Genomic DNA, 72,089 nt, shown 5'->3' on the forward strand with positions numbered 1-72,089 from the left:
TTTACTTGTTGAAAATACTGAAGAAATATTAGTTTCTAAACCACTAATCCTTATGTAAAAAAGGAAGGGAAATACAATATAATATAAAGACTAAGTCAACTAGAAATGTTTAGCGTAATCATTACGTTGACTAGCTGTAACTGATATTGTATTAGAATGTACTGAGGTATACTAAAATAGATGCAACATTAAGAAGTTATAGAAAGTTATAAATAATACAAAAGCATTCATTCGAAATGCTTAACGTAAATAACTCCTTAATTTCAAGACTGGTAAAATGTTGCAACTTTCATTTAATCCAGGATAATAGAATGCGTCTGTCCTGAATTGCCATTCCAATTCCAGGATTTCCAAGAGTAACTTGGTAGGACCTCCTCTAACAGGCTGTTTCATTTGGTCAATTGCCATGTATGTGGCTTTCTTGTGTTTTAACCAGTCACTTTTGAACCAAAACCTTCAGGCATCTGCTAGAAAGCTGAAGATGAAAAAGAATTTAAACTTTCAACACCACAATGACCCCAAGCAAACATCCAAATCAACAAAAGAATGGCTTCACCAGAAGAAAATTAAAGTTTTGGAATGGCCCAGCCAGAGCCCAGACCTAAATCCAATAGAAAATCTGTGTGGGATAACCTGAAGAGGGCTGCACACAAGAGATATCCTCACAATCTGACAGATTCAGAGCTCTTTTGCAAGGAAGAGTGGGCAAATATTGCCAAGTGAAGATGTGCCATGCTGAAAGACTCCTACCCAAGAAGACTGAAAGCTGTAATTAAATCAAAAGGTGCTTCAACAAAGTATTAGTTTAAGGGTGTGCACACTTATGCAACCTGCTTATTGAGCATTTTTTTATTTTTTTATATTTTTCCTGTAACAGATTTATTTTTCAATTGAATTGTACAGGTTATAGGTCACATTAAAGGTGGGAAAAGTTTTGAAATGATTTATTGTGGTCTCATTTTTTATATCACAAAAGCCTGGCATCTTAACAGGGGTGTGTAAACTTTTTATATCCACTGTACGGGCAAGTGTATGTGTGTATTTATATAGTTCTAAAACAAATCATCAAGTTGAACTATGTCTGCATACAGATACATGACTCGTCCATCTCCTCACAAAATGCTCTCTCTTCAGTACACATGCTCCTATGGGTGAAAATAGTACTCATTTGCTGTCAATGATTAGAGCCTCAACATTTTCACACTTTCATTTGAATACAAACAAAAAAAAATCAAGCTGTAATCCATTGAATTGAATCAAATGTAAAGGGTTAGCCAGTGTCCTTGGAAGGGGACAGTCCCCTGTATCCATAAAAACTCCATGATCACACAACATTGTGGATACAATGAATGTTCCTTATCTCCACAACACCATACTCTCATTGCCTGGTACTCTGAAAATGTGCCTCATATCAAATTTACTCCAACATATTTTTGACATATAGTCATATGGGGTGAAGCTATATATATATATATAGATAGATATATATATGTGTGTGTGTGTGTGTGTGTGTTTGCTTTCTTTTCTGCAACTAGCAGTCATATTGATTTAACCCTCTCATTTACAAAGTCTAAGTGAATGACACTCTAGTGAGAGGTCTGGAGTATACCCACACCCAGCCAGGATCCCTCCTGACAGTTATCTTTAGAGCGAGATGGACACTGTTGACAGTCTGTGTTAAACATAATGGGAGAATCTGTTAAATCTAGCTCCTATTTTCATTCTCTAAACCTCTGCTTTCTTTCCCCGCAGTGAGGGGACGACTCATGTGCCAAGAGCTGATTTCCATTGCCAGCGGATTCCACTGCATCTGTTATCTTTTTGATTGGCACAAGAATCATACCCTTCATCGTGTTATGGCAAACCCACAAGATGGCTCTGTGCTTTTTTAAGTAGGCTATTCTACATCAGACAGGCGAACACCAGATACTCGCCTGTTAATACCTACCTTATGACTGACTTCAAGGATACCGCTCAGAATCCCTATTTTAAGAAAGATTCTTACGATTTCTTTTTAACTGAACCATTATTGCAATATGATTGCCATTTGACTGCCCATACATTCCCACCAATATGAGAAGGGTGACCATACCATAAGCATATTAACCATGCAAAATATAAAGATGACAAAGGCACACAAACCCTTCCTGCAGAATAATCTGATGCCAGGAAGAATACATCTTGGAGTTCCCAAGCTGTCAACTGATCATGTTCCAATGACTTTGAATGTCTAACACAGCAGCTACAAGTACTGGGAATCCCAAAGACATAGTAATAGTGTCCATGAAATGTTTAGCTTGTACCTCATGTGGAATGTGCTCATCCCTGACCTCCAAAAGCACTTCCCCATATAGGTAAGGAGGTTAAGGATGGGGTGCCTGAATGGGCTTTTTCCAAACATCAAATAATAGAAGAAGCAAGGACCTATAGCCAAAAGATGATCAGCACTTGCACAATAGTAACTTAAAAATAGTTTTATAAAATAGTGCACAGTATGCACCAAAGATACAATTTATTTTATATAAAATATCAGTATACAGAGTGCTCCAAAGGTATTTTGTGTGTGTGTGTGTGTGTGTGTGTGTGTGTGTGTGTGTGTGTAGGCATGTAAACATCAAGCTCTGCTGAACTGTATGGGTCATTTTTTTTTCAAAATCTGAAGTGACATTTTCCACTGCTTTTGTGAAATATTGTTACAATGACAGATATTTTGCCAAATACAGTCTGCATATATGTACACTTACAATATCTGCCTGGTTCACAAGTGCCAATTTGTTCCTTCATGGAAACGATTTTTTGAAGAACAGTGTCACTTGAGAAGGACCATTATATAACTCTAACAAGGCATTTAGTTCTTACTTTGTTTACACTGTCACCAATTTGATTTTGATTTTGGCTATTGCTGAAGGATGGCATTAGAGTGTCATAAAGGTACTATTGTGAAGAATTGATGTGCTTAAATTTTTTTGCCATTTTGGATTTTAATTTGTTGAAGGATTGTAGATTGAGCTTAAGTGTTAGAAGTGGATTAAGCACTTCTAAAACTCTCTCTATTTTTTTTTTTTTTACTATGGAAATCGAGATTTACCAGACTGCTATTACAAGTGCAACATATTAGCGAGTGCCCGGGGCATGGGTTTAGCTTCATAGTGATTGATCAGATTGTGCATGATAACGGGGGGGGGGGGGTTCCTATCTGTTGGAACTCAGAGAATTGCTTTGGCAATTGAGGTTGGAAGCATACCATTTTCCAGGCTTGAACAACATGTTGTCAATTTCCTGTGTTTTGAAATTGAAAAGTTTGATAATGTATTGTTGCTATTTCATACGTTAATGTGCAAAATTATGATACCTGTTTTTTCAGTAGCCTTTGTTTTTAAAAAACTTTTTTGTACATGCATTGCTCCATCATGGGTCTAATTTATTAACCATGAAGTGAGTTATTTATTTTATTTTAATACATATTTCTGGTTTCTTTTGTCCAAGTCAAGCCTGTTGGCTATTGACGTATTGTTTTTTAATCTTATATCATTAAGGGAGTGTTTTATATTTACATATAGTTTTTAAATAGTCTTATGCCTTTTTGTATGTTCTTTTTAATATATTGAAATTTTGTATTCCGACCACAGGTGGCAGTGTGGCAAAAGTAGGGAGTTATATTGTAGTATTTAAACCGGGTGTGTTGAATGAGTTTATTTCCTATTCTGAGGAAGTTGGTGAGGAGTCACCGACGAAAAGCTAAACAGAGTCATTGTGGCTTAAATAAACATTGAGTACAAGTTTACTTACTTGGTTTGAACATTTTTTACGGATTTTCGAATTTGGTGTGCAGATCCCTGGCTCCTTCTTGTGTAGCAGTTGGTTTTGTCTTTTTTATCGTTGAGCTGGTATTACAAGTGCAAGTGATTGCACTTGTGACTATAACTATTCGAGTGTGTAACATTGCAAATATTCTCTCTCATTTATTTTTGGTTATGACCATTTTATTAACATGCTTTAGTTGCCACAAATTTTGGTGTTGGCTATTCCCTTTTTTTTTTTGTGCTAAGTATTTTCTTTATTGTTTAAATAGGTTGTTTCCAAGTATTTTTACTACAGATTTGTTTTCTTTTTTCTGATATAACTCGTGGTTCAAACTTGCTTATTCACTCTTTGATTAAAAACACTACAATAGATTTTAACGAAGCTAAATTTCCTCGTAGCCAACAGCAAGATTGTTCAATACTCTTGATGACATTTAGACTAGGGGGTGTTGTTTAGGTACAGAATGTTTTAGTGGAAGACGTTTTAATATATTTACATTATATCTGAAGTAAAATATGTAACATCAGGCTGCACTTTTTCTGCATACAGCTAATAAGGTGCTTAGCAGAAAATTACTTCTTACAGTTGGACCAATTTTAGGCTACTAGCAGAACTTTACAATACATGCCTTTTGTTTAGACAAATTTTTTGCTTCCCTTATATTTTACAGAAAGCTTTACAAGGACATATTTCTTGGCCATGGAAGGACATTGATTATATCTGTATAGGATAAACCTTAATAAAATGTATAATGAATTAAAATACCATTATCTGCATCCAGGCATTTACTGCTAATCCATGTAGTGGCTATTTTGGATGTGGAACTTTGTCATACTTCAAGGTGAAAAATATGGTTAAGAATGATAGTTTTCTAGTATGTAAACTACAGCTTGTGATGGTCATATAATTCATTATATCAAGTACGACTTGGTTCTTTTTCTTCTTCTTATTGATTCTGTACCTCATTAGAGCAGTTAGGAATATAATTCTACTGTCCTGCATACCTTACAACTGCACCAGATCTTTCATCATATTTTTGACCTGTTCCTTAAAACAGTTTTGATTTCCTAGTAAATCACAGTAGATTGCAGTTATTCACTAATCATAGACATTAGAGTTTCAGAATTCTTATTCTTCAGAAAATGCATGATGGTGATGATAAAAAACCTGTTTCTGTCTATCAACTTTTTAAATCTGTTAGAGTAACATTCAAATTTGGTCTTAATTTTTAGACCCTTGTCTTTGTCAGGAATTCTTGATCTGTGGATTTTAAAGGTACAAATATAAACACTGCTATTAATTTTCCAGCAGCAGCAACAGCCACAAACCTACAACTGAATAAAAGAACAAAATAAAATAAATAACATAACTAACTAAATAAAGTACTGCCCACTTTGGGGTAATGCTGCCTAACCCCTGCTTCATACGCACAGAAACATAGCACCACAGTCGGTCATAAAGATTTCAAGTCAAATGATACAATTCCAGACATAAATCATTGTTGTCAAGGATGCACATTCTCTAGAGTCTTCTTCTACTACTTCTTCTTCCAGCTTTTCCCGGTTAGGGGTCACCACAGCGGATCACCTGTCCGCTCATGATTGACAGTGGAGTTTTAAAGTGTCGAGTTGCCAGCCCGGCGCCCAACCTTCCACAGAAGGCACACACACACACGCACGCACTCACACCTAGGGCCAATTTAGAGTGTCCAATCCACCTGCAGCATGTCTTTGGGATGTGGGAGGAAACTGGAGCACCCGGAGGAAACCCACACGACCACAGGGAGGACATGCAGACCCCGCACAGAAGGCACCCCAGCCGAGGATCGAACCAGAGAACCTCTTGCTGTGAGGTGACAATGCTAACCACTGCACCACCCCATGCACATTCTCTAGAGTACCTGAAATTATATATGCAGTGATGGCATTTGTTTTAGGTACTTAAAATGCCCTGTGAAATTACATTATGCTGTGGGCTTGTACCTTGTTAACAAATATAGAAAGGATCAGGCTGCATTTGTAATCCTAACAGCCACTGCAAGTCCAAATGAAATGTAATGGAACCACCAAGGAAAGGCACAGTCTTCAAGCAAAGAAGTTTGTAATCCTGCCTGCATTACTTCTTGTTTGGGCTGCCTTATCGCCTTCAGATCAATGGCACATAAAGGGCAGTTCTCACACCACACTTTTCTTCTAATGCAATTTATTTACACCTCTAGATTTGTGATAGCCAGTATTGCAATTAAATATGTTAAAAGTTAGGCAATTACTTTAAGTGCAAAATAAATGTAAAAAGCTGTTTTACTTGTTCAGATTAAATCATTTTTCCTCTTTCTTACTTTTTCTTTTTAGTCTCAACTCCTTGAAATTGCTGTCCATCTTGTGGGCAGCCAATGACTTAACTTATAAATTAACCATTACCTTTTTAATTCAATTTCACATCTATACTGCAAGGATAAATAGTACATAAACAAATCTCTGAACTGACCCTGATTTTGTTCTGTTCCTCATACAATGTTATAATTTTCTGGTATTTCACTGAGGATAGCAGACAGTCACTAATGCCAGACCGAGTTTCATACTTCGTATTTTTCAAGAAATGCATGTTAATGCAAACCCTGCTGTTCTCTTAACTTTGCAAGGTATAGTAAATAATATTTAAAACCTGACACTGTTTAGTGTCCCTTGTCTCTGCATTTTTGACTTTGACCAGAATTCATGACAAAAGGAGTTTAAAAGTATGTATCTAAACATTGTTTTTCAAAGCTGCAAGTAGGGTGGGGCAAAGGAAATAGCTGCACTAGATGCAAGTTGTTAGGGGGCACAATGGACAGAAGCAATGGTGCAGAAGGGCAGTACCAGCTTCTTGAATGAATGACAATGCTGCATTAGCACCAATGGCTGAACCGGTGCAGTACCCATGTGATGACTTAACTATAACAAGCTGATACATTAGCTGCAGTGTTGTATTGTAGCTGAATATGCTGAACCTGAGTGCTTGCAATTAGTTTTTGAGCAGACACAACCAAAGAACTTGCAGCAGCATATATGTTATCTAAACACCTGGCCCCTTGATATACACAAAAATATGTACTTTTGTTAGTGTCTTCCAAAAGAAAACGTAGAGCATTTTCCTGTTAACAGCATTTGCTGTTTCTATTGTAATACATTACCTACCCATACATGACTAGTTTTAATTATATACTCATGTCTTTAATTTAATATCAAGTATCTGATCTGTCATTTTCTGAGAAAAAAATAAGGCTTTCTCACCAGAAGTCTCAGTATTAGTTGTGACAGCTGTAAGATTAACAAAAAAAAAAAAAAAAAAAAAAAAAAATCTTACACAAACCGATTTTCAGTGGAGGCCCGGAGAGAAAAGCTCCAGTTACAAATCTAACATTGTATAGCAAGAAAATAATTACAATAGTAAAGCAGTGTACACAATTGTTATACATTTTTTGTGATTAGGTATGCACAGAATAAAAGTTTGATACAGTCTGGTTAGGTGTTAGTAGCAGGCAGACAGTATTTATTTAGAGATTATGTATTTATTTATTTATGTATGTATGTATGTATGTATTTTTTGAGGGAAAATGCAATAGATACATTCTGAGACGGTTCATTTAAGCACTTAAATGCATAGAAGTTTAGGATTTAGCCTGATAATATTTATAGAGAAATGACAGCAAATATAGTAGCTTAACTGATATAAAAAGGTGAAGGATGTTCAGAGAGCTTTCAGAGTATACTCAGAAGTTAAGAGTGTTACTAATCAGCTAAGTTTTACACATTGTTTGTGGTGGTCTATAATTATGGATACAAGGACAGGTTTGATTATTAAGAAATTGCTTTTTAGGCAAGTTTAAAAGTTTTTATAGAATCAAGTTGAGAAATCTAGGAAGACAAGGGCATTCCATAATTTTGCTATGGAGTGGGAGTACTAGCTTTATCCAGCTATCTTATTGGGAGCTGTTTTATAGTAGACTGAAGGTTCTGTGAGGGGATGTAGGATACAATGAAATGAGGGGCAGTATTCTGAGTCATATATTAGTGTATGAGCAAGAGTTAGTTGAGTGTAGTGAAGGTATTAGTTAGGTTAAAACATAGAGAAGATAATCTGTAAAACAAGTTAACCATGCAATATATTTAAGACCCTTTGAGGATTAAAATTCATACAAAGTATCTTTAGAGAAAATGTCAACTTTTAGGAACATTTCTGCTTTATTTTTGTAAATATTCAGCTGAAATAGTATCATCATGAATATATATTTGTATGCACTTGTTGTTTTTTTAACATAATTGAAAGAGTATGTGAAATGATACACTATATTGATGATTTATATTGATATGGATAATTCTGCTTAGCTATACTTTATTGCTGGCTGTTACATTAGTAGATCTTAGTGTGAAAATTGAATGTCACAGTGAGTTTACCAAATGCATTGTACAGTACAAATTGCCAGTGTGCGTTTGAAGTACTATAGCCTTTTTTCTCCACTGTGGTGCAACTGAGTTAATATAAGTGGTGTGAGGGTGAATCAAACCATTCACATTTAACATAGAAAAGGGAGCACAGCCTATACTAGTAACTTTTGCCATAAATTATGTTTTACTGTTTTGCACAAGTTTATTTGTGAGGTACATTAAACTAGCAAATGAAACTATTTCACCTGATGACCTGATTTTAATATATATATTTTTAGAAATCTTTCTGCTGTGGTGATGGTGTTGCTGCGGTAGCGTTGTCGCCTCAAAGTAAGACGTTGTCCTGTTTGATTCTCAACTAGAGCATCTTCTGTGTGGAGACTGCGTGAATGGGCATACCTTTGTTGAAGGTTGTGCATCAGGGCCGGCAACTCGGCATGCAAAAATCGTTTGCCAATCATTAGCGGACCAGAGTTCCGCTGTGGCGACCCCTAACCAGGAAAAGCCGAAAGACACGACAACAACATATTTTTAAAAATCTTTGAATGGGTTCTAATCAAATATAACTTTTTTTTGCTCATATACAGACATGAAATTAAATAAGCTGGAGCTTGTCCAGTGCAGGTTATCATGAAATATCCCCAGTATTATCCTTCACAGTTTCAGTGAGAGAATACAAATGCTAATCCTATTTAGCCTTTCTTACACATTGTAAGGGGAAATCTGTGTATTGGTTATACAAGTGCTGTATTTCAGACAAATCATGAACAGCAGTTTCAAATATCTCCTGAATTAATTGATATACTATGGTGAATTCATATCAGTGGCTAATAGGAAAATGAAGAGGTGATACGATTTGGATTCATTTTGTAGCTGCACTTTAGAATCATATGTAAGAGTCATTAGAACTTTTAATCGCTTGGCAGTTGGGTAAGAGAAAGAAATCCAGTCATATTATGCCAGATTCTGTAGTCCTTGATGAGAATATGGCATAAATACAGTTTATTAGAGCCAGATCATGGTCAAATGGTGCCCTAGGCAGGGTAATGGACTGGGGCCTCCCAGCCATAACAATATTCCATTTCTTCGCTATCTGTTCCCAGATACCATAAAATACTGCTGAAGCCTGTTAGCCTGTATAATGTTTTTCTTTGCTTTTAGAATAATCACAGAGATTTGTATTTAATCTAAAATATTTGCTTAAAATTTATGTCAAAAACAATAACAGCAATTTGTTAAACAAAACAAAAAGGTATTGCATAGAAGGAATCAAGACAATGTGTAACTAATTCGTTGACAGACATTGATGGCCCGCTGAACAGAAGTGTCATTTTTAGGGGAATCCCATGAGCATGGTCCTGTCATGTGACTTAATCATTCTCACACTGTAGAACTTAAGATGGTGAGTGAAAGGAAAACTGCTCTTACAACTGGAAAAAACTCACGATGATTTATTAAACAAGACAACACAACTGGTTAAGCGCTTTCGACTGGTGATCAGTCTTCATCAGAACAAACAACACTTATCATCCCAAAGTTTTTATACACGTTCTAAATCACCTTGATTGATATTCAACTTAATTAATAAAAAACCGCCAAAAAGTTTAAAGCCACATTTCACTTTTTCTGTAATACACTGTAAGAAAACCTGCCTTAAATCAAAATGTCACATTCAAATATACATGCAATGTAATAATATATACAGTGTATGTGTGAATAAACCCTAATAATGTAACTATAATTTAGACCATGTAACCTATCTAATAAAAGATAAATAAATACACTTCACTTGATATGATGAAGTTAAAAATCCCAGTATCAAACCTGAAAATTAAAAATTACTCTAAAGCTAAAAAAGGTTTGATACTTATAAAATCGTTGAGTCTCGTAGAATCCGTTAGGATTTGCCATTTACTTTCGCAAGCGGCTAATTTCATTTTCCAGTCACCCCCAAATGGACAAACATCTATCTGTTCAACAATAGAAAACAAAAAACCATGCTCCTCGCCTTTATCCAAGATGTGTCTGTACAATGCATTTTTGGTATCATGTTTACCTATTTTGTACACATGTTCGTAAATGCGTCTGTTGAGCTGTCTCTCTGTCTTGCCTATGTAATGGGCGTTGCATAGTTTACAAACTGCCAGATAGACCACATGTTTTGTTCTACAGTTACCGCATTTACTTTTTATAGTAGTATGACACAAATCATTAAGTTGAATAGTCTTGTTAGAATTAATATATTTACACTGTTTGCAGTTCCCGCATTTAACTGTACCCTTATGTGTGCCATGCTTTGATCTTTGTGCCTTATTGTCAGCTTTTTCTAATAACCTCTTTAAATTTGGGGCAGTTTTATATACACATCTTGGTTTAGTACCCAATAACTCTTCCTTATCCAACACCCTAAGTGTTGACCAATGCCTTTCCAATATTTCCTTTATAATATATGTAGTCGGGGTAAACAAAGGTACTGTCTTTTATAATATGGAGAAGGGCCGCAAAAGCCCAATAAGTACCCAACATTATGGCAAACACAATTCTGTTAATATAGGTGGCAGAAAGAAGACAAAAGAACATGTTTCTAATGGCGACTCCTTGTTTGAACATTTTTTGAGTGATGACAATGACTATTTCGACATGGACATTAGGCATGGTAATGGCTTGAAACAAGATATAGACAATACATTCCCATTAAAGGAATATATTATAGAGTATGGTAAAAAATTATTGGCATATAAAAATGCCAAAATAGATTGCAGTTATTTATCCAAGTGTGTTATGCTTAAAATTGTGCCGAAAGGCTTAAGATTTTTTAAATTACCTTTGGGGATAAAATTAACATCTGTGGTTGAAAAAGAGTTTAACCAACTATTTGAAGGATTTGGACATGAGTACATGAAATTATTGATAAAACACCTAGAGGAAAAACAAAATATGTTAGCTGATGATTTAGAACAAATGAATGGTAATATTTTACAACATAAGGATTTTGACGGTTTAAACGATTTGTACACGAAACAGTTTTCCCTTGCTGATAACAATGCTCACAACATAGTAGACAGGAAAAATAAGAAAATTCAACGTGATATTGAGGCCTACAAAAATGATAGAGCATATATATGGCCCAACCATAAGGACCCAGATTCATACAATAAACAACCTACAAGAAGAAGGGAATTTAGGAAATCACATAAAGAAGAAAATTTTCAGGGGGGGAGATTTTACCCAGCTTGGAGGGTTCCCAACCATTGGCACAAGAATTAGATTTGGATGACAAGAATACACATACATATACATATGTCACACAGGATAACATCTCTTTGATGAGACATTTGGATAATTCTAGTGACCTGTTGACACAGGTGAACAATTGTAGTGAAGCTGAAGACAATGACAAAAAACCCAGTATTGTCGTACACGATGGATTCAAGGTGTACAATTACACCACTTTAGAGGTAGATAATATTAGTGCCCAAATGTTAAGCAAAGGTATGAAGTATATTCCCATGTGTGGATGGAACTTAATTGATTGTATTAAGGAAGTGAAAAAATACGCCAGGAGGCTTAATCTGGCTTTAACATTTGATAACAAGCTGGAATCCAACTTTGAAGCCAGGGAAACAGCCGGATCAGTTTGTAAGAAAAAGAGTACGTACATACCAGCTTCTAATCCACATGTGTACAACTACGAGCAATTGGTTTGCAGTGACATATACTGGACATATCACAACATGAAAAATCAGGTCCACAGATATTCAGACAATTTAACAAGTAAAGAAAGGAATTGTTTATCGGAATTCATGAACAATAGGAACATCAGGATCATGAAACCCGATAAAGGTGGCGGGGCCGTCATTTTCTCTTCAGAAGACTATAATCAGGAAATACTTAATATTCTTCACCATTCAGGCAACTATGAACATATTTCACTGAATCAGGTCAATATAGGTCACCAACGTATAGATCTTATCATAGAGGAATTCCTTATAGACAACAGGATATCAAATGACACTTATACTTTTGTGAAAGAGGATCATCCAGTTCTTGCCAAAATGGTTGGTATTCCGAAGTTACATAAATCCATTGACCAACCTCCCTTCCGACCTATTGTGTCTGGTTCCAGATCAAAAACATACAGACTAGGGAAACTTAGCGATAACTGGGTAAAGAAGGTTTACGACAACATCCCCCACATTATCAAAGACTCGTGGAGGTTCTTGGGTACCATCACCCAAGATTTGTGGGAAACCAACTTGATCTATCTTACAGTGGATGTAGTAGACCTCTTTTCCAGCATCCCCAAGATTGAAGGACTAGAATTTTTTGAAAAAAGTTTGACTAGATACACCGATTTTTCCTGGGAGAAAATCAGCATCATCTGTGACATGATGTCACTGGTGTTAGATCATAACTACATCTCCTTTCAAGGCGAATTCTTCAGGCAGACAAAGGGAGTGGCGATGGGAGCATCATGTGCTCCCATCTTCGCGAATTTGGTCATGGCCGAATGGGAATCGGTGTATGTGTTCAATAGCCCTTTCTACAAAGACATAATAACATACATTAGATATCTGGATGACATTTTTATTCTATGGAAGGCCTCTGAGGATAGGTTACTAGAATTTATGGAGTACCTAAACAAGACAGTGGAATTCTTGAAATTCACTTATGAATACAGTTACCATGAAATATCATTTTTGGACGTAGTATTGAGTCATGACAATCATGGGTTCATCTCTAGGGTGCACAGGAAGCCCACTTTTTCCAATGATTACGTCCACTACAGTAGTAACCATCCCCCCCACGTATTTCAGAATGTCATAAAAGGCCAATGTAATGCAGCGTAGCAAGAATGTCTTCTAACAAGTCAATCTTGGAAAAGGAGCTTAACACCATCAAAGAAATGTTTTTGAGTAGAGCTTACCCTGAAAAGATGGTCTTGGAGGTCACCAGTTATGTGTACAAAGAATGGGGTAATAAATATCCACCCCTATTAGGTGTGTATCAGATGGATAAGAAAGTAGGAACTTTTAGTGAAACATCAGGAAGAGTTTGTGTCCTTATGTATACCCCGACTACATATATTATAAAGGAAATATTGGAAAGGCATTGGTCAACACTTAGGGTGTTGGATAAGGAAGAGTTATTGGGTACTAAACCAAGATGTGTATATAAAACTGCCCCAAATTTAAAGAGGTTATTAGAAAAAGCTGACAATAAGGCACAAAGATCAAAGCATGACACACATAAGGGTACAGTTAAATGTGGGAACTGCAAGCAGTGCAAATATATTAATTCTAACAAGACTATTCAACTTAATGATTTGTGTCATACTACTATAAAAAGTAAATGCGGTAACTGTAGAACAAAACATGTGGTCTATCTGGCAGTTTGTAAACTATGCAACGCCCATTACATAGGCAAGACAGAGAGACAGCTCAACAGACGCATTTACGAACATGTGTACAAAATAGGTAAACATGATACCAAAAATGCATTGTACAGACACATCTTGGATAAAGGCGAGGAGCATGGTTTTTTGTTTTCTATTGTTGAACAGATAGATGTTTGTCCATTTGGGGGTGACTGGAAAATGAAATTAGCCGCTTGCGAAAGTAAATGGCAAATCCTAACGGATTCTACGAGACCACCCGGTCTCAACGATTTTATAAGTATCAAACCTTTTTTAGCTTTAGAGTAATTTTTAATTTTCAGGTTTGATACTGGGATTTTTAACTTCATCATATCAAGTGAAGTGTATTTATTTATCTTTTATTAGATAGGTTACATGGTCTAAATTATAGTTACATTATTAGGGTTTATTCACACATACACTGTATTTATTATTACATTGCATGTATATTTGAATGTGACATTTTGATTTAAGCCAGGTTTTCTTACAGTGTATTACAGAAAAAGTGAAATGTGGCTTTAAACTTTTTGGCGTTTTTTTATTAATTAAGTTGAATATCAATCAAGGTGATTTAGAACGTGTATAAAAACTTTGGGATGATAAGTGTTGTTTGTTCTGATGAAGACTGATCACCAGTCGAAAGCGCTTAACCAGTTGTGTTGTCTTGTTTAATAAATCATCGTGAGTTTTTTCCAGTTGTAAGAGCAGTTTTCCTTTCACTCACCATCTTCAGTTCTTGAGTTGTTGGCTTTTTCCAATTCTCACACTGTAGATAAATGAAGCCGGAGAGCTTCAAGCCCTGCACTACAGGAAACAGCTCAGTGCCAGACAAACTGTTGTTGTCCAACATAGTGAGTTTTATACCCTTAGTCTAGCAGTAAACAAGCTAAATTAAAAGTTTATTCATAATTAATATCTTGATATTAAACTTGTAGACATCACACTCCCCTGTTTATTCACACAAACACTTTAAACAGTCAACAAAACAAGGAAATCAATGATTGTACCAAAAGAGCATGGCTCATATGAAGATACTCCTATTTAATACAATCCATTTTTTCCTTTCTACTATAACTACTCTGGAATGCAGGAACCAAGTATTAACACAAAGACACATGTGATCATCAGTTACAGACCTTTGCATGACTGTGTAAACCTCAGCTGTTTGCTTGCAATCAAATGAATGGACAAAACCTAAATCATGACCCAGAAATATATACCATCTTGATACTGTAGCAACCATATAGTACAATCCATTCAGCTCAACTCAAGAACTGGAGAAGAACTCAATATCAGGAACAGATTTTGAATATTTTGTGTGTGTGTGTGTGTGTGTGTGTGTGTGTGTGTGTGTGTGTGTGTGTGTGTGTGTGTGTGCGTGTGTGCATGTGTTAGCAAGCATTTTCATTATGTAGTGACTCTAGTGACTGCAGCCTGCAAAACTTTAACAGAAAAGAGTACTACAAAAAGCAGATCACAAATATGAGGCAAAACTGGGGCAGTTAAGAACTATCTACTTTGTGAGAATGTAATCCACAAAGAACAAACTGTAAACCAAGGTAGTTCAAAATTATGGACACAGTACACCTGGAGCCACAATTCACAATAAAAAGGTTGCCTTAATATTGAAATGGTGATAAAAACAAGTACCATTCATGTGATCTAGATTGGAACATATACTGACTCAATTTTTCAAACATGCTTTTATTTGAAGAAGCTTTCAATAAGACGATGAAAGCATTCATCTTTTACTTGTTTTCATCAGTAGTTGAACTACCTTATTTTGCGAGAATGAGTGTTTGTGTATATATATGCACACATACACAAACATACTCACACGCAGATGTACCGATTACAGCCAGTTGTATATTGTACATCTCAGATATCTGTTTGAGATCCAGTGAATGAATTAATGATGAAATAGCATGAAAATGCATCTCAGATTATTGCCTGTCAGAACTATATATTACAAAAATAATGGCTAGGGAATATATCTTAGCTCAATGCTGTCATATATAACAATTCCTTCTACATATCAACATCTAAGCTCTACAAATCACAGACAGGCACAAAATCAGCAGCAAATTTTAAATGCTTCTCTAATATACCCAGAAAGTTGCCATAATTTATATTAGCAAGCATTTTCTGAAGGATATAAAGTCTGAAACTCATATCCCTGTCATTATTAACTGACTGCAATCTACAACATTTTGTCATAAAGCCAGAAATGTTACTTGCAACAGCTAAAATGCCACTCAAGTTCTTTGCTCAGTAATTCTGGACAAAGCCAAAAATAATGGGGAGGACGCATCTTTATAATGTATTTTGATTTTTTTTAATTTATTTGTTAACTTGGTAAACCTGCTGGACAAATGTTCCTTTTTCAGGGGTGACCTAGGAGCATTATTGGGGTAAGAAACTTGCTCAAAGTTGCACAATAGGGAAATGGATATGGAAGGAATCAAACCCTTCACTTTTGACTACAGGAAGCCATTTGTTAAACAATGTCAATATCCAAAACAAAAACCCCACTAGAAGCTGCCAAAGTCCTGTACCATATATAAGCATTATATTGATACCCAAATATAAAACAGTGATGTCACCAGAGAAAGGAGCATACACAAACATTAATGAAACCAACAAAATACAAAGATGTCTGCTTTCGGTAACAACTTTCTTCAGATCTAAGCAGATGCAGCAAATTCACAATTTAAATACACAAAAAACAAACTCTACCTTTTAGCCAATGTCACAACAGTAGGTAAACAGAGACAGGAGACAGAAATAGTGAAATGCAGCTGAAAGAGACGTAATTACTTGTTGTACTAGGTTTAGAAAAAACATGTATGTCAAACAGTGCAGAATGACAATTACTATTTAGTGTTTTTACAAAGTGAAATGAACTAGCTGAAAAACTGCCATAATATGCACAATAAATATATTAAGCTGATACAGGAAATGTGCTATGACATGTTCTTGCTGTACAAACAATATACTTACAAAAAAAGAAAGAAACCAAGTAGTAGGCATGTCAAGCTTGTGATGAATTTCCAAAGTGCAAAAACGGAGTTTATTGTGTGTTACATACTGAAGTAAGTCTACCATAAACAATAAAACATCTTGGTGTCAAATTGCCCAAGAATAACTTGAGGAAAAGCTATGGTAATTCTCCTGTGAAATGTAAAAGCTTGAAAAAGTGGTGTGCTTTAAAAGTGAGGCAGTAACCAGTGTGCAGTGTGTTAAAAAACTTTGTGCCAATACAAAATCAGCATTTAATAGTGTGCAGGGAAGACTTCTTGAACTGCCTTTTCAAGGAAAATACATAAAAAATGATAGAAAGTATAAGCAGGAGTATACTTTTCTTGTTTTAGAAGAATAAGTCAGGTCTGTAGTGTGTGAATCGACAAATAATGACTATATTGCATGTTTTAACTGCTGTCTAAATGTAATTTCTAAGCAATGTATGGAGTTCTACTGAAGCCAATAGTATGGCATTTCTGAAGAAAGTCAGAAACATTAATGAAATAAGTCCAATGATGTGCTATTTCAAAAACAATTCAAAGGTATTGCTCCTCAAAAGTAACCCCCTTAGTATTTCTTTGTTGCGTTGGGAGTTTCTGTGAAGTTCTGCTGGAGAAGTTTGTAGCCTGCAAACTAACTCATGTAATGAAAAAAGAAATATTGAGTTATTGGTTTTTAGAGTAAACCTGAAAACTCTGTAGTGTACAGATTGTAATCTAAACAGCTGTTGAAGCAAATAAGGAATAATGTATCATGTTTGCAACAATATGTTGCTTATCTGAGTCAGGCATCTTTTGCATTTGTGAACTGGCCTGTTTTTTAAGTAAGGCAAAAAGACTGTTTACTAATCTTTTCTGGAAGGAACTTTATTTTTTATATGTAAATATTTTTGTGGGAAACCTTTCGAAACTGTGTGTGTGTGTGTGTGTGTGTGTGTGTGTGTGTGTGTGTGTGTGTGTATGTGTGTGTCCTGCTTAAGAATTAAAAGCATAGCAATGTATGGAAAGAACTGACAGATGGTGCAACATTAACAGTGAGCTGAATATTGACAGGTGTTGCCTGTGATAAAGTGTTTAATTCCAGACCGCAATGATTTGTGTTGTATGAACAAGTCAGAAACTTGTGATAAAGTGCTTGGGACACTAGAGTAAAAAACAAGCCAGATACAATAATGCCTACACTAAGTGTACACAATATGCGTTCAAGAACATCCCTACCACATTTTTTGTTCTTTTTAGTCACTCAGAAAGATTACACTAAGTCTACATGTAGTCTACATTTTGTGGTAACCTTTGTGACTCCCGGTCAATATTTAAAGCTACAAGAAAATCATAGGAAAAATTAAATTAGGAGGAAGAAAGTGTGAGTTATGCCTGTGATGTCTGTTCACTCAGAACAGTATACACAATGTAGGCAATATTGAATCTTGGGCAGGTTTTGTTGAACAGACAATTTTAATTCTAATGAAACTGAATAATACATACACACATGTATGTTCTCTGCTGATGCAGAGGCTTGCTCCATTAACAAAAGAGGGCTTTTATGGAAGTTAAATAATAATCTGGAAAAGGATTATAGGTTCATAGGTTCATACTAGGCTATCTGCCCTAGGACATTTATAAGCCTAGCCAGAGTTTGTTTGGCTTTCGCCACCCATTTTAAATTAATTTTGCTATGCCTTTTTTTGAGGTTAGTATACTGTGCCTCTGTCTAACAGTGACACAGAAGTGATAGCCGGGGTAAACCTACGATCTCCCATCCACTCATCAAGATTCCTCTTGAAGAGAGTCAATGTGGGACTCTGCCTAAACTGGACTGGGATTTTATTCCAGAGTGAAGGGAGCCTCTGGGTTATGAATCTGTCCCTCCAGCATGTCCTATTTATTTCAGTGCTGAGGTTCAAGTCTCTCGAGCGTAGCTCGATGGGATTTGGATTTTCTGAGGTGCAGCATGTCCATTAATTCCGGGTTGGACATGGCTTTATACGTCAGGCACAGATCGCCTCTGAGCAGGCGGTATGCCACTGAGTAGAGCTGGAGTTTCTTTAACCGGGCAGTATATGGCATCTGTTTGAGCCCTTTGATCCTCTTGGTGAGGTACATTTGGGGTCTTTCCAGTTGCTGCAGGTGTCTGGTAAGGTACATCCCAAAAGGGGCATTGTACTCAATTATGGGCCTGATGAGGGATGAGTAAAGAGGTACGATGACCTCCCCTGATCTAGATGTGAATCCCTTCATGATTAGGTGGGCTATATAAAATGTTTTTCTAACCACTTTGGCCACGTGGTTGTCAAATGAGAGATTGCTATCAACTTGGGTCCCCAGGTCCCTAATGACTTCTTCTGTACTTAATGGATTACCACCTATGTGGTAATTTGTGGGCACTTTTTTTTGCCAAAGGGGATGACTATACACTTTTTGGCATTTAGCTTGAGGCCATGGCTCTGGCACCAGTTGTCTGTTTCTATGAGGCCCTTTTGGAGGATGCTTGTGTCGGCTGGAGAGTTGATTATGGCGCCCAGTTTGCAGTCATCTGCGAACTTGGTCAGCCACAGTCCTTCCGTGTTGGCCTGTACCGCCAAGAAATATATACCGAACAAGGGAGGTCCCAGGACTGAGCCTTGTGGGATGCCACTTGTAACTGGTTTGGAGTCTGACATGGCTCCAGCAATTCTAACCATGTGGGTTCTGTCCTTGAGCCAGTTTGCAACCCATCTAGTGACATAGGGGTTTATATTTAAGCTGGTGAGCTTATCTATAATGCCCGAGTGGGGTATTGTATCGAAGGCTTTTGTGAGGTCCAGGTAGGCTGTGTGGACCACCTTCCCCTCGTCAATGGCCTTGGTGACTGTTTCAAAGAAATCGACCAGGTTTAAGAGGCAGGATCTGCCCTTAACAAAGCCAAACTGGGTAGGATCCAGTGTCTGTAGGTCCCCAATATCTTTATTTATGAGGTCCATGATGATCCTTTCCATAGCTTTGCAGACCAAGCTAGTCAGGCTTATGGGGTGATAGTTTCCAGGATCCGTTGAGGCACCACTTTTGTGGAGAGGGACCACTGTTGCTGTACACCACTCTTTGGGTACATATCCTGTAGTAAGGCTAAGATTGAACAGTAGTTTTATGTTTGGGTTTAGCTCTTCTTGGAGTTCATGTAGGACGCAGCCCGGGACACCATCTGGTCCCATTGATGCTGTGTTTTTTGCTTTGGAGAGGCCGGCTCTTACCTGAGCATCTGAGATGTCAGGGGGGCAGCACTCTGTTGGGATAGATATTTGCCCTTTTGGTGGGGAGAGGGGGGAGAAGTTTGCACTGAACCTGTCAGCTAGGATGTTGGCAATGTCTGTGGGCTCAGTGTATTTTTTGTCATTTTGGACTAATTCTGAGCATATCTGGGAATTCCCACCCAGGTTCCTAACATAACTAAAGGAAACCTTGTGATTATCCTTAGTGTCCTGTGCAATTTTTCTCTCAAAGCTGGCCTTAGACGATTTTATGAGTGCCCGTAGTTTTTTGCTAATACTGATCAGAGATGCCTTCCCGTTTTGGGATTTTGCTCTATCATGTAGTAGCTTCCTCCTTCTATTGTATAGTTTGTTTATGGCTGGGGTCCACCAGACAGGACGTCTGCCTTTGGAGGATTGGGTCTTGGTTTTATTTGGGATTGCATGATCCATGCATTCCTGAAGGTGTTCATAGAATGCGTTTATAAAGGATTCTGTGGTCTGGGCCGTATTTTCCACAGGCCCGGGGGCTTTGAAGGATTTCGCCTTGGTTTTGAGGCGTGTGAAATTTGCTTTAGAGAAGTTTTTCACTGTGGTTTTCTGGGCAGGGGGTGGGGTCGGGATGTGAATATCCAGTGAGATTAGTTCATGGTCTGATCTTACTAGTGAGGGATACACTTCTGGTCTGGAGCATAGTGTCCCCATGTTGGTGATGATCAGGTCCAGTATGTTTTCCCCTCTTGTGGGAGTGGTAACAAGTTGTTCCATAGCATTTGAGTTTATAAATTCTAGGAACCTTTGGGCTAGGGTGTTGGAGCTAGAGTAATGCTCCCAGTCTATGTTTGGGTAGTTGAAGTCGCCCAATATAATGGTGTTTGGAGAGACCTTCATATTTTTCAGTATTCTCAGGAAGGCCAAGTGGGGTTCCTGTGTTTGGGAGGGTGGTCTGTAGCAGGCTATAAACTGGAAGGCAGTTTTACCCACAGTTAGTTGCACATGGATAGTCTCTGATGCTTCGTGCTTTGCCACCAACCTGGAGGTGTGGGTATCTTTGATGAATATTGATACTCCCCCTCCTTTTGTGGTTCGGTCCAAGTTTTGGGGCTGAAAAGCATGGTATGAGGTATAACCTGGTAGTGCTGGGGTGCTCTCGGGAGCCTTGAACCAGGTTTCTGTTACTGCACAGATATCGATGTTCTCCATGCTAAGGAGAGTTTCGAAAAGTGCATTTTGAGGTTTAGACTTCTGGCGTTGAGTAGCATTACTCTTAGTTTCTTATCCCTTGTGATACCTATGGAGGTGGGCTTGTCTTTTGAGCCTTGCCTAAAAAGGCACTATGGGGGTAGCAAGAGCCTTTGCCAATATCTGAAAGCCCAGGGGTGACAGGTGCAAGCCGTCCCTAGCGAAGCATCGTGGCTTGTCGAGCATGTCATCCCAGGCTGACAGGCATTGGATCCCCTTTGAATGACACCAACACTTAAGCCAATTGTTGAAATTGATCATCTTGTCTTCATATTGTGGCATCATTCTTGGTGAGAGTAAGATGCTACTCAAGGTCAGGGTCATACCGGTCTGGGCTACATGCTCAGAGAGCTCCTCTATGTCTCTTTTCATGTAGTCCAGGGAGGTACGTCTCAGGTCATTCACACCAGCATGGAGAATGACTGAGTCATATTTGTACTTGCCTTGGAGTGACCTGAGTGCTTGTGTTGGTGTTATAATAAAAGACTTGCTAAAAAGGAGATGCGAGGTTAAGCTGTTCTACATAAATAGTGCTTGCATTTTGGGATCATAAGCTAATGCAAGGTAATGTTTAAAACATATATTCAGTAAAACAGGAAATGGTGTCAGTAAAACAGGAAATGGTGTTCATTTTAAATCTAAAAGCTTGTGAATGGAAAAGGGGGGTGCATTGTTGTGTAAAGCAAGAAAAATGTGTGCCTTCTAAAACCTTAATTTATCTGACAGGAAAATTATGATTACTGCTGCTTCAAACAAGAGAAGTGATGATTTTGGATTGACTGTTGTATAGCACAAGAAAGAAACTTGTGTGCAAACTTGGTAAACTGGTTGTCAGTTGCCTGTAGTGAAAAAGAGAGGCAGAAGAAATAGTAAACAAAGCTATACTTAAGCTGCTATCAAGGAAGTTATCCAAAACTCTGCTGAGGTACGGAAATATGAGTTAACCAAAGGAGATAGTCCTTGCCAACTCAACGCAGTGCAGCAGAACGAGAATGCTTTCCACAGTGTTATCTGTTATAAGCCGGATCAAATAGATGTTTCTCAGGCCCATTGTGTAAATACACAGAAGTGAACCCTTAGTAGGAAGTAACGATGTTAGCTCTGGTTATAAGAGAACTGAAATAGATAATGCTTAAGTGCACAACTTGGTTTCCAAATTAGTGTGTGTTGCTACAAAACAAAAACTGGTAGAAAACTACAAAACAAGAACTGATAGAAAAAAGCAATGGAAACAGGAAATAGACTGATGCAAGAAAGTGTTAGCCAAGAGCAAGAGATGGCAAAATAAATACTTTTATAATGTTGTACACTTTTGGAAGAGGAAGTTAGTGAATTAAAAATGTTAAGTGAGAGGGTACTGTCTTCAGTAAGAAAGAGTTCATAACTAGGGAGGAAAATTATTTTTGAGCATGAAAATAAAATGACCTAAAGTTTTAGATGGTTGCTGGCTGACACTGAAAAACAAAAGATATATCAAAGTATATTCAGACAAGTATCTGATCTCTTCAATTGTCACTCTGAACTTTGTGTATAAATGAGAACAGTGAAATACCAAAGTAAGCCTGAAAGTACTAAATCAGGAGTCTTCACAGATCAAAATGAAAAATAAATTCAAATGATACTGGAATTTAAAAGGCAAAAGAAAAGTCAGTTTCAAACCTGAGATGGCATTGTTTACAATACCTCTAAACCTAACAACAAGGCTGGTGAATCTCTCTTCTCTAATGCTGTTGGAAAAACTTGGAATCTTTTCCCCAGTAACCTTTCCTCTCTTCCCTCTCCACCACTTTTTAAAAATAGACTGAAACTCTACCTTACAATACACTGGTTGTGCCCCTGTACTAAACCTGACTAGGCATTTATCCATCAGGTTAAACTTAGCTCTGCTTATCCCAGACTACTTATAAGCTACTATATATTCTATTATAGATTTTTTCTCTTCAACTACTCTGTGTCTAGATTTATTCTCTTAAACTACACTGTGTCTAGTCTCTTTAAATACAAAGTATTCTCTTATACAAAATTTTTATTAGAAATTTTTTTTTGAATGGCTAATCATAGCTGAAATGTACCATGATTCCTGTTTACTGAAATGCAACAAAATGTAATGAATGAGATGAGTATCTGTAAATTTAGCTGTATTTGTAACTGTCTCATATTATAAATGATATTGTGTTTTTTTTGTGTTTGTTGGAGCTTTTCTCCTCGGGCCTCCACTGAAAATGGACATATATCCAGTTGGACTAGCCCGGTCAACAAATGTAAAATAAAATAAATAAATGAAAAACTGTGGTGGGAGTTAAAACATAGAGAGAGTTCCCTGTCAGACCTAAAAATGAGACAGCAGAGTACAGAAGCTGATAATGAATCACTAAAAGCACAACTACAGGAGGACAGTAACAAGCCTCAGAAATGTACACAGAATCATACTGAAAGCAGTAGTAGTTCAGTCACTACAACAAACAAATTCTATAAACATAAATGGAAGGAAACAGTTGGCACTGATCAGTGGAAGTTCAAAGAAATTATGTGCAAGGAAGTACAGAGGAGTGATATCAGTAGAGCTTATCAAGACATCACAGAACTGGAACAAAAATACATCCATCCACAACCCCTTTATCAAGACATCACAGAACTGGAACAAAAATACATCCATCCACAACCCCTTTATCAAGACATCACAGAACCGGGACAAAAATGCACCCGTCCACAACCCCTTTATCAAGACATCACAGAACTGGAACAAAAATACATCCATCCACAACCCCTTTATCAAGACATCACAGAACTGGAACAAAAATACATCCATCCACAACCCCTTTATCAAGACATCACAGAACTGGAACAAAATACATCCATCCACAACCCCTTTATCAAGACATCACAGAACTGGAACAAAAATACATCCGTCCACAACCCCTTTATCAACACATCACAGAACCGGAACAAAAATGCACCCGTCCACAACCCCTTTATCAAGACATCACAGAACTGGAACAAAAATACATCCATCCACAACCCCTTTATCAAGACATCACAGAACTGGAACAAAATACATCCATCCACAACCCCTTTATCAAGACATCACAGAACTGGAACAAAAATACATCCATCCACAACCCCTTTATCAAGACATCACAGAACTGGAACAAAAATACATCCATCCACAACCCCTTTATCAAGACATCACAGAACTGGAACAAAAATACATCCATCCACAACCCCTTTATCAAGACATCACAGAACTGGAACAAAAATACATCCGTCCACAACCCCTTTATCAAGACATCACAGAACCGGAACAAAAATGCACCCGTCCACAACCCCTTTATCAAGACATCACAGAACTGGAACAAAAATACATCCATCCACAACCCCTTTATCAAGACATCACAGAACCGGAACAAAAATGCACCCGTCCACAACCCCTTTATCAAGACATCACAGAACTGGAACAAAAATACATCCATCCACAACCCCTTTATCAAGACATCACAGAACTGGAACAAAAATACATCCGTCCACAACCCCTTTATCAACACATCACAGAACCGGAACAAAAATGCACCCGTCCACAACCCCTTTATCAAGACATCACAGAACCAGGACAAAAATGCACCCGTCCACAACCCCTTTATCAAGACATCACAGAACCGGAACAAAAATACATCCATCCACAACCCCTTTTCCCTTTTTTTTGCACATGGGATTGGGGAGTCACTTATTCAATGACAATCATCTACAGCCAAGGCGCAAACAGAATGAAAACCTTGTAAATCTGCTACAGGAAAAATAGGGTTCATTAAGTAGCAAAGTGGACGACCAGTGTTGAGTTATTAAGCTGGTACAAGGAAAAGATGGTCTCTCTACGGATGAAAACTACAAAATCTAAATCAATGACTGAGACACAACTCACGGAACAAAGTAAGTGTTTTAAAGAGCCTGAGATCACAGATGACAGCCAAACAGCCAACCACTAAATTGAAAAGATATGGAAACTGGAATAGTAGTCCTTGTGTAATGTAGTAGAATGAATTGAAAATGCAGACTGATATGATTAATCAAAAAAGCAGTGAAATTTGAGAGAGGAAAACAAAACTGATGTCAGAATATATCACCCTAAATAAAAAATATTCATGACAACCAATTCATGCTTCTCAACCTCCTAGAGCAAGAAATCTGGACAAAGCCATGAAGAAAAGTAGTATAAAGGCTCAAAAATAGGGACAATGTTTAAATATTGATCTTACAAACTTAGAAAGTTGCGAGAATAACAAGAGTTGGCATTAGCATGAATTTTCTGAATGGTATGACATCTAAAGCTCAAATGTTTTTCACTATTTTCTAACGTCACTCTAATAATTTGCCACTATTTTGCTAGAAAACCACAATTTTATGAAAAATGGACCAAAAATATATGGCAAAAATCTGGACATTCTGCAGAAATTTGTACAGTTGAAAGGTACGAGTCAACCATGTGCCTGTATCTACACACAATGAGATCAAGGCTACCTCTTGTAAGGTTCTGGATGAAGCCCATAACGATTAATAAAACAGCAGAAATAGTATATATTAACACATATGGAGAAATATAAAATGCAGTAAAAAGTGGAGTAAATCAGCTTGAACTGACAGCTGCAGAAACTGAGATAAATCAGGAGATTTCTCAAGCAGAAACTATAAAACTCCATAGAGAAACTGAAGTTAAAAAAAGGTATACATTAAACAAAAATGTGTCTTACTGCTAAGAGGTAAAAAAAAGTGTAGCTGGTTTGCCAACCAAACTTATGAGCCTGTGACAAATATTCATGCCACTGAGAGCTGAGTAATCACTATGATTTACTTGCTCCTAAACAGAACTTAATTCCAAATTGCCACATTGGGAAGAAAAGACCTTTGCCAACAAATATGTGGTCCAACTGGTTTGGGATCTGGCTGTTTAATAATGCTCATTCTCAAAGGTCTGAGTAGTGGAAGTCATATGGTATAATGTTCCCTACCATTTGCTATGGGGTGCATAGAGCTAAAATTTTGGGGCCCTCTGGGAGGAAGAGCCACACCTGTGCTGAGCAGAGGAAGTTACATCCACCTTCTTTTAAAAGATAAGTCTGAGAGGAGAGGAAAGAGATGTACCTCTCTTACAGTGAAAAACAATGAGTATCAGAGATGCTGACCTCCCATGTGGTAGAGGAATGGACCTTGGGTATAGGCTAAAAGTGAGTTCATATAAAGACAGAGAGAGAAAAAGAGGTTTCCCTCTTGTTAAGAGAAATTGAATAGCGAGTTATTTATCTTGGGTGAACTTTGAGACATGCATCTGAATTATATTAGTAGTATTCTGTATAATGTAGCTAAAATGGTATGATGGCACTGGAAATAACCTTGACTGCAAATGTTCATTTTAAATAAATTGCACTGAAAGCATCTAATGAGCCTATAGAGTATTTGCTAACATCCCTGTTGTGAACTCTTCCCTCTCTATGCACACACACACATACATATGTGTGTTTGTGTGTGTATTTATATTGTTTAAAAGGGTGCATTTCTTTTATGGTATCATCCTGTAATTCTGGAATGCATAGCTGCTACACATTAGGAAGTGTCTGTGATATATTTAAGTCTCTATCCCTTATTAGTAGACAAACATGCTACAGATAGAAAGTCTTATTAACAAAGTTGCAAGAAATAAATCTTCTTCTTCTTTAAAAGTTCTTGAGCAAAATCACAGTGCAAACAAATAAACAATTTTTTTGCATGGCACATTTTAACTTCCTTCCCCAGTATGGGCTCCAAAATGGATTCTCCCTTACAATTCTCAATCTAAGGTCACTAATTAGAAAGAAAAAAAAAACACTCAGCAAAACTAAGTAAAAAGTGTTCTTGATCTTTTTCAGGGATGATGTAAATTCGGAGACCTTAAAAACAGGACATATTTACAGCATTAACATCTTCCTCCTAAATGAAGTGAACAGTAGCAGTTGGGCAGCTACCATATCCAGCACTTATATTTGAATAATTATAATCTGAGCATTTCCCAGGATTATACATGTAGGATTATAGAAATATTGGCCTCACAGAAGAAAGGATTTTGGTAATTCTATTTCAGACTTTTTCCATACGAGCAGATACACGGGTGTGTACTGGAGCCCTAATCTACTCAGGTTCCATGTTCATTAAATGCATTTATAATAATAATAATAATAATAATAATAATAATATGGATAGAAGATCAGGTGAGGAAAAAATGAGGACTGTGGAGTGGCCTACCACCTGCTACTAGGTTTGGTTGCTGCAGAGTTCAAACGACAAGCATAAAAGAAACAAACAGAAGTCAGTATAAGATGAGTGGTTTAACTATTTCAGAATGAAATAAAACTAATGCACTAATGAAATAAAATGAAAGCACTTATCTTACATTGACTTCTATTTGTTTCTTTTATACTCGTGGTTTGGGTTGTTTTGAGCTTCTTCTTGGAGTCTCTGTGGTCCTAGCGTGTGCTTTCATTCTTAGTTTTTCACGTTTTCTTGGTTTCTGTTGCAGACTCCAAACTGCTGACAGCTTTGATACATGTAAAGAAGTGAACATCTTTTTTGTTAAGTTCTACCTTCTGAGAAAGTTATCCTTCATTGACCTTCACTGAATACAAGTTATCCATACTGCTGCCACTGTTTAAGCACAAAAACAAGAAAAACGAAGTAAATAAATTCTACCGTGGCATCATGACCTGTTATAACAAACTCATTTAATATTTTCCAGCTTTGTTGGGAAAATCTGAAAATGAGTTTATAAAGCATGCTTTTTAACTGTGTAAGTATAAGTTAATATCCTGCTGTAATAAACCTCACAGAGCTGAGAGAAAGCTTTCCAATGAATCATTTTCAGTCTTTCATGAGGATTATATGTCTTTTGCTGAACAGATGGAAAATGTCTTTTCTTTTCATGAAGACTATAGCAGTGTATTTGATCAAGTGAATTTTTCTGTTTCCAGGGTCAAGCAAAAATAAATAAGAAAAGGGAAGTAAGTAATTTCATCTTCTACTGCAGCAAAATAAAATGCTACCCTGTTTCTTTGAATTTTTACCAATGTAAGTTGGCGTGCCTGTTATGACAAGCAAAACCATAATTACATGACAGAAATCTAACCCCAATAATGAAAACATTTGTGAAACAAAATTGTATTTGTACCTCTTCCAAAGAATGATGAAGTATATGCTATTAACCATCATTCCAATCATATCAGCTGTCACATATTTTTGTTGCCAGCACAGAGCAAACAATGAAACTTCTATCATCGAGTAATACAGTTTCTTTAAAATCCTGTGTTAAGTGAAAGGGCTGACTCTCTCAATGTCTGTTTCAGCAAACGTGCAAAATATTTTGAAAAGGCATTTTACCCATATTTAACAGTGGGCATATATTCATTCTCAAAGTTTTAATGAAAAACAGGAAAATGTTTACCGACTTCTAGTGATGAAAACATGGACAGTTAGATTAGTCATATTAAAATCACATTATTAACCACCTGTTTTCACAGAGTCATTGGCATTTTCAGACAGATCATTTGAAGTCTTCCTGGCACAAACAAGCAGTTGAACAGTAAGTGAATATTCTCACCTCTTATTCAGATCAGTGTACCACGGTGAGATCATACATTTACTGATGCTGCAGAAATGTACAAATAGAGACCAAATAAGATGAAAATGCATGAATTATTCATATACAAAAATACAGAAGGAAGGAGACAGGCAGTCAGTCAGATAATTTGTCAAATATGGTAAGGAAACCATATAAAATATATCAGAACTTTGAAGGACCACAAAGAGAATTTAATAACATCATCTACACTGGACAAAGTAGGTTATATCACAAAATGAAGTCATACAGCTGGCATCTGAACAAATGTTTTCTGTTGTCTTATTGACACGAAAAAGAAAATATTACCTTTGGCACTACATCTTCAAAGAAGTAGAGAAAGTATGGTCTATATTCAGAAGTACCTGAAGTACAGAAAGTATGGTCTATATTCAGAAGTACACAAAGTACATTAAGGGGAGGTAAGTAATCCATTGTATGGTCTTTACAATGTGTTGTCGATAGAATGAAGGCTAAATGTGCTAATCATTTATGTACAAGATTAACTTGAGTTTGAGTAAAGGAATTGACTGAAAAACAAAGCCTTTGAGTCTGCTGTGATTATGAATATACAGATTTGTTTTACACAGAAAAAAAGAATACAATCAGCTTTGCTTTATCTTGCTGCTTTTTTATTTGATTAAAGAAAATTATTTATATTTGTTGCTTTAATACCTTTATTCTTTAATCTAAAGTCATTAAATTTGGGCTGTTTGTGTTCTGTTACACACTGAAAGCAAGTTGACAGTCAGGGCAGCAATGACGGTATTGAACTCATGAACGCATCATTGCCTTAGCAGTTACGTTTATTCCATCAAATCATAAGCAGTTAGTATGGAAAATGGATTAAAATCATTAAAGGACAGGAATGAAAAATATAAGTGTCAGACTGTGAAATTTCTTTTATTAGTATGTTGCATTCCAAATGGGAAGTAAAAAGAGCTTAATATGACTGAGAAGAGAAAGAGTCAGCAAATATGTTTAATCTCTGTGGTGCATCCTATAACAGCATAATGCTGTCGTGTGATATACTAGTTCAGTAGGGGTTCAATTCCCAGACATGGCAACCCATACATGAGTTTATTTTTAGCTTTACAGTTCCCTTCATTTAGGTGTTCATTTACAAATTTGGAACATGACCAGTTAACAGTCATACAACGAAAATCTAATGAAAATTCAACTGGGTATTTTGTTTTCTATGGACCACCAGCACTATTCATTTTACATTTTGGGGTAATTTCCCCCTCCAGTGGAAAATGCTCCAAAGAACTCAAATCATTAACAGGTAGGGAAACAATTAATCAAGAACACTGCCGAATGACAGGTTGTGACTTTTTTGAATACTTAGCATCCCCATATGTAGTAGCTGGACAGTCCTGGTGTCAAAGCAAAAACAGACAATGCTGGGCAATAAGTTTGTATTTCTACAAACTGATCCTGGCATCATGTAGAGTACAGCTTCGTATGAGAGTGGTGCAATATACACATTGAGCAGATGAGTCACCTGTCCTATAGAAAGGCTTGAACCCAGCCCTTTCTATTGACTGGGGGAACCAGCACTGGTTGCCCATCGCCATTTTGACCCTTTAGTGGTTAGACCACAACATGAACCTGGTTCTTGTGGTGAAGTGAAAGTTCTGTCCATCTTCATGCAAGAGCTGGCTTTTGATGATCAGATTTGTGACAGTTTGTGAGTTGTACTGTGTATGGTTATTATGGGGAACTGAAAAAAAGGAAGAGGAGTGGGAAATACTTTACTGTTTGTATCAAACTCACAAATTAAATGGTGATTTAACTGAAAAAAGGGAAGAAAGAGTGCAAATAGCTTTCTAAAACTTCAGAGAAATGTATTTTTCTTACATAGCATTCCCTCTAAATCTTTGTAATCCTTTCAGACTTTATGAAGGTGGTAGATCCTTAGAGACTTGTATTGCCTTACATTCAGCTTGGGGCAGAACAGGTTATACAGTATGTTTGCCCTCTATTTGTATATTCAAAGCATCACAGTCCATTGAAAATAGACTTGAATGGTCTGAAATATTTAAAATAAGAAGAAATATCAGAGACATCCAACATGCTTTCAATAATTCTGGGTTACTTAAAAAAATGCAAGCATCTTGCTACTAATGCACAAAATTATGATCAGAAGATGGTGAAGCAGTGGTCTGTGTTCTTCCTCGTCTTGCAACTGTGCATGGCTTTCATATGCATGACAGTGACGTGTACTTCAGCACTACCCAAAATTATCTTTTTGTGTCAGAAATACTATCAAGTGTAACAGTCTGCCAACTAGCAACGTTTGAGCTTTCTGTGAATGGCCTTATGATATGATCACAGTAAGATGGAGTCAGTAAATGGACGATGTGGAAAACCATACAAAAAAGGAATGGTTACATTTGTTTACATAAATGTTAACATATAAAACAATGCAGAATAGGATAGAAAATATTAAGCTGACTAAGGAAACTAGGCTGTGGTTTAATATTGGGTCAACATATAAGGTATTTTCAATATACAAGAACATAAAAGTTGGAAAAGAAGGTATTGACAGACATGTATATTTATTTCACAGAGAAGACTCTTTGGAGTGCTAAAATTAAACAAGATTGATGGTGCTATTACTACAACTTATAAGGCGGATAGTTCTTTTCCTCAGGGTCATCTAATTGTGAGATAGAAGGCATTGCCTCCTCCCATACCAACACAGGCATTCTGATGTAATTTCTTCTAGAAATTACAACTCACAGCAGCATTTTTGGTGTCATTTGCTTCGATTTTCAGCTGCAGCTCATTCTGTGTGGATTTGCATGTCCACCCTGTGGTTGAAAGAGTTTTAAAGACATGAAATAGGTGCGTCTGTGTGTGTGCATTTGCCTTCTGTGAAGGTTGGGCATCAGGCTGGCAACTTAACACCGTAAAATCTCCACTGACAATCAATCTGCAGACCAGTGATCCACTGTGGTGACCCCTAACAGGAGAAGCCGAAAGACAATTTAATTTATTCTTATTTCTGCCTTAAGTCTTTAATCCTCCATTTATTTATGAACCTGATGAAACCATTTAATTTATTTAGAGTTCCTGCATTTAGGCTCAACAGGAATAACATTAGAGTTCTTTTCAAGGTTATCCCGTCCCTTTGTAGCCACTGCCATCTCATTTTCTTGCCATTTTTGTCTTGCTCTTTTTGCTCAGGGTAAATGAGCGCTGATCTCAAAATATATTTTCTTTACTGGATTGCTTTCCGTATTAAAAGGCTCCTTAACTCATTTACTCCAATGGCGCTCAGAAAGTTTGCACTGTAACTTCCAGTGAGTGGGCCCAAAGCCTTTCAACAGAATCAATGTATATCTTCACATTTCAAAAATATATTCATATCTCTGAAACCACAGTTGTTATGAAAGAAGTATAAATGGCAAAATCTTCAACACAAGCTATTTTTATAGTGGTGGTATTCTTTAGGTTCTAGGTCATAAACTGAATCTTATAATTCACAGTAAACAGTAACTATTACATTTGTGGTATTTTGTAAACAACTTACACTATCTCAGTAACCACTCAATTTATACAAATACTGTCAGTGGCATTTTATTCATCTAGCTGAGATTATTCATGTGAGGCTAATGGGTTTTGTTTGTGATACATGATTGTTGAGCTATTTAGAAAAATGTCACAATTATATCTATATAAATTAATATTATAAAAGCAACAGTAAATATCTAGTTACCTCCACTAGACAGAGATCAAATATTAATGCAGCTGAGTATGCCATAGTGTAAGCTTTAAGATGAAATCTTTAAAAACCTAATACATAGCTTGGTTTTGGAATTATTGATGCAAATATGAACAAGCAATATTTAATGCCTAGAGGCATTAGTAGGAGTCAACTGTAGATGCACCTGGAGAGGTCACTCGAATGTAATGAGTTAAAACATTATTTCTTCAATATTATACTTTTCCTCACTTGTTGCCTAGAGTATTCCCCTATTTGGTTTTCTTGTTTTGCACTAGCAGAAATAGGTTTATTACTCTGCCCAAATGTTGTTTCTCCCCCTTTATCTATTCTGTTGAAATGTTTCTTACTGTTAAATTTCTTCATGTCAATAACTTCCTGCAACATAAAATTATCCATTTCCGGTGCTTTCTGTTTAAGCATGCTAAAAAGTTTATAATTCAGCTCAGGTAGTCATGTTTCATAATACTTATCTTCATTTCTTTATAATATACCCTTTCAGTGAGTGCTGCATTCTCTTCATTTCTGCTTGTCTTTTATTTTCCTGATTTACAATATTTTCAGGCAACAACAATATATATACTCTTCTGTTTTGCAACATATCCAAGCTGCAATACATTATGTATGTTTTGAACTTCTACTTGTTCCATTAAGTTTCTTTTTTCACATATTTCTTTAACTGGTGTATGTTCTTTGTCTTGTTGTATCTCCAGTCACAGGTTTTCACTTTCAAGAATATGCCATAAAATTTGTTGGGTTTATACACTCCAATGACCGTGTTTGATGGTTGCTTATTCTCTTAATTTTGGTTTAGCTGGGGCACAACTGTAGGCTTATTCCCTTAATGTTTCTCTTCCTCCTCACACTGATAAAATGGTCTGTCAAAAGAAATACCTTCTTCCCATTAGCTCCACAAATGTCTGATGTAAAGAAAATCTTTCCCAAGTATCATGTCATGTATTAAATTGGGAATGACAGCAACCAAATGGTCTACTTTTCCAAAATTAGCTTGATATGTACTTCTGTCTGAGCAATACAAATAGCCTCTCTTTTTATCAAGAATTCATACAACTTCTCCTGCTTTTGTTAGTTGTAATTTTCTTTATATAATTGCACTGTTCTTTTATAGGTGTTACAATACTACCATGGTCTAACAGCTCTCATGGTTCTCTAACATCAACTGAGAGACAGCACATAACTTGGCAACTGTACAGTAAAACAATGCAGCTTCAACCATTCTAGAAGCTAATTTATCACATTCTAGAGGAATAGCATTATCTGTGGAATGCTGTTCATAGGCCATAATTTTCACAGGGTTACCAGCATTTCTATATCAGTAGTACACAATCTAGTTATTTGACACCCTTTTCCTTCATTTAGACACCATATGTCTGCAGTAGTTTCTTTTTATTTGTTACCAACACCTGGCATAGGTTTTACTACATGTCCATATTGCTCAGATTTTATACATGGATTCATAGCATAGCATAGCTGTGTTTTTTTTTTCTAGCACAATAAAACTAAGAGTCTACAGTAAGTAAAAACCTTTTGAATTTATCAATAGTTATTGCTATAACTTTTTTTTTATTATATTAACCACCTAGACCTACACATGATCATTTCAATAACTGGCTTAGATTTTGGAATCATTCAAAGGGGATCCAGTTTGTCAGTTTGGGGTGACATGGTCGACAAACCTCTCTGCTTTGCAAGAGACGGTTTGCACCTTGTACCACTGGGAGTTTGGCTGCTGGCAAAGGCTCTTGCCTCCTCCATAGTGCCTTTTTAGGCAAGGTCTCAAAAATAAAATTGTCGACATGAAAATGACTAACCATAACAAAATAAGGATTATGCTGCTAAATGCTAGGAGCTTAAACAAAAACCTGCACACACCCTGGAAACATCTATCACTGAAGGATGTAAATGTCTATGCAGTCACAGAAACCTGGTTCAAGGCCTCAGACACTATTTCAGCCTTGCAAGGCTAAAATGGCTTCCACACCTTCAGGACACAAAACAAACATAAGAACCAAAAGAGGTGGTGTTTCTATCTATATTAGGGATAAATTCATATTTTGACTAGTTAGATTGGACAACTCCATGGAGTTCCTCCAAGTTCAGATTACATTGGATAAGATGCCCATTCAAGTAATAGCTAGTTATAGATCCCCCTCCATGGATCATGAGGCCTACTTGACCACACTGGAGTCAACCAAATATTGCCAAACACTCTGGTCATGAGGAATTTCAATTATTCCACCATCATCTGGGAAACATACTCTAGCCCTATCTCACAAGGGCAAAATATCTGTGACTTTGTTAACTCAAATGCCCTGGAACAGATTGTTTAAACCCCAAGAAGAGGAACAAACATACTAGAACTGGTCCTAACTAACATGACAAGCAGATTCACCACCAAAACTATTAGACCCTCATTAGTTAAATCTGACGACAAATCAGTCGCCTTTCAACTGGCACTAACATCAGAACGCAAAGGGTTAAGTCAGACTAAAAAACTTCACCAAAGCAAACTATACCCTCCTAGGAGAAAGTATAAATGCCTTCCAAGCCTCACCCCCAAGCAGGAAGTGGTAACTACACCAAAGCATACCTCTCAACCCCTTAGAGCAAGAAATCTGTACAAAGTCATAAATAATGGGGGGATAAAGGCACAAAAATAGGGACACTTTTTAAATATTGGTCTTACAAACTTAGGACATTGGTAGAATAACAGGTTTTGCACTAGCATAAATTTTCTGAGGGGTGTGAAGTCTGAAACTCAATGTCATTTTCTGACATCAACTCTCAATGATTTGCCAACGATTTAAGTTTTTGAGAAAATACACTAAAAATATGAGCCAAAAATCTGGAGATTCTGTTAAAATCTGTACAGTTGAGAGGTATGCATGAAAGCTTACACTAAAGCCCTGTAAAATCACATGTAAAAGTGCATAGAGTTGGCTGTTCCAGAAAGAATCAAAGCCAGAGCCCCAAATAAAAACAAGCCACCGTGGTGGACATCCAGCATCAACAAATGCATAAAGTTGCTGTCTAAGAAAATTAAGGCAAGGCCCCAACAATGAAAATGCACCCTTCTCAACCTCAACAGGCAAATAAGACAACATATCAAAACATCTAAGGCTAACTTTGAGAAAACCTTAGCAATCACAGCTAAGGATAACCATAAGGCTTTTTACAGCTACGTATGCAGCCTAAAGTGTAGTACCCAAGCATGTGTCAAACTAGTGACTAACAGTATCACACACACTGATCCCGCAGACAGATTTGGTGAAAATTTCACTCCCTTATCCCTTCCAAACTTATTACAAACCTTGTCACCAACTCCCCACCCCCCACCCTACATATACAAAGAGCAGGTTAGTAAGGCCTTGTCTAAGGAAAAAAAAAGTCTCTATGGGTGAGACGGCATCCCAGGCTGTCTTCTAAATAAACTAAAACATGAACTAGCATCACCATTAAGTATCCCATTCAATCACAGCCTAAACACAGGCTATGTTCCTGCAGAATGGAGAACAGCAACAGTCATTCCCCTCCACAATGGTGGCTTAGCAACAGACCCGGGGAATTATAGACCCATATGTCTGACCAGCCTCATCTATAAGGCCAAGGAACGCATCACCATAGACCTCATAAATAAAAACCTGGGCGACATCTAAACCCTGGATCCAACTCAATTTGGCTTTGTCAAATGCAGATCCTCCCTGTTAAAACTGGTGGATTTCTTAGAAAGTGTGACCAGTGCCATTGATGAGGGCAAATCAGTGCACACAGCATACCTTGACTTGGCCAAGGCCTTCAACACAATCCCACACTCAGGCATTACCAATAAACTTAGCAAACTAAATGTAAACTCCTTTGTTGTATGATGGGTTGCCAAATGGCTCACAAACCAGTCACACACTATCAAAGTGGGTGACACCACATCAACCAGCAGGATACCATAAGGCTCAGTGCAGGGCCCCCTGTTTGGTATATACTTCTCAGTTCAGGCCAAAACTAATGGGCTGTGGCTGACCATGTTTGCAGATGACTGCAAACTAGATGCAGTTATCAAATCCCCAAATTATATTAGTATACTTCAGTAGGGTTTAATGCAGAGCAACAACTGGTGCTTTAGTCACAATCTCAAACTAAAAGCAAAGAAATGCATCATTCCCTTTAGTAAAAATAATGTCCCTTCACACTACCAAATTAACAACAATACCCTTTGTATCTATGAAGTGATAAGGGATCTGGGATCACAAGTATACTACAACCTTAACTTTGATCACCATGTGTCTTCCATGTGTCTTCTGTAGTAAAGAAGGATTTCTACATATCACACTTGATTAGCAAAGGCATTGCCTGTAGAGTTCTAGAGCAAAGGAGGTTATAACCCATCTACACTCTTCACTAATTAGGAACATAATTGAATATAATACCCCTTTTGGCGTGTACAGTACAAAGCACCTGCAGCATTTGGAGAGACATCAGAGGTCACTATACTGTCACTATACTCAGTATTATATAGACTTCTTAGGGGAGACTTATGCCTAGCTTACAGAGCAATCTCCAACCCAAACCTAACGGATTTGCTGCATATCTGTAAATCAAATGGGACTTGAGCCACCTGCTACAGGGACCTAAATATGGCTTGTGACTTGAATAGGACATGGAGGGACAGATTTGTCTCTCAGTGACTGTCGTGTCTTCGGAATAGATTGCCAATTCATATGAAGCAGAGCACCTCTATGACACTGTTCAAAAGGAACCCAGATAAGTGGATGGGGCACCATATATTCTTACCAGTGATAGTCCCCAAAACCATCCTGGACATGGGCAGTTATTACTAAGTACAATCCTGGGTATTGGCTAAAGTATCTTTGGTATTACATTGGGCTGAAATGGCTAGACTTGAAATTACCTCTGGGTAGACAATCTAGTAACTTTCTATGTTCCTACTTGATATGTCAGGACTACAGTGAGTCCCCAAACACTGAAACTAATGTATAAGTAGTCAGATGATTGTAGTCACTAACTAATAACATAGATTTGAGTTTCAGACTACATTTCCTTCAGAAAATACCTGATAATGCAAAACATGTTATTCAAGCAATTTTTTTTAAGTATACCAAAGATATCCATCCTGGCCTTTATCACCTATTATATTTTGATTTTTATCCTTTAATCTTGTTCTAAGAGGCTGAACGTTTTTTTTTTTTTTTTTTACCACAATCAGATAAGGTATACACAGCAAGTTGTTATAATTACTGGGTCGGAGTGATTGTTGTCTGTGGATGAAAGCATATTACTCTCTTGTATGCTAAGCTTAAATAATCTGGACTTGTAGGAATAGTTAGTATTTGTATGACAAAAAGTTGGAATACTGTGTGATAGTGTGAAACAAATTTGAAATATATTGGATTCATAATTATTTAGTTTTATCATGATCTGACATTGAAGGTGTATGGAGACAATAGTAGGGCTATATTTGCCTTGTATGACAGTGGTCTGTTAATAAGAATATCTGACTATGGATGTTATTATCAAGTTGAACAGTCATTAGTCTGGATTTGGAGGACAAGTGTGCATTTGTGTAAAGTAAGTTGAAATACTCTACTTCTACCATTTTTATTGGCAAGTAGGCACTTGATGTGTACACAGTCAAGTGGCTCTTATTGATGGGTATGGACTGTTGGTAGCTTTTAGCAGTTCAAATAGTTTTAAATCAGGAAGGTGAATCCAAAAGAACATGGCATTTTTGCATTTTCCAGAAATGTGTATACTGGGGAAAACTATGGTTTGAAAAACACCCAGGAACCCATCACCAACATTGTACTGCTGAAATGCTAAAAAAGGAAGTAATAGTATATTTTTCTAGAGTATTATGAGACTAAAGATTAGATCTGATTAATGCAACGGTTTCATACAAGAAAGAAAAGTGTAGTGGATTTAATATACTACAACTAGCAATGCACTTTTCTTCCTTATTAATTTTTAATTGAAAATGATAAAGAGAACAATAGGTTAAGGATCTGTATAAAGAAAAAATTTAAAGACTTGTGAGAATCATGTTCTCTACATTTGCCCTATATGGTGAGAATCAGCTGAAATGTGTGCTTAATCTTTGAGATACATGCGCTGATCTTGACAATAGGATGTCAGAAGACTGCCCAAACAAACTTTCAGCCCATGAACACGGACTGAATCTTCAAAGGTGACAGTGTCTGCATATTCATAAAGGATAGGCACTCCTCCAGACTGGTAGTCCAACACAATGCTTCAGAGATACTTCAGGTGCAAATAAAATTGGGTAAGACAGTGATTCAGGTTGTTGCCTACTATAGGTCCCCAAACATGGCCCAAGACGCTTACTCCACCTTCCTAAGCACCCTGGAAAACATTAGGGTCCAACCCAACACCCTCATACTAGGTGACTTTTACTACCCCTCCACCAACTGGGAAAACTACTCATGTACCAATTAACATATCCGTTTCCCAGAATTCATTAATTCCAATGCCTTGAACCAGCTCATTCTAACCCCTACTAGAGGTAGCAACATCCTTGACCTGGTTATTACAAACATGGGTGAGCGTTGCTCTACACCAAGAGTCAACTCCTCCTTGGTTAGATCTGATCACAAACTAATCACCATCGAAATCCACATTCCACCCACACCCCCAGCAAAGGTAAACACCATGAAAAATTTCTCCAAAGCTAACTGGGATCCTAAAAACAGAGGTGGCTAACTTCACAGCACCCATGCAAATGGAGAATTGGTGCATACACCAATGTACTGTACGAACACGTACACAAATGCATGGAACTGGTCATACCCAACAGAACAAAGGCGGTCTCCTCCAAAAAAAGGAACCCAATCTGGTGGTCCCCTGCCATAAACAATTATCCCGATAATCCAAAAGTTCAGACCTGTCCTGGCCCATTGCCCAAGTACTGGCAGACATAATGTTGTTATACTGGTATCCCCGGACTTGAAATCTATGAATGAGATCACTCTGATAATATTCATAGCTATCCTACATGGAACAAATATGTTTAATACATAGAAATTGTAACTTTGGTATATTTTTAATAATGTGATGTGGATGAAGGCTGGTGGCTAATAGTAAGTTATTATACTGAGGATGTTTACGAAACACCTGTGAACTTAATATATTATCAGTATTCCTCGTGATCGTAACATCCAAAAAATGTATTTGTTGTAAATTCGTGTTAACTGTAAATTCAATGCCCCATTTATTATCACTGAAGTATTGAATAAATTCTGATAAATATATTTCATTTGACCGCCATATCATACAATTGTCCAGATATCTTCTCCAGATATCAATTTCATCCAAGAAGATGTTATGTGAGCTATCATAAATCAGTTGATCCTCAAAGAATCCCATAAACAGATCGGCATAAATGGAGCAAAGGACGCTCCCATAGCCATTCCTTGCACCTGCCAGTAGCAATCACCCTGAAAAAAGAAAATATTTTTCGTAAGGACATGTTCAGCCATACATATCAACAAAGTGTTGAATCCCAAAGGATACAAATTCGCTTTATCTAACCAATATTTCATAGCTTCCAGACCTGGCCAATGAGGTATGCTGGTATATAAAGCCAAGACATAATGTGCATAATAGCCAGTCCGGCTCTAATTGCAGATCTGATATTATTTTCAGAAATTCAGTAGTATCCTGAATTCTAGATCGAATGAGTTTTAATAATGGCTGCAGATGTTTGGTCAGGAAAGCAGACAGAGGCTCAGTAAGACAGCCTATGCCGGAGACAATAGGTCTCCCTGGTGGTTTCTCCAAATTTTTCTGAATTTTTGGTAGCAGATATAGGTAATGTTTCCAAGGATCCCCCACTGTTAAATGTTGCTTAACAGAGATACTTATTTTACATTCTTCAGATGCCTATTCAAGAAATGTATCGATTTCTTTTTTGAAGACTAAGGTGGGGACAAGCAGCATATGTATGTAATGTCTAGCATCTTGAAGTTGTCTATGAGCTTCGGATGAATAATAACTAGTATCCATTACAACCACTGCCCCACCCTTGTCATACAGCACAATAACTATATTGGTGTTCTTTTCAGGTTAATGAGTGTCTGTTGTTCTGCAGCTGTTAAATTATGACTGAGTATTCTTGATTGGCCAGTCTTGAAATGTAGATGTTGAGCACAATGTCCTGAAATATCGAAATGTGTTTATTCATGGGGGGGGGGGCACTAAATTGGACTGATGAAACCTGAACTCATAAGATCTTTGAGAATTATCCTGAGAACCAAAAACAATTTTAGGTTGAGTCCAAAAAGTTAAGACATCATTGACTACACTATCTTCTTCAACAACAACAAAAAAAAAAAAAAACAGGGACATAGTTCAATCCTTTAGTAGGAAGTTGTTCAACAGTCAGGGGATACCAGTATAACAACATTATGTCTGCCAGTACTTGGGCAATGGGCCAGGATAGGTCTGAACTTTTGGATTATTGGGATAAGTCCCAAATTAAGGATAATGCCATCAGGTTTGTGACTGCCTATGGTAGGAATATCAACATAATCAGGGACATCATTAATAACAATTGGAATATTTTATTAGCAAATGAGGATTTACGTAACATTTTTACTCCTTCTTCTTTTGGCTTTTTCTTGGTTAGGGATCTCCACAGCAGATCACCTGTCCACTAATGATTGGCAGTGGAGCTTTACAGTGTCAAGTTGCCAGACCGGCAACCCAACCTTCCGTAGAAGGCACACACACTCATACCTAGGGCCAATTTAGAGTGTCCAATCCACCTACAGCATGTCTTTGGGATGTGGGAGGAAACTGGAGCACCCGGAGGAAACCCACATGACCACAGGGAGGACATGTAGACTCCACACAGAAGGCACCCCAGCCAAGGATCGAACCGGAGAACCTCTTGCTGTGAGGCGGCAATACTAATGGCTGCACCACCGTGGCTGCCCATGTAACATTCTTACTCCAAGATGTCAATTTTCATATTGTAGGGGGAATACTCTTGGATCTTATTTTAATCATTATAAACATGGCTGCTCCAACAGATATTTGGAACAACAACTCACTTTAAATCGGGATAAACTGATTGGGTCCTTCCCCTGTCGTCATTGTTCATTTTGCCAGTTTATGTGAAAATCCAAACAATTTTCTACCAGAAACACCAGCAACGTTTATGACATTCAATTTTTTTGCCAGTTGTGGTACTGATTGGCTGGTTTATTTAGCCACAGTTTCATGCTCTTCTTTTTATGTTGGGCAGACCTCCAGGCCATTATGTATACGTAGTCTGAACATTTAAGTGACATTTGGAATAAACGGATATCCAGTGCCCTATATAAACATGTAATGACCCACACTACAGCCATATTCAATTTTATGATTATTGACAAAATTCAGGAAGACAGGCCAAATAAGTTAGGGTGGAATGCCCTACTTAATAAAAAAGAAAAAAGTTGGATAATTAGGCTGGGTGGATTGTTTTCTCCGAGTCTTAATGATCATCTATAATTAATGGTTGGGTTTTCAGCCTCAGGGTGATGTTGCTTTAAGTGCTTAATTGATTGGGGTATATATTATATCATTAGAAGATTGTGTGTTTATCACTGAAGAAGGCAGGTTTGCCAAAACTGGTCTGATTGGGTGTGTTTTTTTGGTGTTGCCACATTAAATTTATGGTTTTCTTACTCATCTGGTGCTGACCTCCTTTTTTGATTTGTAGCCCTTATTAATTCCCCAAGTGATGTAGACATCCTACAGAAAGGCCTCAATGAGACCAACAACTAGTGTTAAAGTCATGGCCTTAAGCTCAATGCCAAAAAATGCATCGTCATTCCCTTTGGGAAAAATTCAGTTTCCATGAATTACCACATCAATGGTAGTCCTTTGAACACTGAAGGTGTTATAAGAGATCTGGGAACACAGGTTGACAGCAACTTCTCCTTTGACCACCAATTTGCCACTGTGGTCAGACAGTCCTTCTATGTAGCATATCTCATTATTAAGGGTTTTGCCATGGAAGAAAGAGGTTATCGTCTCTCTCTCTCTCTCTACTCTTCCCTCATTAGACCAATCATGGAGTATAATACCTCATTTGACATGTACCTCACTAGACACATGCAACAACTGGAGAGGCCACAAATGCACCTCAGAAAGAGGATCCTAGGCATTAAACACATGTCCTACATTTACAGACTCAAAAAAACACCAGCTATTCCCTGTCTCATATCACCTAGTTAGAGGCGCTCTCTGCTTGACTTACAAAGCTATGTCTGACCCAGCACTGTTAGATATGCTACACCTAAAGAAATCTCCATCCCTCCACACCACATGCTCCGGAGACCTCAACCTCATTACCATAATCAACATAACATGCTGGAGAGACAGGTTCTTAACCCAGAGACTGCCCATGCTCTGGAATTGACTTCCCATACATGTCAAGCAAAGCACCTCACTGGCCCTCTTCAAGAGAAATTTTGATGAGTGGATGGGTAATAGAAAATTCACCCCAGGGATCACTTCAGTGGCTCTACTTGATAGAGGCACTGGGAACTAACAACGGGTGGCATGATGCCAGGGAAATGTTATGGCCTAGGCTTGTAAAGGCTCCAGGGCCATTAGCCTAGTACACACCTATGAACCTATCAGCTATGATCTGATGTTGTCATTTTCATTTATTCCTCAACAAATGGGTTTAGATCTGACCCTCGGATCTGACTTGCCCACATTTCTCTAGATTCTAGGATCTGACTGTCAAGATCCTTCCTTTACCCATAATGCCCCTGACCACTGCATTATCTCAGATCTCATTTGCTGATCTAAGATACAGTTGGGTTTCCATTCTCTCAAGCTCATTTTGGTGTAGTACATTAGAAATCTTTATATGTTATTCTTTTTTAACCTTTTTTTTTTTATTCTATTTTAATGATCTCTTTATAGTACCTCCCTTACCCTCTAACTAGTTTGGCCTTTTTGGCAAATGTTTTTTTTTTTTTTTTTGGTATTCTTCATTACCATTGTTGGTAACACTTCATCATTTTCCTTTACCTCACTGTGACATATTTAGTAGTACCACTGCTGTTATGACCTCTTTAGTTCTTCACTAAATTTAAAAAATAAGGAAAAAAAAACTTTCTTTATCTATACCTTGTCTGGCTATTGCCACTTGGCTTTCTCGAACAGTATGGCTGAAAAACTGACTGGCTTTAAAAAGTGCACTTCCTGTGGGCATAAGATATCCAACTCTGATGCCCAGATGGAGTACTTCCATTGTTTAGGACTTGCACACCTCTTGCATTATTTGGGCTTGCTTTTATGCCAAAGACATTAGTGGCAGAAGAAACAAAATGGTACTGAAGAGCCTTATTCCTGCTTCTGCACCTTCTTCCAGAACATCTACATCCGGGACTCAAACCTCCTCTCACAAATCCAAGGAGCGAGCCCAGGGAGCACCAAAAATGCTTTCCTACGTGGTCTCCCAGGTCTGTTCCAGCTTCAGAAACACCAATCAAATTTTCTAAAAGCTTGGACCCAGTGATTGCAGCTTTAAAATCTCCTTGGCTCTGAAGCCCATGTTTTCTCCCTGGAGACAGTGTCACTGAGACTGAGGTCTTCTTTTTTCAGGAGACTCTAGAGACATCTTCTAGACTTCCTTCCACTTGCTGTTCTGTCAGGTCCTCCCAAAGTCTTTCCAATGCAGTAGTGAATAGGATGACAAGAAAATTTCTCAGAACACAGATCCATATGGGTGTCTTACTGACTCTGTCTCCCATCAAATCTATGAACCTCAAATATCCCTCTTATACAGACATTACTTTTCATCAATCTGACCTTATGTTTTAGATCTAAAGTTACCTCTGTCTTTGATTCCAACTTCTTCCCTGATCTGTTTAGCTCTAACTGCCCTGGAACAGGATGTGTCTTGGAGCTGAAGTGTAGGAGTTGGATCCATGAAGATGACTTTGACTCTGAAGCCTTCAGAGCCATCTCTTCCCCTTGGGGCCTCTGTGCCAGACTGCTTGGCTATGACTTGTATCTAGGAGAAGAGGGCCAGGGAAGGCCCTGGATCATCTGTGCTGAGAGTTTCTGCTCCAGCTGGATTTTCCTTGGCTTCTTCTGGCCCTTCTACCTTTGAGGTGGTAGAGAGGGTTTTCTCTCTCCCAGAAGCAGGGAAACCAATCCCTGTTTTCTCTTTGGATCCTGTGTCTGAATATACTCATGCTACCCCTCATGGACAGTTAGCCTGTATGTGCTTCCAGGCAGTTCCATTTAGGGAACTCCCCACCTCTTCAGTTACCTCTCCAGAACATGTTTCTGAGGGGGTCTACAGAAAGAGTATGCACAAAAGGAGGCACTTGGATTTCTCACAGTAATACCTCAAAGAAGACACCAATTTGGGTGAAAGGGAAAGGTCTCCTAGATCTCCACCTGAAGACATTTCCTTCTGAGAGATTTTAGAAATCCTATACCAGAAAGGTGGTTGGTCATCCCAAACCCCTTCCCAGGAAGGATTAGTGTCCCTTGAAGCCTTTGGGTCTGACCCATCTATGTTTTGTGCTACCCCCCTGGCAGATGAGCTTATAGATCTTGGCTCCCACCAGGCATGGGAGGAAGTGGATACCATGGAACTGATCCCCAAATGCCTTAAGGAGTGGGAAATATTGGACTAAAGGGATCCCTGTGGACACCATGGTTGTTGCTGCAGCCACCATGAAGGAGCTAGCTGAGCAGAGCTCCACTTTTCATCCCCCCTAATAGAGAGTCTATGGCATTGGGAAGGTATGGGAAGTGAGTTTATGTCTCATCAACATTTGCTTTATAGTTATTGAACTAACTGGCACACTTCACTAGGTTACAGAGGGACTTAGCTAAGGAACTCTCTAACTCTGTCCCTGGGACCATGTCAGCAGAGGAAAAACTCTTTTACCTCCCAACTGGCTACCCTACAGTCAATATTAAATGCATCCAATTGGCTAATCTCACATGCACTTGAAGGTTCATCAAGAGCCACCAGTTCAGGCATAGCCATTAGGGCACATGCTTGCATGCAGTTTGTGATTTTTCAGAACCCTTTAAAGAATTATTCTTCAATGCTCCCTTTGATAGATCTTCTTTGTTTGGGTCAGTCATTAAAGAGAAATTTTCCTGCAGTGACCAAGGAAGAAAGACCTTGTCTGTCATGGGAATCCATTTTTCTATCCCACAGAGACCTTTTTCTTAGGAACCAGTGCTGTGGTAAAAAGATGTGGCTCTGGAAATCTCAGGGATCTTTTCAAGAATCACATGGAGATTTTTCTCTCAGAGGCAGAGGGGGGAAATAATTGTAATGGAAGACTCTGCTCATGCTGCCGAGGGGGTCCATAAAAGCAAAGGTCCTGAGATTCCTTCTTGGACAGTCTCTTTCAGCACTCCTGAAAGGTTGCTTGACAGTTCTTCTACGGAGGCAGTCAGGGGACAACCTGTCCTTGCACCTAAATGCCTGGACAGCGATCACAGAAGATTCATGGGTGCAAAGGATTATATCCAGAGGATATTTCATTCCCTGTTTACAACTTCCCCCAATGAAAAGAAAATGTCTCCCCAATATTCCACCCAATCATTGGGAATTAGCAGCTATAGCTGTTCAAAAGCTGCTAAACAAAAGACCCATCCAAGACATCCTTCCAGACCAAAGTGGATCTGGAATTTACTTAAAGTTCTTTTTAGTGCCAAAAAAAACCAGGGGACCTGAGACCCATTTTGTATCTCAGTTTTCTGAACCAGTTCTTAAAAAATTCCAAGTTCTGTATAGTCACAGTTCAGTCCATTCTGCCTCTCTTACAGAAGGATGACTGGATATGCTCCCTAGATCTTCAGGATGCATACTATCACATCAAAATAAACAGGCACTCTCAAAAATACCTACGCTTCCAGTTGGGACCCAGTCATTATCAATTCAGAGCACTGCCCTTTGGCCTCACCACAGCCCCCAGAGTGTTCACCAAATGCATAGCAGTGGTAGCAGCTCATCTAAGATTGCATGGATTCAGATTGTTTCCTTATTTAGAATACCTGCTCCTTACTGCAACAACTAGGCATCTCCTAGAAAGAGTCAGGGATTACTTACTTCAGTTATACCAGTCCTTGGGAATCACAATCAGTCTTTCAAATTCCCACCTTTAACCAGTTCAAGTCTTATAGTTTATAGGAGCTTGCCTAGATACAGTCAATCATCTCACTCTCTTACCACAAAATAGAATTCTCATTGTGAGATTCCATGTCAGACAAGTTCTTTCCTAACCCTCTACCCCAGCAAAACTGATTCTCAAAGTCCTAGGGTTGATGGTTGCAGTGATTACCTTGATACCTACTGCTTGTCTTCACATAAGAATCTCCAATGGTCATTTCATCAACAGCCTTTGCAACACCCTACAAAACTATCTTGGGTTTTCAAGGAATCCCTACTGTGGTGGATACAGTCCGATGACATTTGTCAAGCACATCCCTTTATCCTTAACTCCCTCAAACACCGTGGATGCCTCCCAACTGGGGGTGAGGGGGGAGTGGCATTTCCTGGGATGAACTGTTCAAGACACATGGTCCCCAGAAGAGACCAATTTGCATATAGATGTCTTAGAGATGAAAGCAGTCCTATTAGTACTGCTGGCCCTTCAGAACTCTCTTCCTCTGGGGCCAATGGTTATCCAGACAGATAATATGTCAGTAACTTCATATATCCACAAACAAGGGGGAACCAGATCTTAACCCCTTTGACAAGAAGCAATGAGTGTTTGGCAGTGGGTGATCATCTCCAACCTCTTTCTTGTGGCAATGCATATACCAGGGAAATCTAAAGTTCTAGTGGATAAAGTCAGCAGGACCATCCTGATGCCTCATGAGTCATCTCTTAATCAATCAGTGCCAAACATGATCTTCCACAATGGGGTCAGCCTTGCTGTGATCTATTCTCCTCTCCCCTCAACAACAGATGCAGCAGGCTCTTTACCATAATTTCCCCTGAGGGACAGTCACCGAGAGATGCTCTAATCAATGTTTGGCTGTCTGGTCTCCTATATGCTTATCCACCTCTCTCTCTAATCCACATATTCCTTCAGAAAGCACTCTGGTTGAAGAACAAAGTGATCCTCATTGTCCCCTTCTGGCCTTTGCAAGTGTTGTACCCCATTTTATGTTCTCCTTGGATGTTGGACCCCAGTCCAGACCTCCTTTCACATCTGTCACGGATGACTCATATGGATATTGTAGGCCACTGATTAAATGCATTGTTTCTCCAATTCCAATGATACCTAGACATTCCAGGCTTTCTTCTCTTGTTCAGAAAAATGTTATTTTTATCTCAGAAGCCTCTACAAGGAAGACTTGTTACAGTAAATGGAAAAAGTGTCCTTTTTTGGGCTTAGCAAAGAGACTTGGATTATTTTGCCACTCCATTTCCTGCTGTTTTACATTTGCTTGCCTCTGCTTTTCAAAATGGTGTGAGTTTCTCCACCATCAAAGTTCAGCTGACAGACATCTCTAACTAAAACATCAATGCTTCACCTTTAGACTCATCCAAGTTATGTAAAGCATTTCTTAAAGGTACCTTTTTACTTAGATCTCAAAATAAGGATCCCTCTCCACCTTGGGATCTTACTGTTGTATTTACAGAGTTTAGTGCAATCACCCTTTGAGTCCTCGGCAAAAAGAGGATCTCAAATTTCTTTCTTAGAAAATTATATTTCTTGTGGCTATAAGGTGAATCTTTGGACTCCAAACACTCTATTCAAAACTACCATATTGGATTTTCCATAAAGAAAGGGTTAACTTATGTACTAACTCTTCATTTTTACCTAAAGTTGACTCTGAAGCAAACATTAATCAAGTGATCAACTTACTAATTTTCTTTCCTAAATTTGACAATAAAGGATAATACAGGATTCATCTTTTAGATGTGCATAGGCAACTTCATTTTTATCTTCATAAGACTAAGGAATTTAGAAAATCTGACCAACAGTCTGTTTCCTTTTCAAGTAACAAACTAGTATCACCTGTCTCAAAAACTACACCAACCAAATGGATAACAGATTGCATTTCTTATGTTTACTCTTCTAGAGACTTAACTTTACCAAGACAACCAAGGGCACACACACTTTACTGTTCAAAGTATTTCTAAATCACTTTGATCTGACTGAAACTTCCATACAGTTCCATAAAGCCATTCTATAAATGTTTGTATACTTTTCATTAAAAAATGATTGGTTACACACAACTTATGTTGTCGACCACAAGTTTGTTGTTTCAGACATGTCCTCTCTCTTTAAAAGCATAAGATTATGCCTGATTGTCTTTGAGTTCACTGAAGTAACTGATTCAAGTATAAAGGCTATTGCCTTAATTGCTGGATATTTTCCCCTAGAATGCATGAGTGTGTGTGTGTGTGTGTGTGTGTGTATATATATATATATATATATATATATATATATATATATATATATATATATATATATACATATATATATATATATATATGTATATATAAATATATATATATATTTTTTTGGGGGGGGATAAAATAATTTTCTTCCAGCAGCATGAGTTTTTTTGGTGTGTGTGTGTGTGTGTGTGTGTGTGTGTGTGTGTGTGTGTGTGTGTGCACGTGTGTGTTTGTGTGTGTCAGTAGTGTATCTTGGGTGGGGCAAAATGGGCAACTGCCCCAGTTGTTACCTGCTTGAGGGAGTGATCCAATCAGCCATCCATCATCCCAATTACTCTTCATGCAATATCAGCTTTTAAAAGCCAGTATTGCATTGACAGTCACACCTGAGTGCTATAGTACTCTGTGTGTGGTCTAATTGTAACAAGTGCTTGCCACATTGTAGCAAGCAGTTTGCTTCAGTTAAATGTATTTTTTTATATATACGCATACACACACACACACACACACACACACATATATATATATATATATATATATATATATATATATATATATAGGTCTACTTCACTTGATCTAAAACTCACTTGACTGACAACACACACACACACATTTTTTTTAAACTAAAACCTGAGCACTGTAGTGCTGTGCATAGGATATAAACTGTAGCAATTGCTTGCTACATTTTAAGAGAGCATTTTTTTAACTAAAACCTGAGCACTGTAACCCTCCATGCAGGATATAAGCTGTAACAAATGCTTCCTACATTTGTAGCAAACAGTTTGTTACAGTTTAAGAGAGATTTTTTTTTCAAGTAAAACCCAAGTGCTCTAGCATTCCATGCATGGTATATATGCAGGGTATAAACTTTTTTTTTAAACTAAAACTTACTTCAGAGTTGTAGCACTCTGTGCAGGATAAACCATAGCATGAAGTTTGTTACAGTTTAAAACAGAAGTTTATGTTTTATTTATTTATTGTTATTCTAATGTAAGAACAATTGGTTTGAAGCAGGCACAGAAACAGAACCTGAATTTCTGTGGAGGGGTGGTGTGTTCTGTATTTGGCCATCTGGTTGATGTGCCAATAAAAGAACAGACTTTTTTTTTTTTTTTGCTCTTTACTTAATGAGCTTGGGGGTGGCACAGACTGGATATTGTCTGCAGGAAGCATCCTGCAAGTTTTGCAGAAGTCCTTTTTTGTTTTCTTTTTATTCTTTACATGAAGAGCTTAGGAGGTGGAGCACTAGTGTCTGAGACCAGCATAGGGTACTGGTTGAGCCAGCTATGTTTCTGATGACTGTGTATGCATTGTAATGATGATTACGTAAAATGTGTGGGTTTATGTAAACCTGTACTCAAAATTTACATTGTAGTATGGAGTGTGGAAATATTTTCACAGCAGTTAGATAAATCCCTGAGTCTTAATTGCACATTACTATGCAATAAAAAAAGAGTAGCCTGGATGGCTAAAGTCAGTAAGTTTCTTTCCCACTTGGAAGATCATCTGCAGGAAGAAAAGGGATATGTGGAAGTATATAGTAAAATAACCCAGTAGGGGTAAACTTGTGGAGTTAAATCCTATAGAATACTAAATTACAGAGCTGGAGTGTGGCCTTGTAGAGGTCTGTAGTGAAAAATCTTGTTTTTAAGATAGCTCATGTCCTGGAGTGGCTTTGTGGACTTAACACTACTATGAGAAGTAACTGAGGCACTGTTTTGGTTTATTTGAAAATGCAGCTCTAAGAGGCCTAATATTTTTCTTTATTGTAGTACTAAATAAACCTTAGTTTATATGATTTTGCCTCATGAATATTTTCACTTACAGTGTTGGAAAATGTGGGGAATTAACCAGAATCTGGCCAGTTTTTAGTTCCCCAGTGATGATGCTGCCAAATGCAAAACTTATTTTGGCTACAAATTCTATATAATATTGTGATTGTTGTCATCAGGGCATGGTTAACTGGAGTCTATAGTCATTCTGAAATAACTGGGGAAATTCATGGAGTCATAGGTGGAACTGGTGACAACTCAGTAACAAATGATTATGTCTGTCAATATTGCTGCCAGCCCCAAGATCAAGCCACCTCTGAAAAAACTAGCCATGAATGATAATTTGGAGTCTTATTTAATGACAGTTGAATGGCATGCTACCAGAAAAAAATGCAGTGAACTTTTAGGAGGAACTTAGTTCCCCTGTTAAGTTATCATTAGAATATAAGCGTACAATTAGTAACCAAAAAAAAAAAAAAAATTGGTAGTACTATGCATTTTTTCTGACCAAAAAGGGTATCCCCTTACATGTGTCGAAATTCAAGCAGTTGTGGTAAAACTGATTCCTATGCATACATCTCAAGCTCTTTGAGCAAGAAATCTGACAAAAGTATATATAAAAGTGGGGCAAGGTCCCAAAAATAAGGACAATTTTTAAATATTGCTCTTAGAAACTTAGAAAGTTGATAGAATGACAGGTTTTGCATTCACATGAATTTTCTGAGGGGTATGTCATGCAAAACTCAAATGTCTGTCATTATTTTCTGACTTCAGTCTTTAATTATTTACCAGTAATTTGCCTGAAAAACTACAATTTGTATGAAAAATGGACAAAAATATGAGGCAAAATTCTGGACATTCTGTGAAAATCTGTACATTTGAGAGGTATGTTCTTATGGTTTTAACCATTGATTTAACCTATAGTTTTATTTTTAGAAAAGACAACCTAATTTTAAAGCACTATGAAAAATGTGGGAGGATGGCAAATCTATACACACCATGTGACTAGCCACTGCAGATACATAGCTACATGCTATAACACCCAGTGCAGTCCCTGGAGCTAGTGCTCCTCAACATAAAATGTTCTCTTTCTCAGTTCAGGACCAAAAAAAAAAATGTCCTCTGCCAAAAAAGCATTTCAGCTGTGAATGCAGAATACAACATTGGCATGTGTGTCTGAACAGATATACTACAATAGCACCACATCAGCAGTTGACAATCATGACTATTTTACCTTCCCTATAACTCTGTCCCAATACACCCTTTCAGTATAAAAATAGCAGGAGGAAACAAGGTAGTAACCCTCGTATAGAGAGGCAGAATGAAAACCAAGAGAAGGAAGTTACCATATAAACCCCAAAAGGAGCCAGAATGTGGTTGTGAGTAGTATGCTCCAAATGACAAGGCAACAGAACTCCTGAGCTGTAAACGATGTCACTATAGGAACTGAAGAAGAAGTGACAGGAGATTCTGAAGTAAATATCAATATAAGACAGAAGTTAGCACAGAGAATTGCAATAAGTATTAGCTCAGCAACTGAAAGAAACACAGAAAAAGAAAGATGCTCTCTGAGATCCCTCAGAAGAAAATGAATGCATAAAGTGAGAGAAACAGGATAATGCTGAGTTCTGAGCCTAGTTCTACTAATGTAAGGCACAGAGTGCAGTGGAAGGTGGGGTCTAAGTAACAAATCTATGAACCAGGAAAAATTTAAAGCTGACAACATACTTTATTCTGAGATACCATTTGCAGTGAAAGGACAAGGACTGAGAGGTTGCTATCCATTCAAACTAAGGTAGAGCAATTGCAGCCTAAGAGAAAAAAATTACATTAAAGAGCCAGTTGTGATAGCTAAGAAAATAAAGCACAATGTGTTTTTTTTTTTTTTTGCTATTGTTTAGGATTACCTATTACAGGAGAAAACACAGAAGATTTTATTGTGCAGTATTTTGAAAAGAAGATCTTACACCTTCATTCAGGATGTTTAAAAATATAATCTTGAGTTACAAGTTGCTGTACACACTTTAAAAGGGCACAATGGAAATATAATACTTTAATTACAGCATTTGAAAACGTAACTATATTCCAGGGGGATACTCCCATTACTTGTTAGCCTAATATGAGTTAAAAGATGACTTCTCATATAGAGTAAGTAATGAAAATGTAAAACTTCTACATAAGCTAATAGTGCCAAAAATAAATGACCAGCCAGCCAGTGTAAAAATACAAAGAACCAAAAAAAAAAAAATCACCAGGAGGCAGTCCAATCCAGGCTGCAGAATTTAATAATCACTACAATGAAATGTAAACTTCATCAGAATAAAGGGAACAATGTAAAACAGAATAAATAGCACTTACCAATCATCATGTGAAGGAAAAGGCAAGTCGCATGCAAACTGCCTAAACTCCATAGACATAAATCATAAACCCCTTATTAAAAATATAAAAAAGTTAACATCTAAAATGCTTGCTTTAGTAAAATATTGTATAAACAAGTTTAAATCTTTATATTTTAGATGCTCTAAATGTTAAATACTGCTCAAGGATATTTTGCCATTAAGACCTAGAAACTCTGGTGTTCAGTTTTATATGCCAATAAATATTATCGTTTGGATGAGGTGCTAGTATGTTACAATGTAACAAATCAAGTCAACAATAAGATAGACATGGAGGGATCCACAAAGAAATGTGTTACTTGAAACTTATTTCAAATTTTACAACAAAAGGACTGTTTTCCATTTGCTAAACAAAACAAAATACTCTACCTAGATATTTAATACATACTTTGTATGACCGACAATTAACTTCTCTTCCCTTGAAACTTCCATGTACTGAAAATGCATCTGCCATTCTATTTAATTACAAAAGATTTGCTGGTACCAATAGTCAGACAGCACATGTGAAGCACTAATTAGTGGTTGTGTGAAGTGTTTATGAATTCAAAAGACAAACAGGTAAAGCATTTGCTAAAAGTCTTGGACAGCCAACTCTACACAAATGTTTCTTTCAGGAGGAGTACTGTCTAGTGAAGTGATTTTATCAGTCACAAAAAAGACAAATGAAATCTGAGGTAATCAGTTCATAGCTCATACCTTTACTTATCTGCACTGAGTGCAAGATGATCTGCTGAAGCCCAAGCACAGTACATTTCTCTGTGCCAGCAAAAATAAATTAAATTGAGAATATTTTCATAGATAAAATATTAGCACTAAACATTTAGACTTCATGCTGTCCAATTTATTCACAAATAATAATAAACACTCTGTCAGTATTCAACAAAACCAAGATCATGCCGAAAAAACATAACTCATATGGTGAAGCTCCTGTGTACAATTATCAACTCATTCTTTCACTCTATAACTAATCTAGGATGCAGGAGCCAAGTATTTATACACATGTACAGATTAATCAGTACAGTCCTTTGTATTACTGCATATACATTAGATGTTTGATTGCAATCAAATGAATGAACAAATAACTAGATCCATAAAGTGCAAACCATTGCACCCCTTATGCCCTCCCAACATCTTAGCTTAAAAAGAAAGAGATAAACAACCAAAATCAGGAACAGATTTTAAACATTGGTCTGATATACATAGAAAGTTGGCAGCATAGCAGGTTTTGCATTAGCATACATTTTTTGCAGGATATAAAGTCTTAGACTCACGTGTATGTCATTATTTACTGATTGCATTCTGAAACACTTTACAACAAAATAAAAAATAAATTACTTTTCCACAAAACTATAAATTTCTTATAAAAACACAAACAAAAAAAAAAAACGTAACGCTGAACTAAGTACAGGATCTCTAGTTCAATAATAACGTCACAAGCTAGAAAATCAACACCGTTTATTGTAAAACAAACACAAGATTTAGAGCTTTCATCCATGTCAAAATGTAGACTTCATCAGAATGTATACTCCTCATTTACATTCATTTAAATAACTATCAAGCACCAATGGGAGACCAGCACTAATTAATATAATAAATATTAATGAATCATTCTTAAAAGGACACAGTCCATCTTACCATGTCTATTTGTTCTTCATAAAACATAAAATGAATTAAAATACATACATAACAATGTTAAATAAACATCTAATTTAAAAAAAAAACTGGTGTAACATACTCTTTATAAGCTATTAACATACAACTTGTAATCTCTACATGTATCCTATATTCTGGCTTCCAAAACCGGTTTAATAGGTCAAACATCAAGGCAGTTTTAGGGGAAAAAAGACAGAAGTGGCGAACTTCATGACGCCCATGCAGATGGACAAAACAGTTACGACTGCTGAATCCTACACAAATGCACTCTACAAGCACTCACACAAGTGCATGGATCATGCTATCCCAAACAGAACCAAGATGCTATCCTCCAAAAGAAAAGGAAGCCAATCTGGTGGTCCCCTGCCATAAACAAACTCTACAACAGAAGGAAGAAACTGTTGCAAAAGAGAGTAAAAATCCCATGAGTGGAGGAGCTCCCTTGTCAGCCTCAGTAAGAAGCTGAGATCCTTTATAAGATCCTCCAAAGCTTGCTACAAAAGCAAAATTGCCACTGATTCTAAGGGCAACCGCAAAGCATTCTATAGCTATGTCAATAATCTCAATGGCAACACCCAGATCTGCTCTGAGTTACAGCAGAGCAGCATTTAAATTACAGAACTAACAGATATTGCCAACATCCTGGCATTCAGTGCTAACGTTACCCCCCTCTCACCCCCTAAAGGGCCCATATCTATACAGGAAAGAATGCAGAGTCCCTGTAATCACATCTATGCAGGTAAAAGCTGCACTATCTAAAACCAAAAACATAACATCCATGGCACCGGACAACATCCCAGCCTGCATTTTACATGAACTTCAGAATGAACTGGCTCCCCACCTAAGCACCATGTTCAATCATAGGCTTTGTTCCCACTGAATAGTGCACAGCAACAGTTATCCCACTCCACAAAGGGGGAGCCAACACTGATCCTGGGAACTATCGCCCTATTAGCCTGACAGACTGGTGTGCAAGGCCATGGAAAGTATCATCATGGAGCTCAAAGAAAGACATTGGTAACCTCCAGACTCGTGACCCCACCAAGTCCAGGTTTGTGAAAGGCAATTCATGACTTCTAAGCCTGATCGACTTCTTTGAGGCAGTCACCAAAGCCATAGACGAGGGTTGGGTGGTTCACACAGCCTACCTTGACCTCGCCAAGGCTTTCGACACCATCTCCCATTCTGGAATTATAGCTGAACTCACTAAACTAGGTATAAATCCCTACATCACAAGATGGGTTGCCAAATGGCTCACTGACAGAACCTACACTGCAAAAGTTTCAGACTCCAAATCTGACTTCAAACCAGTGACAAATGGAGTACCACAGGGTTCAGTCCTGGGACCTCTCCAGTTTGGTATCTACTTCTCTGAAGTACAGGCTAACACAGGAGGCCTCTGGCTAATGAAGTTCACAGATGACTGTAAACTAGGTGCCATAGTCGAGTCCCCAAATGATGTGGACATCCTACAGAAGGGCCTCACTGTGACAGATGCCTGGTGTCAGAGGCATGGCCTCAAGCTCAATGCCAAAAAGTGCATTGTCATCCCCATGGGTAAAAACTCTGTACCCATGGACTACCACATAAATGGCAGTCTACTTAATGCCAAATGTGTGATAAGAGACCTTGGGACCCAGGTGGACAGTAGTCTGTCCTTTGATAATCACATCACCACAGTAGTAAGGAAATCCTTCTATGTGGCACACTTCATCACAAAAGGGTTCTCATCCTGGAAAAAAGAGGTCACTGTTCCCCTCTACTCAGCACTCATTAGACCCATTATAGAGTACAATGCCTCTTTTGGAATGTACCTCACAAGACATATGCAGCAGCTTGAAAGGCCACAGAAGTAACTCACAAAGAGGATTACTGGCCTCAAACAGATGCCCTACACTGACCGTCTCAAAAAACTCCAGCTTTACTCTATAGCATATGTCCTACTCCGAGGAGATCTCTGCCTAACATATAAAGCTATGTTAAACCCTGAGCTGTTGGACATGCAACACCTAAAGAAATCCCAATCCCTCCAAGCTACACACTTTTGGGACCTAATCCTTGTCACCACAATAAACATGACATGCTGAAGCGATAGATTCCTGTATCAGAGACTCCCTATACTCTGGAACAAGCTACCCATCTATGTCAAGCAAAGTTCCTCATTAGCACTCTTCAAGAAAAATCTTGATGAGTGGTTGGGAAATAGGAAATACACCCCAGGGATCACTTCTGTGTCTCTTTTCAACAGAGGCACAGGAAATTAAATTTCTTGGGTGGCGTAAGCCAGGGAACCTTGTTGGCTAGGGTTGCTTAGGCCCCTTGGGCCGATAGCCTAGTACCTACCTATGAACCTATGAAAAAGAAGTCAAGTTACAATTGCTATTAAATGCTACTAACCCCCCTGGATTAAATGACAGTATACCTATTAAACTGGTTTTGGAAGCCAGAATATAGGATACATGTATGGATTACAAGTTGTATGTTAATAGCTTATAAAGAGTATGTTACACCAGTTTTTTTAAAATGAGATGTTTATTTAACATTATGTATGTATTTTAATTCATTTGATGTGGTTTTATGAAGAAAAAATGGACATAGTAAGATGAAGGACTGCGTCCTTTTAAGAATGATTCATTAATATTTATTATATTAATTAATGTTGGTCTCCCATTGGTGCTTGATAGTTATTTATGAATGTAATTGAGGAGTATACATTCTGATGAAGTCCACATTTTGGTATGGATGAAAGTGCTAAATCTTGTGTTTGTTTTACAATAAATGGTGTTGATTTTCTAGCCCATGATGTTATTATTGAAATAGAGATCCTGTACTGAGTTCAGAATTACATTTTTGTTTGTTTTTTTTTATAAGTTATTTGTGGTCTAGTAACGCTGATTTTGTTGTTATTCAAAACCATAAATTTAATGATGAACAAACTATGAATATGAGTGAAGAATTGGGCAGTTGAGAATTAGACCATCTGTATGCCTGCACACACACACACACACACACACACACACACACACACACACACACACACACACACACACACACACAGAGACACACACTATTTGCATGACTGTATAACTCAGATATTGCTTGAGATCCTGTGAATGAGTACATTCATATATAATTGCCCAAAAATGTATCTCCGCTCTTTGTTCTCAGAACTATATGGTGCAACTCCTCTCTGCCTTCTCAATTTCTTAGCTGAAGAATCAAAAACAAAGATGTAAAATATATTACTGACTCTAAACATTTCTCTTCTATACTAAGAAAGTTGCTAAATAGCAAGCTTTTTATTAGCAATCTTCTTCTAAAGGATACAAGTCTGCGACTCATGTGGCTGCTTCTATTTAGTGACCACAGTCTGCAACAATTTGCCAGAAAGTCACACACATTAAATGAATGGCAGAAATCTCTCATTTTCTTTTTTCAAGAATTCTGGACAAAATCAAAAATAATGAGAGAGAGAATACGGATCAAGTTTCAATTATTATTTTATGCATTTTAACCAGGTAAGAACAGTGAACAAATTATCCCTCTTCATGAGTGACTTGGGACGTCTGCCATTAAGTGTCTTGCTCAAAGTAATGCAAATGGAGGAGAGAAAATTCAAACCCTAAAGCACTTTGTTAATAACTTAGAGGCATAAATGCCATAGAAATCAAAAACACTAAATATTAACAGATTAATAAATGTTGCATGAACATACATTTTTGAACAATAAAAACTATGAAACTGGAATGACCAACATTACTGACTAACCATACTCCTCAGTGATTTATTACAACACAGTTAATAATGATCAGGACATTAATGTCAAGCAAAAATCACAGATGTATCACAAAACTGGAGACAGGTAAGGCACAGAGTATTCTAACTCAAACATCTGAAAGAATAGTAGGTTTTTAATCAATTTATATTTTCTGAACAAAAACAACTATGCAACACTAAGTACTAGCACTATCGATGGACTGTAAACTTCAGTGACTTTTTACTTTCAGTGATTTATCTGAAATTTAAGAAGAGAGTTAAAGTCTGACAGTTAGTGTAGGGGATTAAAGTTCAAAGCTCTTAATGAATTGTGCCTGTCAAGGGTATAGGTTTGATTATATCTCCATTTGTTTACTGCATGACTCTGAAAAAGTATCTTAACCAGATAGTCGACCTAAAAATCTTTAACAAGTGCATTCAAGTATATTTACAAGCTTAGTGCCAGTTTTTTGAATAAGGGATCTGAGGTACTGGATGTCCTTAGAGCTGACTCATCAGAGTCAGGATTCTGATACACACACCCACACTCTCAAGTACTAGCCTGGCTCTCCCCTCATTTTAAAAAGTGGACAGTGGAGCAAGAGCTGGAATAAGATTAAAACAAACTCTCTCTCTCTACTCTACTTCTAAATGACTGCAGCTCTTCCAAATGAGCATTCTTCTTCCCTAATCCTCGCACAGATGAAAGACCAGCTGCAGGGAACCAATGAAACATGTTGCTGAGGACAGAAGAGGAGGAGGGCTAATGAAACAATTACTATTCCTGGGACTGAGGAACTCACCATAACACAGAGTTTCATGGGAAGGGGGGCACGGTGATTGGTTCAGAAGGGTTTAGCTGTCCATGTGTGACCCAGTATAGCACCATCCCTACATAAATATGGGCAGTGTGGGAGGTAAGAGGAATATGGAGTAATTGGTGAGAACCCACACATACACAGGTATAGAAAGTACATGCATGTACTCCATAAAGGCAGTTACTTTTGGTAAGGCTTAAACCAGACCCTGATTCAGTGAGGCAAAAATATTACTACATTCAGCACATTCTTTACCTGATGGCACTTCTCAGTGCAATAGTCCAGCAAACTAAATAAATCATACCCTGTACCAATACTGAGACATTCTTTCCACTGTTGAAAGCCATCTTGCAAGTAAGAAATTCTTTATTTCAAATTGCAAGATAAAATAGCTTTGAACAGCAATAGCCACAGCAGGCATGGTCATCAGCATTCTTTAACTCTACCACCAGGCAGTTCTTTCAGTAAACAGATCTGTACTAGTCTTCCACTATAATTTTCCCTTCTGTTCCACCTAATTAAATTGTTTTGGGAACTATAATCATTTATAGTTAGACATACTAAACAGCTCCTGCAGAATGTAAATGTTTGTATATACAAAAACATGGGTCAGATACTACTAAAACCTATAATTCAGTACTTCTTTATTTTTCCTCAGTATGCATGCATTTCTTGTCTTTTTAGAATTACTGCACAAATGAAATATGCTTGCATGTTGCATAGCCATTCTTCTCTTTCCTCAGACAAATACCAAACATTTACAAACCATTTCATATTCTTCCCGTCTAACAGACCCAGCACTCTATCATCAGTGTGCCTTCTCTCGGCAGTCCTCCTCAACACAATGCATTTCTATGATGTTTGCTTTACAGAAATTCCTGAGCTCAGGAATAGTTTCTTCATTAGTTTCTGACAGCCATGCCTTCCTCCTGGCAGCGTTGTTTCACATCTAACTGCCTCCTAACTGAGTTTATAAATGATAGCCTTTCTTAGTCAATACCTGCACCATAACTGCAGTAAGATAGCTTCATTATATGAGTCAGCATAAAACAAAGCTTTTAAAAGACAATTGTCTGTTGGAATCTGTACCCTTGCACAACCTGATCTAACATGCAAACACTCTCACTCTGAAAGCTCAGCTGAAGGTTGTCAAAACTTTCTCAGATGATATAAGAATGTCATTTGGTCTTGATAAATGTGCAAAAACAACCTTTAAAGCAGGAAAAGCAGCACCAGGAAAATATCAGTTTGGGACAAGAATGTGATATAAAAGAACTTGAGCAAGAGAGAGTGTATAAATACTTAGGAACTGATGAAGGATCAGCATGTATAAATACTTGGGAACTGATGAAGGATCAGCAATAAAACATGAACAAATGCAAATAAAACTTAGTAAGGAATACTTCAGAAGACTAAAATTAATCCTGAAAAGAGCGTTGATGTCTAGGAATAAAATCCAAGCTATAAACCAATTTGCCCTTCCAGTCCTAACTTACAGTTTTAGAGTGATTGATTGGCCCCAGAATGTGTTGGATAAATTAGATATTAAAACAAGAAGCATGCTTCGTGCTCACCAAAATGATCTTTAAAATCGGTGCATACCAAGATTATATATTCCCTGTTCCGAAGGAGGGATGGGCCTCCTTGAAATTGATTACATGTATAGATCTGCAATCGTATCTGCTGACCTCACAAGACCCAAATGTAGTGAAAGTTTTGAAACATGAGGAGAATAAATTTAAGATGACTTCTCTGATTAATCTAGCCAAAGCTTATCGGCGTCAAGCAGGAATGGAAATCAAACCAGAAGTAGATAAAAATCAGACAGCAACTGAATGTGCCAAAAAGCAAAAGAAAGAATATAAGGTGAAGGACCAGATGAAAAGGCAAGAAGTGTGGAAAACTCATAAATATAGTTGCAAGTATAGAAAACTTCTTGAAGAACATCATATTGATCAGGAACGAATGCAGGAATGGTTAAGGAGAGGTGAATTCAAACCGAGAGATGAAAGATTAATATTGGGGGCAGAAGACAGTGGTCTACATGCACACTGATATACAAAGTCCATTGAACATGTGGAAGAAACAGAGAAATGTAGGTTTTGTAAAACCGAACTGGAAACAATCGCACACCTCTTTGCTCGTTGTGACATACTAATGGCAGAAGGTCTGTATGCTGAAAGGCATAATAATGTGGCAAGACTGTTGCACTGTGGATTGTACAAACATTATGGTTTTGAAGTGGCTGAAAAGGACTGGAAACATGAGCCACATAGCATCACAGAAAATGATGAAGTCTACATCACATGGGATCATCCATTATCAACAACAGATGCTGGAAAACCGGATATAGTAGTCCAAGAAAAGAAGACAGAAGCATTGATCACTGAAATTGCCATGCCCAGTGACTACAGTGTTCTGCGTACAAAGAGACACAAAGTTATAAAATATCAGGATCTACAAGCAGAAACAAGAGCAATGTGGAAGAAGGATATCTAGGTAGTTCCAATAGTAGTAGGAGCAATAGGTCTGATAAAAAAAGAGTCTACAATCATTTTTAGATATGCTACCAATATACAAAACTCCATACGAATTACAGAAGGTGTCATTACTGGGCACATTGCAGGTGCTGCGAAGAGCACTTTTGGCTGACATCAAAGAGTGAAAATGCTAACTTCATGAACTTTAATAGTACTTTGTTTTAGGAATGGGGTCCATTCCTGTCATGGTATTAGAAACAAAAAGATTTGGAGAAATTAAAAAGGGAGAGGCAATAATAAATAATACAGCTTCCCTTTAACAGTTTAAGAAAAAATATTTCTTGTTGAACAAATAGTAATTAGCACTCTTTCTCTGGCATTATGCACAGCTACAATGCAAAGCATGCCATCATTAAGCAAACTCTAAAGCTTATCTCAATCATGCCAACACCCCCATTCTGATCTAGTATATGTTCTCACTCAGATAATAATTAATAAGCAACTGTTGGTAATTTACTATACTCGTTAACTTTGTGTGTATTGTTTTCAGAGTGTGTCATTTGAAAAGGTTGCAATTTCATTATTTTGTTTGACTGTGATTTTTTTTTTAATATTAAGTGAACTAACCTTAAATTACCTTGGCCATTATAAAAGTTTCTGATTGGTATTTTTGTCAGTTAGCCTGTAAACCTCAATGAACTTCAGTAGTTCTAACAATTGTAACTATTTGGCAGTGGCTGTCTCTCTAACGAAAGCTTCAAATGTCATGTAGTCTTTACTAGGAAAAGAAAATAAAGCTTAAGCAAGCCATGTATCACTGTTAGAAATAATTACCATAAAATTGCCATGGCCACATCAGCAAAACATATAAAATAAGAAGTAACATGATTATTTATACTGTGCTAGTCCAAGCTACTGTAACATTATCTTCTTAAATAAAAGTAAAGCCCTATAATAAACAGCTTCCCTGGAATACTGCTTAAAGTTCCAACTTCAATGTAGCTCATTAAACAGCCTGCTGAAAATAGCATCTTAGCCATCCTGTGCTAAGCACCTCTAACTAAAAGATTACAGTTATATGTTATGAGAGACATAAACATAAGTCATCTGGAAACAGTCATCCTGAGATAACTAATGAACCTAAAACAGCATAGATATGCTAAAGTTCCATTATAGGGCATGCCACTTCTGCTGAACCTACGATATCACAGGCTACTAGAACATATGAATAAGACAACAACATAGCTATTTGTGTGTGTTAATGACCCCTATGAATGACATGAAATGTTGCTGATCATATACAGACAACAGTAGTCCCTGTGTTCAACGATATTTAGTTATACTGTTTTTCTACTAATGCCAATAATCCATGTGTATTACAAATCTGCTGCTAATTTACATCAATGGTCTGAGTGAATGGATCACATTTTGAACTTGTTGTATAATGATTCAGCTAATACTTTATCGTTCATCACATTGTATACATTTGTGGAATGTGCTGTTTTAACATTAATGCTGCGGGACATTTTCTTATTAACCGCTTATTACATTGCTTGTAATTTTGTACCTACTGAATTACCTATACTCCATGTACTGCAGCTAGGCCAAAAGACATGGGTCATGGCTAAAAAGGTGTTTGTGGACCAACCCTCTCACCCAGTTATAGACTGAGGCAGGTCAGTCAGATATTTATAGGAAGACTTAGGCCATGATACTTTAAATGTCTGATATATTGCACACATTATGGGGGTGGGTGGACCTAACATTATTTGCTGTACAAAATACAGACTGGCAGTTACCTCTGCAGCTACCTACTTATCTTTATTTATTTTGCATATAAAGCACAAGTAACATTCTTAAAAGTAAACCATCAAGGAAGATGACACAATTTTTTTCCAAAGCATAGCTGCATGTTTTGTATACCTTGAAGAAATGTGGGGAGTTTCAATGCTGTGTTCTTTTCATTAGTGTTACAGATGTACCTACTGCACACACATCCAGTTATGTTAGTCTCTCTCTTAGGAAAGCCTAAATTTGCATCTCCATCACTAATACTGGCAAAAAAAATTAAACTTAAATTTGTTATACGATAATTGCTCCAGATTGTATTAAATCATTATAGAGGAAAAAATACATGTTAATTTTATAGAAACTAGTTCAGTAAATACCTTTTCACCACTTAGTGTAAAAATCTGGACACAACCAAAAATAATGGGGGAACAAAGGTCCAAAAATAGGGATAGATTTTAAATATTGCTCTTATAAGTTTAGAAAGTTGCTAGAATAAAATAATTGGTGTTAGTATGCATTTTCTGAAGGATATGAAGTCTGAAACTCAAATGTATGTCATTGGTTAGTGACTTTAATCCTCAGTAATTTTCCATAAAACCACAGATTTTATGAGCAACTGACCAAATGCATGAGGCAAAAATCTGGACAGTAGAGAGGTATGGTTCAGTAACAGAGAGGAATTAAATTCAAATGACTAATGCTGCTGCTTCAGTCTCTCCTGTGCTTCAGATTCATTAGAACCTTGTAATGATGTTGGTCTACAGCTTTTCATCTCTAGTTAGCAACAATATTGAATAAATCTAGCAATCAACCTCAGATGTACTTAACTAATTAACTAAAAATTAAGCAATATATAGTGTAAGGGTTACATAGAGGAGAACACTTTACTTATCAAAACAGGGAAGACAGACACTTGTAAAGGCCTATTCATTTGTTAGAGACAAAGAAGTCCGAAAATACACTTAAATGAGACTTTGTTGTTATATGTTATTTCTCTAATAACTATGCATACTCTTAATGAAAAAATCAGCTAATTTATGAAAAGGTATCCCAGACTGAAATATCAATGTCTAATTTAGTTTTGTTAAATGAAAAATTAATAAAAATTACAAATGAAGCAAGAACAAAACTTGCATGTAAAACAAAACACTTTCAGTCAGCACAAGATGAAAAAATCACCAGTTCCTGGAAAGCTCATATTTTACAGCAGTGTAAGATCATCAATTCAAAAGCATGTTATCATGCAAGAAACTGAGATTACTTTATTGTAAATGAATCTTACCATACAACACACAGTCTATTTCTTCCAACATGCAGCTGACCATCCGGTGCCAAAAGGTCTACTCCTCAGTCATCCAGTCTACAAGATCTAGTTTAGCCCAAGTGTGATCAACCCTGCTCACATCTGGGGCCAGTGAGGAAACTGTGGACAGCATCTTATTACTACTACATAGAGAAACCTAACTGTCACAACCCTGGAGCAGCCTAGCAAGCTCTACGACCACTGTCTGCAAGGGATGCATCACTGCTTCTGCACATGTGCGCCTTCCCATCTAAACAACACATCCCTTATGCAGCATGCAGCATGCAGCTTGCCAGACTTGTAATGCTGCTTTTCTGCAGCAAGCATAGGCTGCCTTCTTCCCCCTAGTAGGGGCGAGCTGACATCATCCACTCACTCTGATCTTCCACCCGTAGCCCCTCCAGTGCCCAACAATATCTAGTCTTCATCATATACTGAAACAGATGTTTTCCAATATGTTTGCTGAAAAAGGGGACTAGGAATGAAGCTGCAGCAAGTGACAGGTATTATTGAATCTACTCATTAGCAAGGAATTGACCCCCACTCCACTATTATTAGATTCGAACAATATAGGGATTGAATAGCAGTTCTGACTGCAAACTGAAGGAAACTTTTTAATTCAAAAGGTTTGAAAATATTTTATTTTTTATTTGATTTTTTTTATTTTCATTTTGCAAGAATTCTGCAGGCTATTATCAAGGAAAGAGCAACATTCATGAAATAATATGGGAAAATAAATTTGGTCTGGTTTTGTATATCATACCAAAATGAAGACAGACTGATATGGAATGGCTGCTCTACTCATAGTGATCACTGACACAGTACCTTTAGCTATATAGCTTATATCCTGCCATTGATATAGCAGCCAGACAGCTTTCAAAGTTTCAGGGTACCTTCAGGCAGCTTGAGCCGACTAAAAGACAAGTTTGGACATGAACCCCTTTACAGCTTTACTGCCTGCGAACTTTCAAGGAGCGACGGTGGACTTATGCTTTTCTTTGTTGTGCAGATAAGTTCCCTTTGGGGGGAAAATCCATTTTCTTAATTTCACTGATGTTTTATTATGTTCCTCTTCAGGAAAGCTATTTTAAAGCTAGGAGTGTTGTGTTTTAATGTACTGTCACCAGACTGTAACATACTTTTAAACAAAGCACACATTTTTTTGTCAGTTTAAAAGTGGTATAATATAACTGAAAACATGTTTTTCTGTGGAGAAATTATTTTACTTTTGAGGAGCTGGCATAGTGTTTTTAAAGGCTTTTTACTGTATTGTTCTGTTAAAAATGTAACTTTTGAAGACTGGTACTGTTTACTAGAAATTTCTGCTTGTCTTCCCCAAAAAAGAGGCACTATTTTCTGCTTGACCATGGAAAAACTGACCAGTCCCATGGTTGGTCCTTCTTCCAGCCACAAAAAACCAAACAAACGGCCTTTGCCATCACAACAGTCTAGCAATTTGCCTCAGCCACAGGTGGGTGACTCTGCTGTGGCCATTTGTTGCACCTTGGACCACTCATGTTTTACCTCGGACACCTCTGGTGTAGCATATACAGCTGCTATGGACTGGGGTTAGTCACCTGCTCTACAGCTGTTGGGGTCCCCTCATTGACCAAGGGGTAGCTAGTCTTGTCAGTCCTGGGACAGGGAACAGGAAAGCCTTCCCTGTTGAGTCTAAATGCCGTGCCACATCACTGGGAAGCCACTGCTTCGATTAGTCCACTTGTTCTTCATCACATGTTGACTCAAGGAGTGATAGAGTCAGTTCTTCCTTCCCAAGTAGTGATGGGTTTTTATTCAAGGATATTTCTAGTCCTAAAGAAAGAAAATTCTTGGAGGCAAATTCTGGATCCGTTCTTTCCTAAACCTGTTTGTGATGGTGCCAAATTCAAAATGATGTCACCTCACGACCTGTTACCTCTTCTTCCTCTTTCAAGTTTCCTGGTAACACTAGATTTAAAAGTTGCTTATTTCATACTATTTTCATCCAGACTTTGAACATTTCTTAAGGTTGTGTGTGTCTAGATCACATCATCAGTTCTCTGCCTTACTGTTAGGGGTACCCACTGCACAACATGTTTAGCTCCAGTTATAGCTCATTGCTGGCTACAGAGTATCAGTATTTTTCCATATTTAGTGATCTCTTAAACAAGCTTGAATTCCAAGAGAACATTCAAAACTTTTTCTTTACTTCTTCTAACAGGATTATGTTCCTGGGATGTCAAGTGGACACCTCAGTTTGAGCTTTTCTTCAACAGGGAAAAATAGATTTTCATCTAAATCTATTTCTAAGATTTTTCCACTCAGACTTTGGCCAATCCGAGGAAATACCTAAGGATTTTGGGTCTCATGGCATTTATGTTTTTCATGATATCCCTAGGAAGAGAAAGATAACAGTGGTATCTGAAATCTCTTTGGTCTTGGCATAAACACCCCTCATCTTTTCAACTCCCAATGCTGGGGTTAGTCAGAAGATACATTTTTAAGTGGAGTCAAGAGATTTCCGTAAATCAAGGTCTCCACTTCTCCTTCCCTGCTCCAAAGTAGTCAGTCACCACATACACTTCAGACTTTGCTTTGGGAGCAGTTTCAGGAGGGATATACATGCAGGTTGTTTGAGATATAAAGGACAGATGCAAGCACATAAATATCATAGAGATGCTTGCCCTAATCAAGGCACTCAGCTCTCTGAACCATCTTTGATCCCCAAGACCTCTTCAAATGGTAATAGAAAATACAACAGTCATGTGGTACATCGATAAGCCAGGGAAAGCCCAGGTCATACACCCTTTGTAGATTAAGCATGTTAGGTTGGGATATAGATTCATGGCACAATATTATTCTACAGCCATCCTACTTTGTCAGAGCAAACTAGTGTGGCAGGCAAGCTAAGCAGGACAAGGGCAGATCCTCATGAATGGAAACTAGATCAAAGGGTCTTAGAAGATTTGATACATCTGTGGTGAGTTCCTCATATTGACTTTGTTGCCTCTTTTCTGAGCAATCAACTGGTAAAATTCTGTTTTGGGATTCCATGCAAGAAGGCCTGAATGACAGATAACTTTTCTTTTTCCACCCTTTCCACTAACATCGAGGTTACTTCGTAAGATTCAGAGGGGATCTCCCAAGATCACTGTGGAGACTCCCTTTTGGCATAGGAAACTGGGGTTATCTTTTCTTTTGGAAACAACCTGGAGCAATTAACACAAGCTTCCTCACAGACTCGATCTATTCACAAAAGAACAAGGTATTTAATGCTCTCAGATATTAATCAGCTTCACTTGACTGCTTCATTTATAGGGCCTTCATTCCTTTTAGGCACCTGTTTACTGAGGACATGCAGTAGGTATTAATGGAGACAAGAAAGCCTGCTACTAAAAAATCTTATAGTAGCAAATGGAACATGTTCTCTAGTTGGTGCCAAGAACATAACCAGCACCCATTCAGGGCTAGTTGTTTCCTGGTTTTACAATATTTGTGTGAGTCACTATCCTATGGCCTTTCTTATTCCTATATCAAGGTTCATTTGCTGGCCATTTCAGCATTTCTGCTTATGGATCCTCTTCCTTCAAGGCAGTTGCATGTCAAAATGTTCTCTAAAGGGGATTTGCATAAGAGGCCTCCAAGTAAACCAGTGCCCCCCCCCCCCCGGATCTTGATTTTGTGTTAGAGAAACGAACACTTGTTCCATTTGAACCAGCTAATCTTTTTTCCTTGAGTTTCTTAACAAGGAAAGCATATTTATTGATTGCTCTGACTTTTGCAAGAAGGGTATCCAAGTTTCAGGCTCTGATGGTTAGTCAATCCTACCTCATTTTCCACAAGGACTGTTTCTTGGAGAACTAATTCTTCTTTTATATCTAAAGTTGTATCTATATTTTCCTTATGTCAAATTAACTCCCCATTTTCTTACCAGAACCTAAAAATGAGAGAAAAGGGATACTTTATACCTTGGCTGTCCAAAACAAACTCATGTACTATCTTGACAGAACTAAATCTTTCACGTTATTGAATCAATTATTCATTTCTTATGAAGGTAAGAAGAAGGGAGAATCAGTGTGAAAACTGACCATTTCCTAATGGTTGTCTAAGAGTATTACCTTTTGTTATATTCACCATAACAAAACTATTCCAGCCAGAGTCAATGCCCAATCTACAAGGACCTTTGTTTCTTCTATGGCTGTTTGGAATGGGTTGGAGTCTAGAAGTATTCTAGAAGCTGTTACTTAGTCCTCTAAACATACTTTAAAAAGTACTATAAGCTGGATTCCTTCTCTAGGTCTAGATCATGCTTTCCTAGGACAGTTCTCCAGGTAGCTAAGGCTACTGCAGCAGTGATTATTTAAGCATCTATTGTTATGCTAAGTTCAGCTTACACAACTGTACTTTTATAGTGCTATTACAAATTTCCTCAGCAACATGGTCAAAAATTTGTATAATCAAACTTTTAGGATCATAGGAAGTTACTAGGCTATTGGCCCTTATAAGCCTAGCCAAGAGTTTATCCCATGTTTAGACAAGTCAGCACCCAAAGCCCCTGTCCAGCAGGGACATGGGTGGAATTCCAGATGTGTATTTTCTGTTTCCCATCCAGTTATCCAGGTTGCACTTGAAAAGGGATAATGAGGAACTCTGCTTGACATGGAGAGGAAGTCTATTCCACAGATGGAGAGTCTCTGGGACACAAATCTGTCTCATCAACAAGTTCTATTGATGTCACAAACCAGGTTGAGGTCGCGCATGTGGGTTACACGAAAGGAGCTTGACTTGCAGATATGCAGTAGTCCCCATCAAGGCAAGGTCTGAGATTGCTTTGTATGCCAAACAGAGGTTAACTCTGAGGAGTCTGTATGAAACTGAGTAGAGGGACATGGCTTTTAGCCTATCTCTGTAGGGTAGATGTTTGAGGTCCTGGATTGTTCTGGTGAGGAACTTCTGTAGTCTCTCCAGCTGCTGCATGTATTTTGCCCAGTACATGCCAATGGGGGCACTGTACTCAATAATTGGGCTTATTAGTGAAGAATACAGGGATAGCCCAAGCAAAGCAGCAGGATATCCCCCTATGTTTGGTGACAGAAGATTAAAGTCTGGTGATTCCAAACCAGAATTTATTGAATAAAACAAATAAGCGCTTTCATCCTGAAACCTTCAGAACTTCATCAGATAATTAATTACAAAAATCAATGAAATTTATAGTGCAAATTAAAAATGTCATATCAATTAATGCAAATATAACAAATGACACACCCCAGTAAAGAAAAACATTAAAACCAGCATTTCTACATATAAAAATCCACACTAAAAGCATCTAAAATAACTTTAAACATCCTAAAAAGTATGAATATAAATTTGTATATATAAAACACATATAAGTTATCTTTCTATAGCCTTCAATTTTAAAAGGGAACTTATTGAAATATGCTCATTTAAACCTGGCCAGCTAGCTGCATCAAGTCGCAGATGCCAGTATAGTTCCCTTTTTTCTAATAATAAAGACAAAGCACCACCACAGAGTTCTGTTCTAATATTATTAACTATTGTAAAACTAAAAGAATGCCCCTCATTTTCTAAAATATGTTTATTGAGGGCATTAGTTTCCTTTTTCAGTTTTATATCCTATAAATGTTCATAAATTCGTTTTTTTTATCTTACAGTCAGTTTTACCTATATAGAAGCAGCTACAGCAATTACATAAAGCACAGTATATAATCCTTTCCGAGGCACAATTGTAACTCTGATGAATCCTGACCTCAATGTTAATGTAAAATACACAGCCTTCCTTTATGGATTTACAATAACTACACATTGCACACTTGTTCATATAAGCATAATTTTTCTTTGGAACATTCTTCATTTCAAAAATTTTTTTTGAGATTTCTACCCTTTTTAATTACCATAATAGGGTTCATTCCTATATAGGGTCTAATAGCCTTTTCATGATTCAAAATAGACCAATTTTTTTCTAAAATGTTCTTTAGTTCATAACTACCACTGGTAAAAGTTGTAATGAAAGAGGTCTTGTAGTCCCTATTCTCTTCTTCATTATTATTAAATATAATACTGGGAGTGACCACATCTATTTCATGGTTGGTTAGAAGGGGGCAGTAGAAGACTTTTTTCTCCTTTAACTTCTTCTAGAAGAATGTCCATAATAAATTTAAAAGGGTAACCCCTTTTCAAAAACATAAGCTTAAGATTGTCACATTCACTTAAAAAATCTTCCATGTTGGAAACCATGCAGGCAGCACGTACAAATTTTCCTTTGTCTATGGCTCTCTTTTGTTTCTGAGGATGGGTACTAGAAAAATGAAGCAAATAATTGGAATATGTTTCCTTTCTGTAAATCTTCAATACAAACTTATTGTTTTGATAATCCTTAATCAGAAGGACATCAAAAAAAGGAATCTGTTCTGTCCCATAATTATGTGTAAATTTTATAAAGGAAGTGGTAGAATCAATGTATTCCATAAGGTCATTAATAAGTTCTCTCGATCCATCCCATAAAACAAAAATGTCATCCAGGAAGGTGTAACATTTAAAATGTGTATAAAAAGGAGAAGTGAAAAGAAATTTATTTTCCCATTGTGTGACCACTATGTTCGCGTACAGGCCCCACACGCTGAACCCATTGCCACCCCTTCTTGTGCAAATAGATCTCATAGTTGAAAAAAATGAAATTGTTTTTAAGAATTAGTTCTAATAATGGAGTATAAACAAGAACGTTATGTTCAATACCTTTATCATACAAAAATTCAGAAAACCAGTCCAAACCTGTGTCATGTGGTATAATGGAATACAAATCGTTGATGGCTATAGTCATGAAGATATATGTATCTTTAAAAGGAATTTTGTTAATAAGTTGCAAAAAAAACTCCTTGAGTCTTTACAAATGTGAGGTTCCTTGTAAACCAGATCTTTAAATTTAATGTCAAGGAATTTTGCAATGGGGTGGGTGATCAAACCTTTAGCATCAACAATGGGTCTCATGGGTGGTTGCTCGAGATTTTTATGCAATTTAGGTAATCCAAACATAACTGACATCCTGGGATATGACACAGTTAAATAACTTAGGACATCAATGGTGATAGAACCTTTGATAAATAAATCCTGTAACTCATTTTGACCTTCTTGTAATTAATGATTATTATTAATTATTAATAATGTTGAAATTAAAAATATACTC

This window comes from Protopterus annectens, chromosome 15.part0 (assembly GCF_019279795.1).
Source record: "Protopterus annectens isolate FY-2018-M chromosome 15.part0, PAN1.0, whole genome shotgun sequence".
NCBI lineage: Eukaryota > Metazoa > Chordata > Ceratodontiformes > Protopteridae > Protopterus > Protopterus annectens.